The sequence below is a fragment of the Perognathus longimembris genome, chromosome 2, assembly GCF_023159225.1.
Source record: "Perognathus longimembris pacificus isolate PPM17 chromosome 2, ASM2315922v1, whole genome shotgun sequence".
Lineage (NCBI taxonomy): Eukaryota > Metazoa > Chordata > Mammalia > Rodentia > Heteromyidae > Perognathus > Perognathus longimembris.
This window is the reverse complement of record NC_063162.1, coordinates 101,981,159-102,053,247: the sequence shown is the minus strand read 5'-3', so window position 1 is coordinate 102,053,247 and position 72,089 is coordinate 101,981,159. Positions and strand designations below refer to the sequence as shown.

Genomic DNA, 72,089 nt, shown 5'->3' with positions numbered 1-72,089 from the left:
TTTTTTAGTTCTGTATATATTTTAGATATGAGGCCTTTGTCCGTTGTATGGCCAGTAAAGATCTTCTCCTCCCAGTCTGTGTGCTTTCTGTTTATCTTGCGAGCTATGTCCTTTGCTGTGCAGAAGCTCTGCAGTTTGATGTAGTCCCATTTGTCCAACCTTTCTTTGATTTGTAGCCTTTCTGGGTCTTTGTTCAGGAAGTTCCGTCCTGTGCCAAGGAGCCCAAGTGTTTCTCCTACTCCTTCCTTTAGTGTTTTCAGGGTGTCTGTTTTGATCCATTTGGTCTTTGATCCATTTGGAATTGATTTTGGTGCAGGGTGATATATAAGGATCTAGTTTTAGTTTGTTGTATGTGTTGAACCAGTTTTGCCAGCACCATTTGTTAAAGAGGTTATCTTTCTTCCAGACTATTTTTTTTAGCTCCTTTATCAAAGATTAAGTAGGCGTAGTTCTGTGGGTTCATTTCTGGGTCTTCATTTCTGTTCCATTGGTCTTCAGGTCTGTTCCGGTGCCAATACCAAGCTGTTTTTTTATTACTATAGCTTTATAATACAACTTGAAGTTGGGTATTGTAATTCCTCCAGCACTGTTCTTTCTGCTTAGGATTGGTTTTGCTATTCTGGGTCTTTTATTGCTCCATATGAATTTCTGGATTGCTTCCTCTATTTCATTAAAAAATGGTGTTGGGATATTAATAGGTATTGCATTAAATTTGTAGATAGCCTTTGGCAATACTGCCATTTTGATTATATTAATCCAGGAGCATGGGAGGTTTTTCCATTTTCTTAGTTCTGCCTTAATTTCATTTTTCATGTTTTTAAAGTTCTCATCATAGAGGTCTTTCACTTCTTTGGTTAAGGTTATTCCTAGGTATTTTATGTTTTTTGAGGCTATTGCAAAAGGAGTTGCTTTCCTGATTTCAGCCTCGGTCTTCAGGTTGTTAGCATAGACAAAAGCCGTTGATTTTTGAGGGTTTATTTTATATCCTGCAACTTTGCCAAAGTTTTGGATCAGCTCTAGTAGCTTGGGGGTAGAGTCTATGGGGTTCTTTAGGTATAGGATCATGTCATCTGCGGAGAGAGAAAATTTAACTTCCTCTTTTCCTATTTGGATCCCTTTTATATTTTCCTCTTGCCTAATTGCTCTGGCTAGGAATTCTAGTACTATGTTGAAGAGAAGGGGAGAGAGGGGATATCCCTGTCTTGTTCCTGATTTTAAAGGGAATGGCTTTAGTTTTTCACCATTTAGAGTTATGCTTGCTGTTGGTTTGTCATAAACTGCCTTGATTATATTCAGGAATGTTCCCTGGAATCCCAGTTTTTCCAGGGCTTTTTCATAAATGGGTGCTGGATTTAATCGAACGCTTTTTCCGCATCCAGTGATATAACCATGTGGTTTTTTACCTTGCTCCGGTTGATGTGGTGGATTACATTAATTGGCTTGCATATATTGAACCAACTTTTTGTCCCTGGGATGAATCCAGTTTGATTGTGTTATATGATTTCTTAGATGACCTGTTGAAGTTGCTTGGCCAGAATTTTGTTGAGAATTTTTGCGTCTGTGTTCATCAGGGAAATTGGTCTATAGTCCTCTTTCCATGATGAGTCCCTGCCTGGTTTTTGGATGAGGGTTATACTGGCTTCATAGAATGTGTCTGGTAGTGAACGTTCTCTTTCCATTTCATTGAAGAGTTTGAGAAATATTGGTGTGAGTTCTGCTTTGAAGGCCTTGTAGAATTCTGCTGTGAATCCATCTGGACCTGGGCTTTTCTTGGACGGGAGATCACTTATTGCCGTTTCTGTTTCAATACTGGATATGGGTCTGTTTAGAAGGTTTAACTCTTCATGGTTGAGTTTGGGGATATGAATTTTTTTTCTAGGAAATCATCCATTTCTTCCAAGTTCTTGAATTTGTTGGCATAAAGGTTTGCAAAATAGTCCCTCATTGTGTTCTGAATTTTGGTTTTTCTGTGGTGATGTTACCTGTTTCATCTCTGATCTTGTTTATTTGAGTGTGCTGCCTTTGTTTTTTGGTCAGGTTTGTTAGGGGTCTGTCTATCTTGTTGATTTTTTCAAAGAACCAACTCCTTGTTTTGTTGATTCTTTCGATGTTTTTTTAATCTCTAATTGATTTAATTCTGATTTGATTTTAATTATTTGCTTCCGTCTATTGACTTGGGGTTTGGCTTGTTGTTCTCTCTCAAGGAAATTAAGGTGCTTTCTTAAATTATTGAGTTGCTGTTCCTCCAGTTTGTTGGTGTATGCACTCAGAGATATAAATTTTCCTCTGAGTGCTGCCTTTATTGTGTCCCAAAGGAGCTGGTACTTTGTGTCCTCATCTTGGTTGAATTCCATAAACATTTGAATTTCTGTTTTAATTTCTTCAATGACCCACTGATGGTTTAGCAGTGTGTTGTTTAGTCTCCATGTATTGTAGGGTGTTCTGTGGTGGCTGTTTGAGTTGAGCTCTAATTTTATTCCATTGTGGTCTGAGAGAATGCAGAGAATGGTTTTGATACTACTGAATTTGTACAGATTTTCTTTGTGCCCTAAGATGTGATCTATTTTGGAGAATGTTTCATGTGCTGCTGAGAACAATATGTATTCTGTTGTTGCTGGGTGGAATATTCTGTAGATGTTGGTTAAGTCTAGTTGGTCTATGCAATTATTTAGTTCTGTGGTTTCTTTGTTCAGTTTTTGGCGTGTTGATCTGTCCATAGGTGACAGTGTAGTGTTAAAGTCCCCAACTATCAATGTGTTTGAGTCTATGAGTGTTTTTAGAGTCAGTAGTGTTTGTTTGATGAAGTTGAGTGCTCCTGTATTTGGTGTGTAGATACTTAGGATGGTTATATCTTCCTGTAGGAGAAATCCCTTTATTAGTATGGTAACCTTCTTTGTCTCTTCTTACCTTTTTTAAGTTGAAGTCAATTTTGTCTGATACTAGGATTGCAACTCCGGCGTGCTTATGGGGGCCATTTGCTTGGTAGATTTGATTCCAGCCTTTCACTTTTAGAAGATGTTTACTTTTGCTGGATATATGTGTCTCTTGGAGGCAGCAGAAAGATGGATCTTGATTTTTGATCCAATTTATGAGCCTATGTCGTTTGTTTGGAGAATTAAGTCCATTAATGTTGAGAGTTAGGATTGAGAGATGATCGTTTGTTCCTTTCATTATCACTGTCTTGTTAAAAGCTGTGTCTTCCCATTTCTTGATCTGATATTCTGGTTTACTATTTAGGGTTCATTTCTCTGTCTGTATTGGAATCTTGATTATTTTCCCTGTATAGCACATCTTTGAGGATTTTCTGTAAAGCTGGTTTGGTGGAGATATATTGTTTCAGTTTTTCCTTACTGTGGAAGACTTTTATTTGACCTTTGGCTATGAATGAAAGTTTAGCTGGGTACAGTATTTTTGGTTGGTGGTTATTTTTATTTAGGGTTTGGCATACCTCATTCCAGGTTCTCCTTGTTTTCATGGTCTCTGCTGAGAAGTCTGGGGTAATTCTGATTGCTTTGATAAAATGTCTTTTAAAATATCTATAATATATCCTTAAAAGCCTCTAAAGAATTGTGGTTCAAAACCAGCCCAGGAAAGAACATCTGTGAGACTCTTATCTCCAATTAGCCACCAGAAAACCAGAAGTGGCACTGTGGCTCAAGTGGTTGAGACTAGCCTTGAGCAGAAAAGCTCAGGGAGAGTGTCCAGGCCATGAGTTCAAGTCCCATGACTGACAAAATAAATAGTAAATAAATAAAAAATAAATGAATGAAAGCATCTAAGACCTCTTATGATAACATGTCTTGAAGGGTAGTTCTTTCCAGTTGAGAACTATTATTGTAGAAGTTATATGTGACATTTTCTGTGTCAGACAGCAAGTCCTTGGACTTTATGTTTCTATGCTGCAAGACAAATACATCAATAAGGTGATGACCTACTTCTAGAATGTCACTGGGAATTTGTTATTGACAGGAGTAAAAGTAGGTGTAAGCATCAAGCTGTGGGGTGTAAGTCTACACACAAAACAAATGAATAAGGTCTGGGTGACAAGACTCCAGAGGCTTGTCAGGCTTCTGGAGCCAGAGAGGTTGCAGGTGTGTCAGAATGGCAAAGGCTGAAAAACCACCATATGAACACTGAATATTTTGGAATATCAGTTGTGACAGTTGAAAAGATTGCAAAATGCTATTAAAAGCAAGGAGCTCTATTATGATGTAGTTGCTGATCGCTAAGACCACATGTCTAGACTTAGAAGAAACATTGAGCCTTGGGTTATCTTTGGCTCTGGGAAGCAGGGGCGTTCTGTCCATTTGTCTACATGGTACACCAATAGAAAAAGCAAGAAAACTTGCTCTAAAACTGTAGTGCAGCCAAAAAGGGAAGCCTGCACTGTGCAGAGGTTCAAAGACAGAGCTTGATAGGCCAGGTCCATGCAGATCCCTGTAAGAGTTTCCCAGATGAAAATAAGACCATTGCACCTACCCACCCACCCATCCATCCACCCACACATCCATCTTAGAAACAAATTTAAATGCCTTCTATGTGTCAAAGATAGTAATGGGTGTTGAAGAAAAATGAAAAGGATAAGAAATAGACTTTGTTTTCAGTGAATTCAATATCTAGTGTAGGAAATCTCAAAAGTTCATCCTGCCCCCAAATGTATTATAATAATAATAATAAACTTGCTCAGTCTCTTGAGCAGTATCAGGAACTGTTGCAAGTGAATTGCCTGGAGTAACTAAACACTGCTAGCAGATAGTGTGACTGTGGACCCAGACAGGAAGGAAGGGGGCCAGAGGCTCTTCCCTTGGGGTGCATCTTTAGCAAAGGCTCAGCATGACTGGTGGGAGTTATACCAAAGTTTCTCAGTGGTTTCTCATGATTTCTCAGTATGGCTCAACTTTTTGTCTCATCCTGGGTCATGTATGGCCTCCATGTAAATGGAAGGGTGAGATCAGCACCCCTTGGGCTGGCTATCAGGCAGCCTGCTTATGATCAGAGATGGGAGAGATAGTTTCATGGCCGGCACAGGTAGTGCTATACACAGCCAACACAGGTTGTTGCTCCAAGGCTTGTACTTGGGGGAGGAACTGGAGGTTATTAGCCTGAGATCCTGAGAGATTTCCTTCTTCCTTCTGTAGGCCTCATAGTCTGACCTCCTCCTTCCCCCATCCCAAGCCATTAGAGAACAATCCCTTTGCTTCATTGTTGACCTCTCTACTGGGGTAGCTCTGGGAGAAGTAATATTGAGTCAGTAACACTGCGTCAGTAACACTTTTCTTTTTTTCTTTTTGCCAGTCCTGGGGCTTGAACTCAGGGCCTGAGCACTGTTCCTGGCTTCTTTTTGCTCAAGGCTATCACTCTACCATTTGAGCCACAGTGCCATTTCTGGCTTTTTCTGTTTATGTGGTGCTGAGGAATCGAACCCAGGGCATCCTGCATGTTGGGCAAGCACTTTATGACTAAGCCACATACCCAGCCCCTAACTAACGCTTTAGTATGAACAAATTAGCCAGTGTCTTCTATTCTATAACAGATAGAAGGGAGTTGGGGCCACATGAATTCATGTGGAATTTGATAAACAGCACTAAAGGAAATGGAGAGAGATATAGGGGAGTGGGGACTGTAGGGGGCTTACCAGGCTGGACAGGGGTGAACATTTAGATCTGCTGCGAGTAGGTGAAATGTGCTTTAAGCAAAGTATTTTGTTAAGTGAAACTTTTGTATACCACTTGATGTTTTTTGAAAGAGGGCTTAATTTTTTTCCTGGTGATCTGAGACATTAAGCCCCAAGATTTGTGAAAGGGCAATTTGTGGGCCACCAGAATTTTTATAAAACAAACTTTCTGGTCTTCCTGCCCATCTGTGTCCCTCCTTCCCAAGCACAAACCAAATAACCCAGAACTTCTAGGGATGAGCCCCAGGGATCAGCACTTTTTCTTTTCTTCTCTGGTTCTGGGGCTTGAGCTCAAGGCCTAGAAACTGTCCCTGAGCTTCTTTGTGCTCAAGGCTATCTCTCTACCACTTGAGCCATAGCTCTACTTCTGGCTTTTTTTTTTTTTTTTTTGGTAGTTTATCCTGCCCTAGCTGGCTTTGAACTTCAATCCTTAGATCGAAGCCCTCCTAAGTAGCTAGGATTACAGATATTAAGCTACTAGCAGTAGGATTGGGATTAGTACTTTTATAAATGTCTCTTCTAGTCTTTGTGAACACTAAAATTTGAGAGCCTCAGATTCAAGACTAATTAGAACAGAGCAAAGGGCATGGAGATCATAGTTAGGAGAGGCTAGCTTCTTATACATAATCAAGGGATTCTCATACCTTCTCCTCAGGATTCCAGACACCAGCTGCCTGTAACTTAGAGCTGTGGCCTTGATATCCCAGAAACAGCCTGTCCACAGCCACACACTTGGCCGCTCACCTGGCCACTGTGGGAGGAGGTTTCTCCAGCAGCCTCTACACCACTGTGCATGCTGTACATGCTGCATTCTTTGATGTGTCTATGAATTTATTTTCAGAGGCTAGAAAGAGTGAGAGTGAGCAAGAGATAGAGAGATTTAGACATTTGGCCATTTGTCAGCCCTAGAGTTTATTGAAACATAGACATGAAATTGGCAGGAAACCAATATTATCCACCAAGTATCCAAACTTACTCTCTGGTCCCAAAGACTTTGCCTAGCACTTAGACATAGAGTTTAGTCCAAAGCTGGTCTAGGGCCTGTGCTGTTAGCATCATTTTCTTAAAGTCTTTACACTAATTAACTGGTAGCTACAGATGGGGTTTTGCCCTGCAGTCTAGCCTTAATCCAAGAGTCTTTCCTCTCTCTCTGTCTCTCTCTTTTTTTTTTTGAGACAAGGCCTTGCTATGTAGCTTGAGTTGGCCTTGATCTCTCCAACCTCCCACCTTAGCCTTTGGAGTGCTGGAATTATAGGTATGTGCCATCACACCTGGCTCCAAGATAGACTTAGACATTTTAAATGTATTCAGGAAAAAAGAAAAATATTCACAAAGACACTACTTTCTAGGTCTACGTTGTATTCTTCATGCTACTGAGTCTGTGTGTCCAATGAGAAAACTGCCAAGTTTTATTTTTTGTATTGTTTTATAATTTACAATGCATCTTTCATCCATTGCTCTATGGAAATATTACAATGGTCTGAGGGAAATATTCTTATTCCATTTTATAGTTAAGAAACCTGAGCATCTGGCATTTTCCTGAAGTGTCTCAGGTAGCACTTCATGGAGTCTTGCTCAGTATCTTTACGTAGTGACTCTTAGACCAATGGTCAGTCTAATAAAAAATATTGACTATAAAACTGGAAATACTAGCAATTATGTCCTAATTTCTAACTACATGATTCAGGCAGAAGTTAATAGAACTGATTAAAATAAAAAGCAGCTAATAGTTATTGAATACTTACTGTGTGCTAGATATTAAAAAATACATGCATTATCGAATTCTATTTTTCCAGTGACCCTAACAGGGAATCTCTATGGTCACTTGCATTTTTATGGATGGAAAAAGGGGCTTGTAAGTTAAGGAAAATGTCAAAGGTTACATAGCCAGTGAATAGCAGAACTATAATTTACATCCAAGTCTGACTCTAGAATTCAGGGATAAACTGTCTAGGAAAAGTGTGCAACAAGGTTGGTTTTCCCATGACATAAAAACAATGATAAATGCTTTCCCAACTCAGGCATAGAGATATATATTTTACATGCAAATTCTTATTTTCTTTCTACAACAAACCTATGAAGGAGGAGCAATGATTACTTCTACTTTACAGTTGTAACAGACATGGGGAAATAACTTATCCAAGTTTGTATAACTACTAAGAGGCAGAGCTGGGCGCAAAGCCTGAGTAATGGTTCTCCTGGTATTAAGTGATTTCCCATCTATGGAACACTTCAGCATAGTCTTTTCCAGTGTTGCTTTCCTCAGTCTTGGAAGGGGTTGGGCAGTTCTTGATGCTCAGGGCTCCTGGAGAATGTCAAAGGAGTGATGTCAAGCCTTCTTGGAGAAGCTGGGAGTAAACAAACTTTTCCTACAAGAAAAGGAAGAATTTAGTTAGAACTTCCTGTAAGGATTTTATCACAGGGGTAATCTTTTTAGAAATACCACATGGCAGAAGCTTGAGCAGTAAGTATATGTCAATGGTTTCCACACAAACGTTAGGTATTTGGACAAATCACAAGTCCATTTACTCTCAGGAGTCTGAAGTAAGAAAAGAAGTTAGGTTAAATGCTTAGTTATGACAGTTGACAATAAGAAAGAGGACCAACCTCTGGAACTGTACTATCTTTGTCTCTGCCAGTATTGGAGTTTGTACTTAGGGTCTTGTGCTTGCTCAGTTTGTGTATTCAGCTGGCACACTACCACTTGAATCATGCCTCCAGCCCTGCTTTGGGGTTATTCTCGAAATAGAGTTTCCAGAACTTTTCTGCCTAGGCTCAAACCATGATCTTCAGGATCTTAACCTTTTGAATAACTAGACTCCCTTTCTTCCCTCCCTCTCTCTCTCTTTCTCTCTGTCTGTCTCTCTGACTCTGTCTCTGTCTGTCTCTCTCTCTCTCTCTCGTTAAGATTTCAGGGTAGAGCCAGTCTGGGGGTTGGTGTGATTCATGACATTTTCTCCAAATCCCAAAGAGATACAACAAACAAGTGGTCATTTTCCAGGCAAACTGGGTCATGGTTACAATGCCCAGTGATCCTCATAATTATCCTTCCTGTGCCAGTTAAAAACATTGCTCACCCTTGCCCTTCCCGTTGGCCAGGACAGCTGCAGGGCAGGCCATGCAGTGCCTTTGGGAAGTGTGTACCTTGCTCATGGCCTGGTGAGGGACCCTGCCCATAGTCCCAGAGACTGTCTGCAGTGAGGTTGCCCTGGGGAGAAATCTCTTCCCTACCCAAATCTGGCAGTTTTTCATATTTGTCCTTTTCTTCTTCATCACCACTTCTTTTTGTTTCTATGGAAAGCATTTGGTCCAACTTCCTCATCCCTTGTCAAAATGAATTTAATTTTGGAATTACAGGAGACTGGGCACTTTGTGTTTTTAGTGAGTAAGGTCATTGTAGCTACCATCCATCTATGAAGAGCATTTGGATTAGTTGTCCTTGTTCTCTTAACTTTGTCTCTAATCTGTTAAGAATGTGACCTTTTACAGTCAAACCAGCCAGTTTCAAGTTCCAACTCCAACATTCTCTGATGCATTTCTGAAAACTTTGGGCAACATATTTTACTTTGCTAACTTCCAGTTTTCCTGTGATCTAATGGTAACAAGCTCCTTAAGTAATGGATATCTATTCACATGCCCTTTGTAAAACACTTAGCCTGGTATGAGTTCACACTTATGGTGAATATTAACTACTGACATTATTATGAAACCCTTGTCTATACACTTGTGCTTTTATTTCTCTTGGGTGATTTCCTGAAGTAGGCTTTCTCAGTCCAAGAGAGTTTGCAGTAATGAATTTTCATTTATGTGTCCAGTTATTATCAAAAGGTTGTAATGACTTACAGTCTTCTTGTTAATGAATAAACACAGCCATCTTTCTGAAACCTTACCAACACAAGGAATTAGTCATTGTCTCAGTTTCTTCCAAAGGAACAAGTGGAAGTGTCTTCTTGTCATTGTAATTGGTCTCTTACTGGTGTTTCGAATGATTGAACGTGTATACATGGATTATTGGCCATTTTCACAATGTCTTCTACACCTGACCAAGCCATGCCAATGTATAGCCTTTGTTGATGGACTTTTATAAATATTACTACTTTAAATATTACAATCTTATAAGAGATTTCTGGGAAATGAGGAATATAATCTACTTTCTCTCATTCTATTATTTGTCTTCTTTTGCTTTTGTGATTTTTGACTATACTGAATATTTGCACTTTTCATATATTCCATTCTAGCCATTTTCCCTTTACATATCCTGGTGTCCTGTTACTTTTCAAGCATTTTAAGGGCCAAAGTCTGGGCAGGAAGCTGTGCTGGAGACATAGTGCACAGGTCACAGCCAAGATCTCATTCCATCACAGCAGTTGCTCTCACGTTTCCCGTGAGATCAGACTCTCTTGTGAAACTTTTCAAAACTATGTTTACTTGGGCACAGCTGACCAAGGTATGTACTTGGAACAGGAGGGCCTCATTTAGAAAAAGAGGTTTCTCACGGGAGTCAGTTCATCACTTGGCAACATGCTGGTAGTTGTTGAAGCTAGGTGACAGATCAGGAGTATTTTCTGTACTGTTGCTCTATACTTTTGGATAGGTTTGACAATGGCCATAGCACCTTTAAACAAATGTCCTGATGGCATGGAAATCAAGTTAAGATTGTTGCAATAAGCAGAGTTGGATAAGAAGCAGAGGTATGTGTTCAATTCATGTGAGAGGTTAAGGAAGAAGGAACACAGTCCATACTGGGGTGTTGAGCAATCAGGCAGGTTCCCCAGCACAGGATCTAGACCAGAGCCTGAATGCCCACCAGGGCTGGAAGACCCTGAACAACAGGACCAGTTCTCATTCTAATGGCTCCACACCCTCTCTGTCTGCTCTGTAGGTACCCAGGTTTCTGTTCCTTCAAGGAACAAGTCAAAAAAGAAGTCAACCTTGAAGTTTCCATCCAGCAGATGGCGGTAGTGGCGGTCAGAAAATGAGAAGTTGATTTCATTTTCCATACTGGCATATCTACCTCTCTGTTAAAAATTGTTTATCAGCTGGACGCTGATGGCTCATGCCTATAGTCCTAGCTACCCAGGAGACTGAGATCTGAGGATTGCCGTTCCAAGCCAGCCCGGGCAGGAAAGTCTATGAGATGCTTATCTGCAATAAACTACTCAAAAAAAGCTGGAAGTGGAGCTGTGGCTCAAGTGGTAGAACATGAGCCTTTAGCAAAAGAAGCTCAGAGACAGAATCCAGGCCTTGAGCTCAAGCCCCATACATACCACACCATACCCCCCCCCCCACCCCACATTTTATCAATCAGCTTTGTATACTTAGCTCAATATTTTCAGGCTCAGTTCTCCTTAGAAAGAAAAAAAAATGGCATTCCCTTCCTCCAGTCATATTAATTTTGCATGTAATTTGTATAGTTCTGCTTCCATACTAAACACAAATCACTAGAGTCAACCTGAGAATATCTGACCTAGGCTTTCCTGACCTCTTGTCCTCAGCTTTCAACATACTACTCAAGCTGCTACTCAGGGCAAACTGAGCCCCTGATTGTCAATATGAAAGCACAGAGATAATCAAGCAATTAAGGAAAGTCATTAATGCAAAAAAGGAGTCAAACCATGACCAAGCAAAACAACCCACTCCTGGAAGAAGCAGATACTACCAGGAAGAGGAGTGCTGTTGAGAAGTTCTCATCAGCACCCTTGGAGAGAGTCAAGAGGACAGAATGTCCTTAAGTCAAAGGCAGGTTACCATTGAAAAGAATAATCAGGGATTTAATTTTTGAGTTCTAAGTGTATTTCAGATATGAGGCTCTTGTCTAATGCATAGCTAAAAAAAAATCTTCTTCCATTCTGCAAGCTTTCTATTTATCTTGCTAGCTCTATCTTTTGCCGTGCAGAAACTCTCAGTTTGATGCAATCCCATTTACCCAGTCTTTCTTTGATTTGTTGTGTTTCTGGAGCTTTACTTAGGAAGTTTCAATCCACACTTAGAAGGCCTAGTGTTTCCCTTACCCTTTCCTGCAATGTTTTCATGGTATCTAGCCTTACATTGAGGTCTTTGGTCCATTTAGAATTGATTCTGGTGCAGGGTGATATATGAGGGTCTAGTTTCAGTGTTTTCATGTAGATAGCCAATTTTGCCAGCACAGTTTATTGAAGAAGCTGTTTTTCTTCCAACCTGTGTTTTTGGCTCTCTTATTAAATATTAGGTGGCTGCATGTTTGTGGGTTTATTTCTGGGTCTTCTATTCTGTTCCATTGGTCCTCAGACCTATTTTTTATGCCAGTACTAAGTTGTGTTTTTTTTATTACTATAGCTTTGTAATAAAGCTTGAAGTTTAGTGTTGATATTCAAAGACTTAAGGAGAGACTTCTCAGAGGAAGAAGTAAGAATGGCTAATAGACACATGGAAAAATATTCAACATCTCTGGTGATAAAAGAAATGCAAATCAAAACAACATTGAGATTCTATGTCACCCTAGTTAGAATGGCCATTATCAAGAAAACTAATGATAACAAATGCTGGCAGGGATGTGGTCAAAAGGGAATGCTACTACACTGTTGACGGGAATGTAAACTTGTTCAACACTCTGTAAAAGAGTATGTGATTCCTCAAAAGAGTAAACAGAGAGCTTCCCTATGACCGGGCAATCTCACTCCTGGGCATTTTCTAATAGAACACAAACAATGCCACACAAAGGCTACCAGCACAACCATGTTCATTACAGTATTGTTTACCACAGCCAAGATATTGAATCAACCCAGATGCCTCCCTGTGGATGAACTGATCAGAAAAATGTAATATATATACACAATAGAACTCATCTATTAAAAAGAACAATATTGTATCATTTGTAAGGAAATGGAGAGACTTGGGAAATAATTGTATTAAGTGAATTAAGCCAGAGCCAAAGAAACAGGTTCCATGGTTTATCTCACCTGTAACTAGAATGTGCCTATATATCTGTAAATAAACCCACTGAATGATAAGTCACACACACACACACACACACACACACACACGGTTATAATAAATTATACAGGACTCTAGATATTCACAAATTTTGGCAAAAGAAGGAAATGCATAAGAGTGGTGGACAAGGGCTCAATAGCTAAGTGCATGTGGTCATACAAAATAATACTTCATGAAATGAACTCCAAGAAAAGGAAACAGATATTTTTTTAGTTACTGTTGTTGCTGTTTTTATTTCCTTTTCCTTTTGTCTTGTTTGTTAGTTTGTTTGCATTTGGGAGGATAAGGAGGGCACAAAAAAGGTGGGACAAATGGTGAACAAAACAACATTGATACTCACTAGACACTATGTGGAAAATGAACTGTATATCTTGTGGGGGGGTGGGAGGGCAAAACTGGGAGAGAGTGAGGGAAGGGGAAACATGGTTCAAAAAGAATTGTACTCATTACCTGATTCATGTAGCTATAGTCCCTCTTTATATCAACTCTACAATAATAATAAAAATATTTTTATTTTTATTGTCAAGGTGATGTACAGAGGTATTACAGTTACATATGAAAAGTAGGGGGCACCTTTCTTGTTAAACTTGTTACCTCCTCCCTCAATAAAAATAAATTTAAAAAAGGAAAGAAAAATAAGGAAATTAGAATTCCTGGAAATAAAATCTTGGCAATATAATTACCAAAATGAATCTTAAAAATCCCACAGAGGCCTAAAATTATGATAGGCTTATGCAAGGATTGAGATAATAATATGAAAGATAAAACTTAAAAATTTTTCAAGATGAGAAGATATGATAAAGAAAGAGAATTAAAAAATGAGACCGTTCATCCACCTACAGGAGGCTGTGAAGGACAGAACACATACCGGAAGAGGATAGGACTTTCAAACAGAGAAATGATCAAGTCTTCAGAGTGAAAGGGCAAAATGGAGATAATGTTGGTGAATTGTCTGCACTGGTAGGACAAAAAGTACATCCTTAAAGCCTTCAGAAAGAAAACATAAGGTCACTTGTGAAAGAGCCCAAGTCAAACTTTTTCAGACTCCCTTCAGCAACCTGATTTCAGAGATAATGGCTGTTTGTGTGTGTGTGTGTGTGTGTGTGTGTGTGTGTGTGTGTGTGTGTGTGTGTGTGTCTCAGTATTGGAAGCAGAAGGCCCTGGGTCAGCCTTCTGCATGGATTCACACACACAAAGACAATGGAGCAGCAAGTTCCAGATTTGGAGGGAAATGATTTGAATGCAGAATAATATGCCAGTTAGATTAATGTAAGAATGTTTCTGACACAGCAAATAATCCAATGATTGCTGTCTTAATTCTTTTTCTAGACAAGCAGATACACAATTCAAGAAAGAGATCTACAATAACAATGGCAAGAAATCCAAGACAACAGTTGCTCTGAATGCTTCAACAACACGGAGTCCACATTAGAACCGAATCAGAAATGAGAAGGCTCCATGGAAATAGTCTTCTGGAGAAAGGTGGACAGTGGCTTATCAGTCAGGAGATTAAGAGTTATAGATGCACTTACAGACTACAGCTGGCAAGGTAGTGGCATTATGTTTGTTTGTTTGTTTGTTTTTAGCAGGTAAAGCATGACTACTATATATTTGGGAAACAAAATAATATGCCTTCTCAAAACGTAAGGCCTACATTTAAAGTAAGGTAGATTCTGAGCAGTTATTGTTGTGGCGCCAGGTGCTGGTGGCTTTTGCATGTCATCCCCGCCACTCAAGGGATTCGAAGATCTCAAGACTCATAAATACAGTTAACCAGCAAAGAGCTAGAGGTAGAATCAAAGCTCAAATGGTAGAATGTCAAGCAGGAAAAAGCCAAGCAAGAGCTTAAGGCCGTAGAACCAGTAGGCACATATATATGTACGCATGCATGCACCACCTCTTCCCCCCCCCCCCCAAATACCCCCAGAAATAATGATGGGTCTTCTGAATAGTCTGTTTGAATTTCTAATCGTTACTTGTTACACACATTTCTCCTGTGTTGAGTAAGATTTGTAATTACCAAAAGCTGTTTGACATTTTACAGTGTATTTTTCTTAAAGGTAAGCTTTCTCCAAGTAATTGAAAAGTTACCCAAAGGAGACACTTAAGTATAATGTTTTGTTCTCATTTCATTTTCTCAAAGAAGAAGAAAAAGAAAGTATTATTATTTAACACTGTGACTTTTAATTTTGATTTGACAGTTATCTAAACCCCAGTATATGGGAAGCTTAAACTTATTACCATTAAAAAAATGTCATTGACCCTCAGCCTCAAAGCTCTGTATCTTTGTAATCTATTTGAGTTTCTTAGTAACAATAGCTTCCTATTTTTAGGAAGTATATTTGTAAACTTCAGCAATTCCTTCAGTTTCATTTCATTTTTTTCCTCCCTGTTAAATTCAAATCCAATTAAATGGAATAAGGAACATTGACAAAAGTCATCTATGGGTGGTAGAATCAGGATGATTTGAATAAGCAAATATGTGCCTCATATATATCTGTCTGTCTGTCTCTCCTAATTTGTTTGCAAGCAATATGAATTGTTTTAGAATAAAAATTACAATTTAAAAAGAACATTACTAAACTGCTTTACTTTAAATGCTTTACCTTCCTAATTCTTCCCCTTCGTTTGCAAACTCATCACCTTTAAAAAAAAAAAAAAAAAGAAATGTAGCCTTTTTCCTGAAAGCTCGTGTAACTTTAAGTATTTCATGCCCCTGTCTCTCTTTTGGACAAGTCTTGCTACCTCCACCATTTCTTGGCCGGCCTCAGTCAGCATCCAGCCGACCCTGCCAGTGGTGGATCAGAGTCTTGGGCAGATGGAACAGGCTTTGCTCTCCCCTCAAAGGCACCCTGGGTGTGATGAGGAACAAGGAAAGGTTGCAAATTTAAGCATGGTGACCCAAACTGCAAGAGTTGAAAGTTTTATTTTTTAAACCTTAATTAGTAAACTTTTGAAAATTCATTAAGTGAAAAATGAAAGGCCTAAATACTTTGATGTTAAATAAGTACAACCAACAAAACAGTCAAATGACAGGGAGAGGCTCAGACACCAACTGCTTTTTCTCCTGAATATTATTTGTGGGGCCATGTCATTTTTCTGTGAAGTCAATCAGATAATTGATTTGTAGAGGTTGTGGCATCATCACAGGAGAACTGAAGGGGTAATGAAAATGGGTAATGCTCACATGTTGGTATGTTGCTCACAATTGGTTTCCTACCCCTGTGACCCACAGACCCTTTCTCCCTGCCATTTCCTGCAGAGAAGATAAGCATCTGAAAGATAGAGTCAGATGGGCCTCCATCCCCAGGGAAGTGCTGTTAAGGTGGAACCCATAGGAGGGAGCCATGGTGGAAGTCTTTAAGTCTTGCTGTTGTGCCCTGAGGGGATTGTGAGGCATATTAATATTCTATCATGCACCTCTGCCTTGATGGTGCTACCTTACCCATAGGCCCCAGATAAATGGGACCAATTGATTATGATATGGAACCTCCAAAACTGTGAGTCAAAGTGAGTCTTTTCTCCTGTACACTAGTCTTCTTGGGTACTTTGTCATAGTGATGGAAAAAATGCTGTCTAACACAACCTGGAAAAATGGAGAGAGGACCTGGTAATTGAAAAACCTGAGAATGAAATCCAAGAAGCAAGAAATGTTTCAAATTGTGCAGTTGGTCCTGCAAAGAAGGTTACGTCTGTGCTAGGTCTCCTTTCCTTGCTCCCTTCCCTGCCCCAGTATTGCCATTCTCCTGACTTTGTCTACATGTTCTCTTTCTAGCTTCTTTATTCAAGGCTGCTTCAAACATCTTCATATTTACTGTGTGAAAGTAAAAACATTATTAGCATGCACCTGCATCCCCAATTAGATAGATCTTTTTGATAAGTATTTTTGATGAAATGTTGAATCATGAAATTGCCATTTCTAAAGGTCAAAAATGGTCAGGTATTAGCAGTTTCATACGGTTCAGTAGAAGGACTCTGCTTTCAAAACTACTTGGGTATAAGTGTTGCATTTAATTCACTATTTGCAACAATCTCCCAACAACTGTTATAAAATTTACATGGAATGAGAACTTATCTACGATGTAAAGGTGGAGATGGCATTGTAAAGGAATTCATGAGTACTACATTTAACAGTTAATGATGTTGATGCAATGTGGCATCGATACACATGCCAGTAAACATTTATCCATGACTACCTTCTGCAGCTCCAAGGAGAGTCCAGAGCCAGAATGGCCCTTCATTTCTTGTTGGATTTGCCTGTTCATTTATACAATGAAAACAATGATGCAACACATAGGTCTATTGGAAGAATGAAACAAGATGTTCAGACAAGGCACTTAGCATAGCCCTCTTTCCCCTAGGCATTTAGCACATATGTTTCCTTCCTCATCCTGAAATTAAAACTATATATTGCTGGGCTGGGAATATGGCCTAGAGGCAAGAGCGCTTGCCTCGTATAAATGAAGCCCTGGGTTCGATTTCCCAGCACCACATATGTAGAAAACGGCCAGAAGTGGCGCTGTGGCTCAAGTGGCAGAGTGCTAGCCTTGAGCAAAAGGAAGCCAGGGACAGTGCTCAGGCCTTGAGTTCAAGGCCCAGGACTGGCCACAAAAAACAAAACAAAAAACCCACAAAAACTATATATTGTAGGACACAGAAACTGAGTTGAATATGAATCAAACAACAAAAAGATAAGGGATAAAATGAAAAAAACAACATGGAGATAGGTTTTGAATTGTTCTGGCAGAGGCAAATTATAAATAGTGAGAACTCTAAATTGTTGAAAAAGACTTAAAATGTTTACTAACAATAGAGCACCTACCTACTAGCTATAATCAAGAATCCTCTAATTTATGGTTCAAATAAGACATATTGATTTTTCTCTAGTCAATGCTTTAGAAGTATACTGTCTAAAGCTTGCAAGGTGGTTCTGCTATCTTCAACAGAAGGTTTCCATCTTTGGGCCAAAAGCAGTTGCTTTAGACCCTAATGTCATGTACCACAGGAAGGGGAGAGGGGCTAGGGACACATGCTTATTTCTTTTAAGGGTATCACTCAGAAATGGCACACCTCATTTTCACCTGCATTCCACTGATCAAATTCATGCAATAAAGGAAGCTGGGAGAAATAAGTTGCAGCTTACTGCAAGCATATTCTCAGCTACAACCCAGGAACTCTAATCTTAAAGATGAGGAAGATGAATGTTCTTGAGAACTAGCCATCTCAGACACAGCCTGCATTCTATTCTCTGTAGTCTATAATCACAGGCTTTCAGAAAGAATGAAGCTAACATCATCTCACAAATGAAAGCTCAATTTCTTGCTTGTTAATTTTTTCTTAAATAATTATAGACTACTTTCTATGTGTTAGGCACCTCTCAAAACGTTGCAGATACATCATCCTGAAAAATAAATGAGGTTCTTGACAGCATGAAGCTTCATCTGGTACAGGGAGAAATAAGGAAACACATGTCAGGAAAATCTTGTAGAGATGAACATGAGGTCACAGAGGAACAAGGGACTAGGTGGTTCCTTTGATTGGGTGGTTGAGATGGCTTTTATTGAGGAAATGATGTGACCATGAGACTTAAGTGATTGAGCATCCCTCCTCCTCCTCCTCCTCCTCCTCCTCTTCCTCCTCCTCCTCCTCCTCCTCCTCCTCTTCCTCCTCCTCCTCCTCCTCTTCCTCCTCCTCCTCCTCCATCTCCTCCTCCTCCTCCCTCCCTCCCTCCCTTCCTTCCTTCTTTCCTTTCCCTTTTTTATGACTGAGAATCCAGCCAATTGAAGCAGGGAGCCTTAAAGACCAGGCAGGAGGACCCTAATGGTCACAGTTCTGCTTGGGGAAAAATCTTACAGGATTGTGGAGTGGGAGAGCCAGTGAGGCTGGACTGAGTGGGAAACAGGAACACCCAGACTAGAAAGGTAGCCATGAGCAGGCTCACAAAGATCTTTGGACGCCAGGGCAGTTTGTTCCCTGGCATTTCCTGGCACTGAACACACTGTACACAAGGCAGGCACCCAATGCGTGTTTAATGAATGAATAAACTAAAATACAAAGACCTAATGGTGTTAACATTCATAGATATTATCTGCTTTACTTGCTGTCTGCTCATCCTACACACACATCTCATTCTTGTTTCTCAGAACTCCCGAACCATTCCACCATTGCAAGATTTCTCTCAATGTCTTCAACAACCCAGTGACCCCTTGTTAAAAAGCAGCACTGGGGATGGAATTTAGGATGTCAACAGATACCTCAAGAGAATGGTTACATCTCCTTTTTGGAGTTTTCTACTCTGTTGAACAACTTTACCTCTCTTAATTCTCCCTATTTGGTTTTCCAGATCTGGACCTGGCCAGTCACTGTTGATTAGGGTCAGGTTTGAAGGGGCAATATAACACTGAGTGGCAGGGTGGGATGCTACTTACAGTAGTGGCTTCACAGCCTGTCGGCTTAGATTTGAGAAAGGATTGTAATGTGTCACAAAAATGAGGTCACAGAATTCTCAAGTCCAGGGGAAGCATGGAGCATGAGACTACAGTTACCTAGGCCATCTTGACCTAGGACAGCGAGTTTCTGTGGACTCTGACACCATAAAGATGTGAAATAATCTCAGGCTGTTAACTCTCAGGTGAATTACTAAAACTCAGACCAGTATACCTGAAAAGCCAGTTGAGACAAAGTCAGGACAAAACCTGTTCTTAGCAGATCTGAAGGTATTTGGCAGGAAAACTTGACACAAAACTATAATTTTTCTATTTTTTTGATGACTATGCTGTTGTAGACATATTAATGTGCTTGATTAGGGGATAGTACAGACTTTTCTAGGGGAATTAGGAAATTTATAACACATGAACCGTACCTCCTCCTCCTCCTTCCCCTTCCTCTCCCTCTTTCTTATTTTTCTTATTTGTTGTGGTCCTGGTGCTTGAAATCACACCCTCACACTTGCTAGGCAGGTGCTCTACCACATGAGCCCCTCACCAGCCTCTTTCTGTGTCACTTATTTTTGAGATAGGGTCTCATTGTAGGCCTGGGATGGCCTTGACTTTGATCTTCCTGTTTGTGTTTCCCTTTATTGCTGGGATAGGAGGCATGAACTGCCTTGCACAGCCATTGGTTGAGATGAAGTCTCATAAAGTTTTCTTTTTTGTTGTTTCTTTTCTTTCCTTTTTTTTTTTTTTTTTTTTGCCACTGTTTCCTCGATCTCTGCCTCCCCAATGGGTAGGTTTACAGACTTAATCTACTGTGTCTGTCTTGGACCATACTATATAAGATTAGAATAATTCTGAATTACCAAAACATTGGGCCTCAAAAATTTCCCATAAAGGATGAACTGTGAATTAGTACTGTTCTTAACACATGGCAGCAAGAATGAATGCAGGGCTTCATTTGTGGCCAATGGACAGCGTACCAGCTCAAAATATAATGGAGGTGAGGGAGGTATTGAATGTCACAGAGTCATCCCCCAAATTCCTGGATGTGATATGTATGTTTGGGTATATTTGGAAGGGAAGAACACACCTGGAGGTGCTCCTGGGTGGAGGTGGTCCCATACACTTCTGGTCTTGGTCATTCTCCAGCTAATGGTTTCAGAGACCATTTCTGATAAGGGAGGAAAGTTCTTTTTTTTATTTCTTTGCCAGTCCTGGGGCTTGGACTCAGGGCCTGAGCACTGTCCCTGGCTTCTTTTTTGCTCAAGGCTAGCACTCTGCCTCTTGAGCCACAGCGCCGCTTCTGGCCGTTTTCTGTATATGTGGTGCTGGGGAATCGAACCTAGGGCCTCGTGTATCCGAGGCAGGCACTCTTGCCACTAGGCTATATCCCCAGCCCAAAACTCTGCTTTTTGAAAAAGCTGCACTGGTGATTTTGATAGGCCTCACTCCAACAGTAATATACACTTTTCTACTTTAAACTCTACAAGCTCTAGCCCTACCACATCAAAATACAACACTATGTATTCTTCTTAACCCAGTAACTTGCCTTCATCTTACTTATAAACCATGTGCTGAATTTATTTAATGCATACTTCCCCCCCAATGGAATTTCTTTTTCAATGCATACTTAATATACATTCAGATTAATTGACAATTTTAACTCAAATATTCTCTTACAGTTTTTTTTTCATATCCATTGTTCAGTTTTTATTTCTTTTCCTTAATCTCCAATCACCTTAGAGTTAAAAAATAACCTTCCTAGGGAATACTTGTTTCAAAAAATTCTTTCACTGATAATGTCCTGTGTTAGTCTGAGTTTTGGAGGTTGCATTGTCAGAATCTACCTCAAACCAGCTCAGGCAGAAAACAAATTTATTGGTCCATGTAGAGATAAAGCCCAAGGACACAGCTGCTTTGGTTAGAATCAGAGATTTCATTAATCATCCCAATTTTCTTTGTAACCTGAGTCTCCTTTCTCCCATTGTGAATCAGCTCCATCCACAGAAGAGCAATGACTCTTCTAGGGTTGGTTCACAAACTCACAGCTAAGCAACCCCAGGGAAAGCCTTTGCCATAATTTCAGTGTATCAGCAGTAGGCAAGCTGTCTCTGGCTAGGGTCCCTGGTCAATGTTGGTACTAAGAGATTGCTGGCGCCACCTAGATTACATGGAATAAGGAGAGGATCTCCAGGGAAAGGGTGGAGTTGCCCCTTGGACAGAATTGGTAACCTTTTCCATCTCCTGCTGAGTCTAACATTCTTATGACGGCACCAGGGAAGAAGGGCTGAGAGTGAACTCAAAATTGAGCTGAAAAAGACAAGGTCAGAGGAAGGAGGGCATGAAGAAAGCAGGGGAGGGTGCATGGGAGCATGTTTCAGGAAGGTCGCAATAAGGTCACATTTCTATCTAAACACAACTGAATCAAAGGAGCCCTAGAAATGTAAAGCTGAAGAAGCTATCCTTGTCCATCCACTGTGCACAAATAAAGGGAAGTTTAATTTCACTAAAATCTGAGCAGCAGGAAAAGACCATGGCCAACATTTGCTCAATGCTCCCATCAAAAAAACCAATACAATAGAGAGCTAACATGCCTTCAGACAGGAAAAGCACCCAAAAATGACATCTCACAAAAGAGATGGAAAACTGTAAGCTTATATTTCAAAGCAAGATAAAAACAAACATAAATCAAGGTGGAGATTATTCTACATTTTAATGTGTTTCTTCAATTTCTAAGATGTTTTGTATTTTTCACTGTAGAGGTCTTTCACATCCATAGCTTATGCTTGTATATTTTAGCTTTTTTTTTTCTATTGTGAATGAAATTACTTTCATGATTTTTCTCAACAAAGTCATCATTACTATCTAGAATGTAACTTAAGTTTTCTGAATTTGTGTCTTGATACTATAAAGAATGATTTATTAGTCTGAATCATCTTTTGGTGGAGTCTGTTTTTCTGAATATAGAATGACATCTGCAAAAACGAATATTTGACTTCCTAATTTTCTATTTATCTGTCTTTTATTTTGTTCTTATCTAAAATGTCAAATATATGAAATAAGACCTATGACAGTGGTCATTCTTGTTCCTGGTCTTAGAGGGAATTTATTTAGTTTTCCCCTTTTAAGTATGATATTGGCTATGGGTTTGTCATACATAGCTGTTATCTGTGGAGAAATATGAGCCTTTTATATTTTGTTCACAGATTTTTCTTTCTAGCATAACTGGTGTTTGAAGTTAAGGCCTTAACACATGTGAGGCAGGCACTCTACTGTTAAGCCTCGCATCCAGCCCTGTTTTTTTCTGGTTATTTTTAGGATAGGGTCTTGCTTCCTGCCCAGGCATGAGTCTGGATTTCGATCTGCCTGTTTTCTATCATTTTCATTTTCTTAGAATATTCTCTCAGTTTAATTTTGGTAGATGATATGTGTCCAGAAATTTATGTGTATTTCTTCCAGATTTTTCCAATACATAAAGCTTAATGATTCCTTGAATTCCTGTAGTATCAGTTGCATTATCCGATTTTTTTTTTTTTGCCAGTCCTGGGGCTTGAACTCAGGGCCTGAGCACTGTCCCTGGCTTCTTTTTGCTCAAGGCTAGCACTCTACCACTTGAACCACAGTGCCATTTCTGGCTTTTTCTGTTTTATGTGGTGCTGGGGAATTGAACCCCATGTATATGAACCTACATGTATATTGAACCTTCATGTATATGAGCCGAGCACTTTACCACTAGGCCATATTCCCAACCCCCATTATCTCATTTAATCTTGTATTTTATTTAGGTATTCTATCTCTCTGCTTCTCTCTAAAGATTTGGCAATTTTGTTTTTCTTCCTAAAGAACAAAATCTTTGTTTCAAACTCTGTTTCATTAATCCTTTGCATTGTTCTTTTAGACTCTATTTTCACTGTGATCTTTATTATTTCTTTCTTTCTACAAATTTGGGGTATGGTTTGTTCTTGCTTTTCTAAGACTTTGAGAAGCCTTATTAGATGTTTATTTGAACTTTTTTTTTCTTTTTGGCCAGTCCTGGGCCTTGGACTCAGGGCCTGAGCACTGTCCCTGGCTTCTTCCCACTCAATGTTAGCACTCTGCCACCTGAGCCACAGCGCCCCTTCTGGCCGTTTTCCATATGTGTGGTGCTTGGGAATCGAACCAAGAGCTTCATGTGTAGGAGGCAAGCACTCTTGCCACTAGGCCATATTCCCAGCCCCTTGAACTGGTTTTTGATGCACATACTCATTGCTATAAACTCCCCAGAGTACTGTCTTTGCAGCATATATAGAGGTTCGCATATGTTGTGTTTCCATTTTTATTTGTTTCAAGGTTTTCCAATTTTTCCGTCTGACTATTTTAGTTTAAAAGTGTTTTTCAGTCTCCATCTATTTGTATAATTTTTAAAACATTTCTCTTGTTTCTTTCTAGTTTTATTCTACTGTGATCAGAAAAGATACAAAATACAATTTCTATCTTCCTGAATTTGCTAAGACTTGTTCCGCAGAGTTTGACTCCATCACTGATGGGAAATGTGCATCCTTTAGCTGCTGAATGTTCTGTAGATGTGAATTAAATTCCATTGTCCTATAATGTAGTTTAACTGTGTTAATGTTTTTTGTCTGTCTGATCTGTCCATTGGTGAGAGTGGAGCAGTCAAATTCCTATTATTATACTAGACCCTATCTCTCTCTTTTGGTTTAATAAATTTTTTTTATAATATTGGATTCTCACTTATAAGTGCAGGAAGATTTATAATTGTATATCTATTTTATTCACTGAGCCCTTGATCAGTATATAGTGACTTTGTTTCTTCTTACGCTTTTAAAGTCTATTTTTGTTAGCTATCAGTATGACAACTTACGCATCTTTTCATCTTACGCATCTTAGAATATAATTTTCCATCCTTTTACTGTGTGTGTATGTGTTCCTGCATGTGTGTGTCCATGTACACACACGCACGTGCTCCAGTACTGGGATTTGAACCCAGGGCCTGGCACTGTCCCTGAGCTTTTTTGCTCAGGACTAGGGCTCTGTCATTTAAGCTACAGCTCCATGTCTGGCTTTTTTTTTTTCCTCTTCCGTGCTTAATTGGAGATGAGGGTCTCACTCTTGTCCAGGCTGTCTTTAAACTGTGATCCTCAGATTTCAGATTCCTGAGTATATAGGATTACAGGTGTGAGCCATGGGCACCTGGGCATTCTTTTACTTTTTGGCCTGTATCTATCCTTATGAAGTGACGTTTGTATAGGCAGCATATTGTTGAGTCTAATTTTAAACACATTCAACCAGCTTGTGTTTTGTAACTGGAGCATAAAGACCATTTATATTTAGAGCTAATGAAAGGAGTGGGTCTAGGCTTGTTTTTTTATTTTGTTGATGTTTTTCCTTGTTTTGAATATTGTTTGTGTCTCTCATTGTTTGTGGTTTAATGGCTTACCATGTAGATAATAGTTGATAGTTTGACTTTTGTCCTGTGTATACACTCTTCTAGTGGAACTTTGCTTTTATACGCTGTCATGCTGATAGTTACCTTTCTTTTCTGTCCAGGAGTTGGATTCTTTTTGGATTCTGTCCAGGAGTTGGACATCTTTTGTAAGGCTGGCTTCAGAGTCTTGAGTTTCCTTAGTTTTTGCTTATCTTAGAAGGTCTTAATGTTGCCTTTGTTGGGTATAATAATCTTGGATGGCATTTACTTTCAAAACTTGGAAAACACATCATTTCATGCTCTCTGTGTATAGGCTTTCTGCTAAAAAAATCTGTTAGTCTTATGGATTTGCTCTTAAATGGACTTGTTGCTTTTCTCTTATAGATTAGAAAATTCTTTGTCCAGTAGTTTAGACAGTTGGATTATAACATGTTGTGGTGAGTATCTTTTCTGGTCATGTCCTTGGGTTCTATAGCTCCCTGTGACATGAATATTTATGTCTTTTCTAAGATTATGATTATTTCATTGAGTAGGTTTGCTATGACTTTAACCTGTATTTCTTCCCTTTGGGTATACCAATGACCCAGAGGTATAACATGATCTTTTAATAGTATTCCAAAGATTTTGTGTGCTTTCTTCATTCTTATCTTTATTCCCTTATTTCTATTTGAATGTGATATTTCTAAAAGTATGTCTTTTGACAAATTTTGTTTTTGTAAACATGATGTACAGAGTACTACCGATAGTCGAGAACAGTGTGTGACCAGAAGAGGAGCAGGGGGACTGATGTAGGGCCCTATGTGGGTGTAGATGCAGGAAATGTTTTGTCGTTTCTCTCTGTGGCTATTGTGGTCTCGTAGGACTAGGGCCTTAGCCTCTCAGCTATTCATACCCATGGATAGTGGATAGTGAGAGGCTTTCCTCCTCTGATTTTTTTTAGCTGGAGTGCTGGTCAGGGATGGAATAGAAGTGAGTCATGGCTAGAGCCAAGAAAAATTCCTCTCAGCTGATGTGTCCCAGGACAGAGAGAGCAAAATGTGACTGGTGCTGGCAAAAAACATCCTTACACTCTGTGCCCCAGGGACTTTTCTCCTGTTTCTTTCCCTTCTAGTACCCACCAGGGACCAAGTGAAAACACAACTCAGCTGATCTGGATAAAATTTCTCTCAGCTGAGGGGCTGTCTGGATTAGGTGAGCGTGAAACGTGGCCATCCTTGGGCAAAGTTCCCCTCTGGACCTTCCTAGGCTGTGTGTCTTGGAGGCCAGTCAGTAGAAGGGGTCACAGTGACATTGGCCAATCTGCTCCAGCATGCCTGTGTGTGCTGAGGGGCAGAAGAAACTCCAAGTTGGTTGTCTGCTTCATTAACAAATACTCCCATGCCCTGTGCTGAGAGAGGGGTGGAAGAAACCATGAGGACAGTCATCCTCAGTCCTCACCCCCACAAAAACCCCACCAACCAGCCATGACCCTGTGTCCTGTTCTTATGCATAGACCCTCTCTTCCTCCTCATTCAGTACCATGTTCTTTCCCATGGATAGCATCTCAGCATGGGAAGAAGATACAGGCAGAGAAGCAGGTTTCATTTTGTTTTCTTGAACTGAGAAGATACTGGTTCAAAAGACTGGAGAAGTCATGATTTTTTTTTTCTTTTTGGGCCAGTCATGGGTTTTGAACTCAGGCTTGATCACTATCCTTGAGCATTTTTTGCTCAAGGCTGCCACTCTACCACTAGAACTACAGTTCCACTTCCAGCTTTTCTGGTGACATAAACCACTGGTGCCTGGCTCCATGATTTGTTATTTTTGACTAGTATTCCTTTGAGTAAATGTGTGCATTCATACAAATAGAAGAACTATAAAAGTCAGCTTTTCTTTAAAGACCTAACAATGTGAGCTTCCAAGATTGAAGCTCTAACCTCCCCTCTCTTTCTCTGTCACTCCCTTCCTCTTTTTCCTTCTCTCTCCCTCCGCCCCCCCCCCCCCCGCAATATTCCATGGCACAGGCTTGCTAAGGGAAGACAGAACTTCATCCCATCTTCAGCCATCTTCAGAGTAGTGACAGGTTTAGGTTTTAGAGATGGGGTGGGGTGGGGTGGGTTGAGGTATACATGATGATTAGGCATTCCTAGTTAGAGATATGGCCTGGTTGACTCTTATCTTTTATGCCAGGGGGTGGAGGGGGAGGCTCCAGAGAAGTTTATTATTGCTTCATCACTTGGTGGTCAGAGTGGACCAAGCCAGTCACTTTTGCCTGGTGAGTGGTCTGACCTGAGCTTTTGACCATTCTCTCCTTGGGGGCAGTTTCTTCTGTTCTTCTTGCAGCCCAAGGTGGTTTCAATGTAACTTCAGGAGAGAATGGCTCAGATCCAAGGATACAGATACAAAGTTGGGGTGGGGTTATGACATTTATCCTCTTCCAAGTTAATGTGTGGCTCAATCAAAAGCAGTTTTTAGGTGCCTCTTCCATAACCAATGGACACTAGCACCACCCTCAGCTCACTTCAACCCAAATCCACTTATCTCAGAAGCCGGCCGTCACTCGCTGAGGGATGAGGGCTTCCCTCAGCTTCCCAGTGTCTATGCAGAATCACATGTTCCACGTGTTCGAGATCCAGGCACCACACGAATGTCTGGGTGTCTCACACAAGGTGAAAGTTGTAGCAAGGATTTATTTTAGTATAACAGGGTAAAGTAGGGAGAAGTAGAAGGAAATATTTCCTATTTTCATACAGGAAATGGGAGTTAAAAGCTGCCTCTTTCTCTTTTTCTCTATTCCCCACATCCCCAGATACATTCTATTTATCTCTGTTTGCCTACAGTTCCCCTCTAATATATCCTGAAACTAATCAATTTGGGAAAAAATGTTAAAAATGAGATTGGGGCAGGCTATGCTTGGTTGATAGCTGGGCAGCTATGTGACTTGGAGATTTGGTGCTGAAGATCACATTCCAACTGAAGGAGTTTGCCCATGTGTCCACTAGGCAGTCTGCTTCCCCCAGGCACTGAGTGTGGCATATAACCCCAGATGCATGGCCTTGAGTGTGGCATACATCCCTGACTGCATGGCATTGAGTGGCATACATCCCCAGATGCTTGTTCTAAGCAAGCCCCTCCTGTTTCTTGAGGCACAAGCATACCAGAAAGCCTCCAAGAGGAAGGCCAGGGAAAAAAAAGCATCTCTAGTTCTTCTCATGACCTGCAGGGTGGTTTTGCAACTAGGAGTGGGTTGCAGATATGTCCACTCCTCTCTGCATTCTTCACGCAGAGCCCTTGGGCCAGTCTGGCCTGCATCTTGCTCTTTGTTTGCCTACCTAGCCTAGTAGGCTCTGCTGTAGAAGGTCTTCTTCTTAGACCTTGCTCAGAGTGGTAGGCCATCCACTCCCTAAGGTGAGGCTGATATAGCTCTCTCCATTCTTACTACCTGCTCCAAGAACAGCCCAGGTCAATGACCAGAGGAAAAATAGCTGAAATGCTCCCACTAGTCAGTCTCACTGGGCTAAGTCAGATGAAACTGCAGCAAAAGGAAACCCAGAACCTGATGAACAGCTCTGAGATCTGCAAACACCTTTTTACTGAAAGCTGTGTGAAGCATGATTGCCTACATGTGCTGTGCAGGCCGTGGCCACACCCAGCAAATCTTCATGAAAAAGTGTTACTGCACATCTTAGAAGGAGACCAACATGTTTCTTGATGGGCCTTCGTAGAGGAAGGGAAAGGGAAAGCCCATCCAGAGTAAGATGGTGTAAGTGGAGAGAGGAAGAGGAAGAGAACACACCTTTTCACAATACTCAATGCGATATAGTCATGATGAGATGAGTCAGACAGCCCTGACTGCACAGACCCTTCATTCTTACTGTGAGGCCAGAATACTAGCTCATAGATATACTTTATATTTGTGCCCACACATTTGCTTTTTTACCTGGGGGGCAGGGAGTAGTATTTATCACAGAGTTGTTGAAAGGACCAATGGATGTCATTTATGTAAAATGTGGTGGAGCCGAGTTGGCAAGCATAAATGTTCATTTCTTTCTCTCCCTCTCTCCTCCTGTCCACAAGATGTGGCACAGTAGCAAGTCATTGTGTTTAATGTGCTCCTGGAGCTTCTCTGGTTAGAATCAGAACCCTTGAGTTGGGGCTTCCTGGAGAGCTTTAAGTCATCATGTGAATAAGTGGCCAAAGGGGCCGGTGGTATACTGGGTCACTTTAAGACCGTGTTTTTCAACTGTATGTTATGACCCATAAAGGTGATTCAAGAGATCAATTTTGTAAACTAAAACCCACATTATAAGAATAAAGAATAAAATACAGTAGAGTAGAACCACATAGAATAGATGCAGTAATATTAAAGAGTATTATATAAAGGAAGAGATGTGTGTGTGTGTGTGTGTGTGTGTGTGTGTGTGTGTGTGTGTGTGTGTACTGCTTTGCAATATAAAATGTGTTTCTTCCAAGGGTGTGGTTGTTCTGGGTGTTTTGACTACACTGGAGGCCAGAGGAGAGCTGCATACTTGTTTGTGGTAATTTTGGAGGTCTTTGAGGGAATGACTTACTGTCACTTTCTCTGGTTCAACAGATTGCAATTGCTACTCTGGGAATCTCCACAAGGGTCCCTTGAATGGTTTGCCAGTTGCCACTGATGATCAATGTTCACCTTAAAAAGCACCAACATCTCTGGGCACCGGTGGTTTATGCCTGTAATCCTAGCTATTCAGGAGGCCGAGATCTGAGGATTGCAGTTCGAAGCCAGCCTGGGAAGGATCTCTAGTCACAGAAAAAGCCAGACATGGTGATATGGCTCATGTGGTAGAATGCTAACCTTGAGCAAAAAAAAAAGTTGCTTGGGGACAGGGCCCAGCCCCAGAGGTTAAGCCCCACTACTAGCAACAAGAGAAAAAAGAAGCACCAGCACTGGGCTGTGCTGGGAATTTGGGGGTGCTGAGTAGGAGGAGGTGGAGAATGAAGCTTGGCCTGACAGTGGGTGGTGTAAGGGGGAGGCGTGGACTCTGCATTAGGAGCCTTCTTTAGGTCAACCTGTGATAGCAGTGTCTGCTATGGGCCAGGCCCCAGCTCAGACCCCAGAAAAACACATGCATAGTCCAGCATGGTCTCTGCCCTCAGATCACATTGTCTAGTGGTGGAAACAGAGAAGGCCTTGCCATGAGATAGTTTTATCTAATGAATTAAAATTCTTGCCTGTCAGGATTTAATGTGTCTCTGGACATAGTAGATGCTTTTAAACTACTCATGGCATGAATATGAATTGTTTTACTTTCTGTTCAGAACTATCCCATAGGGAGAAAAATGAAATCTCTCTCTTTCCATGCATGCATGTGTACACACACACACACACACACACACACACACACACACACACACACACACACAGAGAGAGAGCTAAATTCAGTTGCAGTTTTTTCCAGTGGGGTCACGGTCTTTAATAGCTCTCTTTACCTACCTCCAATAATTGGAGAAACTCCTTATTTCCAGAAGTGTTCTGGATACCCCACGGTCTAACTTGGAGACTAGCACTTGTGACTGTGTTTACCAGAAATGCTTGCTATCATTTCTTGATAATAAAAGTAATACTTTGGCACATTGTAGAGAATATAAATAACTCAGAAAATTAGGTAACTAGAACCATTTGTGCATGAAAATTGTTGATAGACCCCTTTGTGCAAAGGGAAGGGAAGGATTTGGATGGGTTAATAGATTTCAGAAATAATAGGAAACAATTTGTCTTTTTCTTCTTTTTATTAAAGAGAAGTGACCTTCCTTTCCTTAGGTTGATGAGGGCAATGATAAGGTTTATAAGCCTCCCAGAACCATCTTGTCCATTTTGTGCTGTTCTTGCTTCCTAAGCAGAAGTGGGAACAGGAAAATGCAGGCTTTGAAGGAAGGTAACCGTTTACATGGCACTTAGGGGTGCAGCCCTGCATCAGCATCTGGGTAGTGGTTTCTACAGAGCAGTGGTTCTCAAGCAGACATGAGAGGTGTTTAAATGTTCCTCTGGTGGTTTATATAAATCCATGGCCTTTTCCACTGTATCGTGGCATGTTATCAGATTCAGAAAGGTGCACAGGTAACTCTGATCCGCCTTCACCATCCCCCATCTACTGATGGAAAGGGTAATGTATGAGAACCCTGATAAGATAAAGAATATATATGGGGAAAAAAAACCCGCAACCCTTAAGTTGGAAGCTCAAGGATCTAGGAAAACGAGTAGTTGGTACTATGTCTCGAATGTGTCTTTTCCTATTCACTGCCCCTGACATTTCTGCATGTGGCTCCCTGTTCAGCAGGAGACAGAGTCATCTTGCTCAAGGCAGTTATTGTACCAACTCTTGGTAAATAAAGCTGTAGCCCAGTGCTGGCATGCTGTGCTCCTTTAGGCGCCACACAGTTGGAACACTGCCTCTGAGACCAGTGATGTCAGAACCTCTGAATACGTAAGTCATCTAATTGGAAGGAAAATTGCAGCCATGATTGTAATGAAATTGTTCCATTAAAAATATTTTCAACCGGGCTGGGGATATGGCCTAGTGGCAAGAGTGCTTGCCTCGTATACATGAGGCCCTGGATTCGATTCCCCAGCACCACATATACAGAAAATGGCCAGAAGTGGCGCTGTGGCTTAAGTGGCAGAGTGCTAGCCTTGAGCAAGAAGAAGCCTGGGACAGTGCTCAGGCCCTGAGTCCAAGGCCCAGGACTGGCAAAAAAAATTTTTTTTAAATATATATATATATTTTCAACCTTTCAGCTGGGCACCTCTGGGTAATGCCCATCACCCCAGCTACTCAGGAGGCTAAGATCTGAAAGTTAGCAGTTCAAAGCCTTCCTAGACAGAAAAGTCTGCTAGACTCCAGCTCCAAAATAAGCAGCAAAAACTCAAGCTAGGGGTATCGCTCGAGTGGTAGAATGCCAGCTAAAGAAGCAAGCTGAGCCAGCTCAAGGCCTGGAGTTCAAGCCCTGATACCACTAACATTTTTTTTTCAACCCTTTTGAATTTTATGTTTTATATGTGACTCTTATAAGTAGCAAATAGATTAAAATTTTGTTCTTTTAACGATTTTTTGTATGCATAGGATATAAATGTAATTTGTATTATATAGAGATTTGTGATTAATCTTATTTTTGCTATTGTGCCACTTTTCTCTCATTTGTTTCTTCTAAAATAGTTTAAGCATGTTTGATATTGTATTTCATATATAGGTTATATATTTCATAAATGTTATATACAGTTCGCATATCTCCTGTAATTATTTCATATATACTTCATATATACCTCATGTATCTATATATACTTCATGTATATAAGTTGCAATAGCAATAAATGAAATTGAAAAAATTTTACTTATTTTTCTCTTAAGTAATACTATACTTGTATAAATATTATTTTAATCCTTAGCCCATGATTCTGTTTCATATAGTGAATGTTAAATCCATATATAACGTTACTTAGTTTTCTCTTCATTCCTTCATCTCATACAATTTATTGATAGCATTGCAACTGACAACCTTTTGAGTTGGATGATCTGGAAGTGTTTTAATCTGCATTCTCAGGACACGGTGTTGGTGGGACTAGGGTTCTGTGTTGGCAATTACTTCCTGTTGGGACACTGCATTGTCTTCTGGCGAGAGATCAGTGATCTCCTTCATTCCGACAGCCTCTTTTACTCTGGATTTTTTCTACAGTTATTAAAAAATTATATCTGGATACTTTTAAGACACTGTCCTTCTCATCATTGCATTTCATTTATGTGCCTGGTTAAGATTTTGTTTTGCTTCAGATTTGCTGAGGCTTTTACATGGCTGTTTCTAATGAGTTCAGGGAAGTCCTGAGTTCTTATCTCCTTTTTAAAAAAAGATAGAAATTTAATTACTATTGACATATATTAGTTATACAAAAATGAAGGGGTTCAATAGGACATTTTCATGTGCATATAATGTAATTTGATCATATTCACCTAGCACTCCTTTGTTGGCCTTCTTCTTCCCAAATGGTCTTCTTCTACCTTCATCTTTTAAAATATGTTTAATTTAGATTATGTATATGAGAAAATGTTTATATTTGAGTCTGCTTATTTTGCTTAATATTTCATCTATTTTTTGTAAATGATTTTATTCTTATGGCTAAATAATACCCCATTGTATAAATATGCCATGTTTTCTTTATCCATACATCTTTTGATGGGAACTTAGGCAGATTTCGTAACTTTTGATACTGTGAATAATACTGTGAAGAAACATGGATGTGAAGATATTTATGCTATGAATCCTTCAGGAATGGTATAGTTGGGTCATGTGGAAGTTCTGTTTTTAGTTTCTTGAGGAACTTCCATACCAATTTCCTAGTGGTTGAACTAATTGGCATTCTTACTATGTAAAACGTTTCTTTTTTGCTTGAATCCACACCAGCCTTTGTAGTTTTCTTCTTCTTTTTTTTTTTTTTTTTTGATGGTGGTCATTCTGACTGAGATGAGATAGACTCTCAATGTAGTTTTTTAATTTTTATTTTTGCCAGTCCTGGGATTTGAACTCAGGGCCTGGGCACTGTCCCTGAGCTTCTTTTGCTCAAGGCTTGCACTCTACTACTTGAGCCACAGGGCCACTTCCAGCTTTTTCTGTGTATGTGGTACGGAGGAATCAAACCCAGGGCTTCCCAGCCCTTCAATGTAGTTTTGTTTGTATTTCTCTGATGGCTAAAGATATTGAATGTTGTTTAGTATGTTTGTATTTCTTAGGACTGTCTCATTCATTTCATTTGTTCATTGTTTGTTCTTTTAGTGTTTTCTGAATTGTTTATATAATATGGACATTACTCCCACCAGAGATTTTTTTCTTTTCTTTCTTTTTTTGCCAATCCTGGGGCTTGAATTTAGGGCCTGAGCACTGTCCCTGGCTTCTTTTTGCTCAAGGCTAGCACTCTACCACTTGAGCCACAGCACCACTTCTGGCCTTTTTCTATATATGTGGTGCTGAGGAATTGAACCCAGGGCTTCATGTATACAAGGCAAGCACTCTACCAATAGGCCATATTCCCAGGTCTGGCAGAGATTTTCTCCCATTCTGTTGTCAGTCTCCTATGTAAATTCCTTTTTTGTGTGTGGCTGTTGATGACGGTGATGTGCAGAAACTTCTTAATTTGATACAACTCCATTTGTCAAATCTGAGTTGCTGAAGTCTTGTACAGAAAGTTGATACCTAGGAAAATTTGAAGTGTTTTACTGTTTTTCTCTAGTAATCTCAATGTTTTGGGTCTTGCATTAAGATCTTTGATCTATTTTGAATTGATTATTGTACAAGGAGAGAGACAGGAATTCATTTCAGTCTTGTACATGTGAATAATCAGTTTTCCCACATCATTTCTTTAAGAGGCTGAAGCTATGTGGTATAATTTCTGGGTTTATGTGTCTGTGGTGATGATATGGTCTACAGGCTGTTGGGGTTCTTTTCTCTGCCTTTTAAAGAACAAAAAGGCAGAAAAGTGTGTAAGGTATACAGTTTATTTGAAGGTGAAATGAGAGCCATAAAAAAAGTAGGAAGAATTAGCAGGTTCTCTGAGTGGGGATGGGGCCTTCCTATCCCCTATGAGGGTAGTACTAGGCTTCCTTGCTAGATATTAGGTCCATAGTCCCCTCTCTTGGGGGATGTTATCTTTGGTTTTATTTGTTAAACAATGGTCACTCACTGCTGAAGGCCTTTCTGATTGGGTATACGTTTTTGCCTGCTTGGGTTCCATACATCCTGGGTGAAAGGGGGAGGGTTTGTTTCCCTGCCACTTGGGCCTTTGTTCCATTTGCCTATCCCTAACTGGGGTCAAATATCTGTCCCTCCCTGCATGGTGCTGTTTCTATGACTGTGCAGAAGGATTTGAAATTAGGTATTGTTATTATCTCCAGCTTTGCTCATCTTACTGGGCTTTTCTCTCCACATGCTGTGTAACTTCTTCTGACCTATGTCCTGAGTTATTACTTTCCTTTTAGCTGTCTAACTTAATTAATTTGCTATTGTGGTTATTACTTTACTGTGTCTTACTAATCTCCCTTTCAAATCTATTACATCATTAAATAAAACTTCTGATTCCCTGCAGATGTTTTCAAGTTTTACAATACTTCTAAAACAAAAATAGGTATTTTATATGTTCATTATTTCAGTATGTGAACCTTGATGAATTTTTCTGCTCTCTTTTCAGGATGTTTTGTTGCCTTGTGATGTGTTTTTACTTCTTAGAATATTATATTAGGTATTCTTTGAGAAGGCTTGCTTTTTCTTTTATCAACCATCCAGGGAACTGCCTGTCTAGTTTAATCTAAGTTCATAGTTTGAGGTTTTATAATATGCAGGGAGTAGGAATTGAACTACAAGGACAATTTTTTAGATTTTCCTTAACTTAATCTGCCTAGAGCTAAAGCAACTTTCCTTACAGTTCTTACACTTATTCATCCTGAAGCCCTTTGGGGACGGCTTATGGCAGGGTCTCCGTCTTCATTGTGGCCAGTTAGAACCTACAAACAGAAGCCCCCAGCCTCACTGGTGAGCAGTGAAGGACCAAAACGCTTCCATTAACTCATGGATTGCAAGTGCTCAATTCCTAGAAGTCACAGAAAGGGCGTGTGAGGTGGGGGAAGCAGAGGCGCGAACTGCTGAAGACTTCTTGGCAATGTTATCTTCAGAACAAGATATGTAAAGGGAGGCACTGTGGCTGAGGTGTCAGAATATGCCCAGGCAGAGCAGAGTAATGGAGGAAATGGTGCATTGTGAGTACACAACCCATGCAAAGGAGAGGGTCAGTGATGGTAGCACACAAAGCCAAGATTAAGTAGGACACAGCTACCCAAGCCGTATGGCCAGATCATAGGTTTGGGTTAGGCTGCATTCTGTTGGCTAAAGGAAACAGATGCTTTATTCAGGAGACAAGTTGTTAGACTGCTCTGGGGGGCAGTAGAAGAGGCTGGATTGAAACCAGGGAGACTAGACAGGTGATTCTTGTATTATTTTAGATTGGAGGGCCTGAAACAGCAGTTGCAGAAGATACAACGCAACATTTAGTAAATCAATAATTACCTTTATGGTTTGGACCTGGGTCTTTACGGCAGGCTGTCAGTTTTTTCTGTCCAGGTCCAGACCATACATTAACGTAGGCTTCGCAGGCCATACATACTTCATGCTGTAACTATTCAACCCTGCCATGGTAGCACGAGAGCAGCCACTGATCATAACTAAATGAAAAGACAAGGCTATGTTGTAATAAAACGACTTACAAAGGGAGATGGGCTGGATCTGGCCAACGGCTTGGGGTTTGCCAACTCCTGTTTCTACACTCTCCAGTCACATCACTGTGCCTCCAAACAAGGGGTCGCACACATCAACTTCAGCATAAGCACTTGTTCTAGACACTGTATACCTGAGACTTCCAGATCTGTACCTCCATTACCTACTTGCTATCAGCATGTCTCTTCAGCATGGTGAAACTTGGTACAGAATTAGGCTTTTCCCTTGGATCTGGAAACTCCCAGTGTAAGAGGTATTAGTGTGGCAGTGTAGCTACATAAAGCAGAGAATAAGAGTCATTCTGGACACTTCTTACCCTCTCTTACTTCTTTAGAGGAAAACCTAAAAACAAGGTAGATCTAGAAATGGGCATTGTTTGAAGGATACAAACTTAACAATTCACTAATAGAACTAAACTTTATTTTCATGTTTATTACATGTTTATCATTGATGTTGGATACATAGTAGAACTGACAATATACAACTTAGGAGAAAATTTTACATTCTCCATTTTATAGGTTAAAAAGAAGGAATGTAAAAACTACAAAATACTTGAGTGTGAGTTCTAAATTATGATAAACAGAACAATAAATACTTTGCTATTTTCTTCTTTTCCTAATTTTCTAAGATGGATTTCACTATAAAAACCTTTTCATAACAATGTATTTCAAGAAAGGCAATAAGGAGTAATCATAAAAAACCATTTTACTTTATAATGGGTATAGGGTACAAATAACTTAAAAGTCTTAACCCCTATTTAAAATATGAACAGAGGATTAATTCATTAATGTCAACTACAAATCCAATGTTTTAAACCCATATGGTGCCATTTGCTTTTCTAGTCAGGAAGAGTTAGGCTGATTTAAGATTGACACACAGCACAATTTTATTTGACAATCACAGTAACCATTTGGTGCTCGGAATAGGGATGGCCAAATATCAATGGCTTAGTGAGAGAAATTCAGAGCTAACAGAAGTAACCATTCTATCTTCTGCTCTATGTTCAGGTACAAATGTAGACTTTATTCTGCATTCACTGAAAGTTGGCTGCTGAAATCCACAGAACACAAAGAATACTGCCTGTAGTATAATTCCAATGTTTCCACAGGGAAAAAAATTATCGTGGCTATCAAGGCTGTTATTGGTAATAATAAATACTTTCAATTCTCTATAAACCCTTTAACATACTTTGTGAAGTTGTGTCTTTTTAATGCTACCTTTATGTAAGTACAATAAAACTCAAAATCTCTTATTATGGATCACAGCATGAAGATGCTTACTAAATGTGAATATTACTTATTGTTCTAAGTGTTTAGAATTATCTGTAAAAAACCTATATTCCTTTTAATGCCACATTGACCAGAATAGCTTACCTCATTAAATTCTCATGACAGAATTAGATAAAATATTTTCTCACGTTAACTTCTTAGATAATTTATGGCCTTAGAACTTCATATTTATTACCATGTTGTTAAAATTTTTATAAACTAGTCTTCTAATTCCAAACCCTCAAACCAACATTATTCTTAACCCTGGCTCCTTGATGACAGCTGGCAAACTTTGTGGTGATTTTGTGAAAAGGCTTTGTGGATTAAATTTAGTCTCTGTCACAACTTCTGCCACTGTAGTGGGAAAGCATCCATAGGTAGGTATTTGCAAATAAAGGAGCAGTCTGTGAGATTTGGATTGTGGTGCATAGCTGGCTGGCCCTTGCTTTGAAGAACAAACCTACATAGATGAGTAATTTGCCAAGAAAGTGGTCTCTAGTCAGATGTGATGACTGACTCAACCTAGCAGTTAATCACTTAACATTTTGGTGTTGAACACTTTAAAAATTTAGCCAACTCTGTATTTAGTCAAGACACTTGTATCAAAAGTTCATGTTACCATGCTTTTCACTGGGGATAACTTATCCTTAAGAACCTGATTGTTATTAAGGGATATGATTTTAAATTAATAAATGATGTCCATACAGTTTAATATACAATTTAATTTTTTTTAAAAAACTTAATGGAAAATATGACAGAATCAAAATATTTAAAACGAGTACACTCACTACCCATTCCAGTAAATCATTTTAGTCATACCAACTATAGAATATGAAAAATAAATTCAGAAGTGTAATTACTTTAAAATACACTACTTCCACTTTTGTCAATATTTTACATTTATGTATATATTCTATAGTGGAAGCAGAAAATCTCTCTAAAAACATTATCTCCTTAAAATCTTGAGGTGCATATTAGAGCCACAGGCAATACCTGACATATAAAATTGCAGTACAGGCCTTTCAAATTTGGCATTTCACTGATACATTACAATGACCACGATATATAACTGTACAGTGCCTAGACATTCCAGTAAGAACCATTATTTTCTTTAGTGTAGAATGATTAGTACACCTTCTACAAGGGGCAGTGAGGTTAGTAATTCTAGAGGGTATGTCTTGACATAATTTCCAAATTGTACAATAACACAAACAACTTTGTTAAGGCCATGTTTTATTTGCTGATTAATGGACAAAAGGCAATGTAATTTATTTTCAAGTATTTTCTTGAAAGTCTGTGCTCATAAAAATCATGAAAAGTTGGAAAGACTGTTAAATCACTGAAACTTTAAATATATCTTACACAATCTTGTTTGTACAAAAATACAAGTTAAATATAAACATAAAGCAATCATGGTAATTTTATGCAAATCTGTTTTATGTGATCTTTAGTTACATATAAAAGTTTCTCAGTTCTGTTATTTGTGAAAAGATCAATACCAGATTGAGTTACTACCTATTGGCAAAGGGCCCTAAAAAGCTCACTTTAGCATTAATCTTTTACATGGTTATGTGTATTTCTGAATCTGAGATCACTTAGACACTGGAAAAAAAAGGGCAGTATGTCCATAAACCAACAAATAATTTGGCTGTAATGTATCATAAAACACAAAGAACTCCCACACAGCTATACAATAAACATTACGCATTACATACACACAGGTGTATACAGGCATGTATACACAAGCGCACACACACGCACACCCAGGCCTAAGGCAAAGCCTAATGAGGTGCTGCTTCCAGTTCCATATTCAGCTGTGCATTTTTTCTGACTTCATCAAAGGAGTAGCTTTTCGTCACCTTCCCATTCTTGAAAACTGTATGGAGAAGATCCTGCAGAAATGTAAATTTAACAACTATCAGAGGTATCAAGCAGAAACTTGGAACCACACTTTGATGAATTTGCCTTGCTACTGAAATACCTGAGATGATGTTGGTGTTCTACAGTTGGTAAGGTATTACAATATGACATTCTTAGGTCACTAAAGAAAACCAAAAAGCCTAATTGGCCCATCTTTCCAAGCGGCAGCTAGGCTGCCTATGAGAACAGCAGTGGCTGCTGCTCATCATTGCTAACAGAGCAGGAGAGCCTGCCAGCACCAGACCTCTCCACACAGGCCCACAGTCAGCACTGGTTATATACCTGTCCAGATAAAACTTCAATGCATTTGCTAGCCATTACATTTTGACCTAAAAGTAACAACGACAAAAAATTCAAACACCAAACAAAAACAAGTAATGATTTCTTGTCCCAATACTAGGGACAAGAAAGAATACCTCAGCTAAGACTCTATATACTCTAAAATCACTTAGGAACATAAGGCCCTCAACTGTGACAAAAGTTACACAGATGAGAAAATAAGGGCTTAACTCTCTGGGGTTCAGAGCACCACTTCTCTCTCAGTAAGGAGTTACTTGTTTCTACTTTCTTTTTAAGAAATGCACAGATATCTTTTCTGTCTAGTCTGAACGTACATAGAAATGTAATACCTTTGCATTGCTTTAAATAACAGTTCTAGGTGTACTATTTTCTTTCATTCACTTAAACTACCAGTGAATGCTGGTTCCTATTCCTTAATCAAAATGCCTACAAACAGATTACTAACCTTAGATCTTCTAGTATATCATTCGTAGAATTAGGCTTTTATTTGGAATCAGTCTCAAGCAACTAGGTCATGGAAGATAAGTTAATGTGGCAAATGTTGGCAGCCCCAACAGTTAAGTGAAACCTACTCAAAGATTATCTGATAGACTATATAAAAGGATCTGATTCTAAACACTTTATTTACTAATGTATTTTTCCTCAAAGATACTTCACTAATTCTAGCCAAAATCTTAAAAATGTAACAGATACAAGCAATAAATTTGACACAATATAGATTTTTAAAAAACGGTGTATTTACATTTTACAGTGTCTTTTTTTGGGAAAATATGAACAAAATTTTTTTTTCCTCTATAATGAAAAAAAATTAAATCCAGTTCTAGTGGGCTTTGTTTTTTGTGCTGGTTCTGGGGCTTGAACCCAGCTGCAGGCCTGTGTTGTTTAGCTTTTTGCTCAAGGATGGGACTCTACCACTTGAGCCACAGCTCCACTTCCAGCTTTTTTTCTGGTTAACACACACTTTCCTGCCCAAGCTGCGAACTGTGATCCTCAGTTCTCAGCCTAAGTAGTTAGAATGACAGGTATGAGCTATGAGTGCCCAGCTAATCCAGGGATTCTGAAACCAGAAAATTTCTAACTTGCACTGTTATATGCTAAAAACCATCTGATTATGTAATCAGATAATATAATATAGACTACTTCAGCACATAATTTTGCAGTTTTGTTGACTTTAATCAGAAACCTTAGTTAAGGTTTCATTATTAGTTATGTAAGAATCAATGCATCCTGCTTTCATAGTTAAAGACAACTTAATTTGCAGTTTTAGGTCGTGGACAATGACACTAAAGAAAAATAATCTGAACTGGATACTAAGTTTTAAAAATAATTATCTTGAAAAAAATTTAGATTTTGGATAAGCTCTTTATTTAATGCATTACAATTAGCAGTACTTTATGATACAAAATAATCTATGAGAAGTCTAATAACATCCCTCTAAGTATTTCTCACAGTGCTTCCTGGGGAATGAGTCACTGCTTGTTGAGAAAGATTTAAGACTAAATATACACTACCATGCTGGCCATTATGGCAAAAAATAACTTTCATTACTGTCACAAAAGAACTCTGAAAAAAAATTAAAAATGTAACATAAAAACCTTATTAATTTGGAGAGCAAACTCAATTCTCATAAAAAAAAAACCAAACAACCCACCCAATTAGTAAAGATACATACGTGACCATATTCTTCTAGGTCTCCTTTTCCTTCCTCCAGTGTAACAAAATTCCCAGCTGGTGTCCTATGTAGAGATAATCGGCCCTTTTTGGACCTTTTGTTGGGATCAGCAACTGGGTCCTTGAAGACATTAATCTGAAAGTCAAGTAAGCAATAGAAAGAGTATTCAGAAAACCCCACTAAACTCAGTGATAGAGCACTAGCCCACCCCAGCAAAGTCTTGGCTTTGCCCTAACACCATTCACAAATATACAGGTACACACATATCATTCTATGTAAATAAGTAAATTTTAGGTTTACAGATTTAATTGAACAAATCCATATCTGACTCTTTAGCCTGTTTGAAGGGCTGTCAATTGTTATGAAAAAAAATCTGATATTCCATTTGAATGTCTTTGAGAATTGTAATCTGTGACCCTTATGATACAAACTGCACTTAAACTAATGACTAAAAAGAGAATTATGCTGCAATTATATACATACACATATACTGTATTTGTAAGACCTTTAAGGAGGGAACTAAGATATCACATAGGATAAAAGCTTTCTATTTTATAATCTTTTTCTTCTGTTCTTATTACTGTTACCTTGTAATTGTCAGAAGTAAAACAACTTCTGAAGACCTGAAGAGAGCTGAATGTTTACTTCAGAATCAGAATGGTAGCAAAGCATAACAGATTCTAGCAACAATCACAGTGAGGAACAACAAATGAGACAACCACAAAACTTTCCAAAGGAAGGTGGGAGAGTCCATAAAGAACCAATTCAGGCTGGGCTCTGGTGACAGCTGTCTATAATTCTAGTTATTGAAAAGGCTAGAGCTGAGGATTGCAATTAAAAGCCAGCCTGGGCAGGAAAGCCCATTATACTCTTTCTCTCTCCAATAACCACCAAAAAGCAGGAAGTGGAGCTGTGGCTTAAGTGGTAGAGCACTAACCTTGAACAAAAAGCTCAGAGACAGTGCCCATGCCCTGAGTCCAGGCACTTGTGTGCACTCACCCCTCCCCTCTCCCCAGGAAACCAATCTAGATCTTCCTGAGGGTCTTCTCTCCTCCATCCATTGTTCCACTTAATTTTCCTCAAGAGAGTCAGACTTGAGGAACTATTTTTTCCTTTTATGTTTTCAACAAAATGTTGTAGTTAATATATTAAGGGAAGGTGAGGCTTAAAGCAAAGAAAATAGTGCCTGTGTGCTTTTAATCAGGCTACTTATTAATACAGTGTCCATCTGAACTCCTGGCTCTGGTTTCCCAGGCCCTGTTTCCTGGCTTCAATGAGACTTCTTATGCCATCTTCATGCAAACACACAATATATTTGGTATTATTCACCTTCCACCTCTTCCTTCTCCCTTTTTATCTCCCCAGTCTCATAATTACACTAAAATTCCATGCCTATCTATCTTATCTCTATATCATCTTTATTATCTTTAATATATGATGGGAAGATCAGCTTACATTCCTACTCAAATGTGGCCAACTTTTTGATCCAAAGGTATTTACCAAATCCATGGGAAATGACTGACCTGCATGATCTCTCTTAAATAGTGTTTTACTTCATTGGTTCTCCTTTTTCCAAGTTTCTTCCTCTTTCATCACATTTATTACCTAGTTTCTTCTTTCCTTGTTTCTAAGTTGAGGTCAGTAGTATCTTACAGTGTAATCACAGTGCAGGACCACACTATTTTTGGACTACTGCACTCAGTAACTAAAAGAGGATGCTAACACAGGAGTAAAAGATGAAGGACATACCCCAAGGCCATTGGTTACAACATAGCTACACTTAAAGGAACAATTCAATAGATCTCTTGTCAACTTCTGTAGCAAAGCTCCACCAGAACCAAAGGAAACATTTTCAATACTCCACTTCTTTTGTTTCATGCCTTCTACAATCTAGATTAAAAACAGACAAAACCTAAGTAATTTGGAAGCAGATGAACATTATTTTCACAGAGCAATATTTATAAATAAAGCATCCTAGAGCAGTTTTGCAACAGTCAATATAATAATACAATATAATGTTGTTATATTCTACATTTTCTTTTTAAAGACCCACCCACCCTGAAAGGGATATATGTGGAAGGAGGGGATTTCTTCCAGTTCTGAGTGTGTCTTGTCATCATTGTGGTTAGGCTGGGAGAGTGAAGGAAATGAGGAGTGTGAAAGCTGGCTAGAGATATTGAGGTTACTTGAATAGGTGTCATTTATCCACCTTTATAAGTTACTTCCCAGATGTCAGCAGCAACAGAAATGGGACCAAACATTTGCCACAAATTACAAGGCTTCAGAGAGGACCCTAAATATCTTCTAAGTGGGACTTATTTACCTAGAATCTAGCAAATCCCAAATTCTGTCTGAGACTGGCATACATCAAAATGACAGAGGTTTATGACAGATGTTATGATATTAGTGGTACTCTCAATTTCCAATGAAGTATTTAAGGTAATAATTAAAATAAGTTCCTAGAAACCTTAATTTCAGAAACATAAGAGGACAAGTTTGTTAACATAATATAGTACATTATTTAGCTGGGTCTAACAATAGTGTTGGAAGAAAATTTTATCATTCGAATTTTATATTGTTAGGAGTATGTGAAACCCTACACAATTAAAACTCAGAACCGTTAAGACTTTGTGTTTTGTATTACAAGGACTATTCTGTGACTTTTTGTTTCTTAGCAGTGTATCTTTACAATCCAGGGAGGCAAATGAGGCTGGACAAAAGTGCTTTGGTATTTCTATTATTTAAGCTATTATTTCTAAATTTTAAGTAATGCACAGTAAAGACAGAACTTATGTTGGGATCCAGCCTTTGGACTTGACGCCCTTCCCCCCAGCCCTAGGGGAATGCGAAAGCAGGCTACGGTTCTCTGGGTCCAGAACCAGAAGAACCGGCTTTGCACCCAGCCCCCAACTCTCTTGCCAGCCCAGGCGCCTCCCCGTCTCTCCCTGGCTTGGCGCTTTCAAGTGACGTTAGCTCAAGGAGGTCATGTGATAGCTCCCAGCCTATCGGCGTCCTGGCCGATTGCCTTTCCCTTCGTATCACTTCCCTTTACCCCCGCCTTAATAAATCAGATTGCTCTTGAAGCTTCTCCGAGACTCGCGTATGCCTGGCTTTCTTTACTGGTAAGGAGGTGGGTAAGCGTTCTCGTTAGGCCGCGCACACGTGAGGTCAGTACTGACTCACCCGCCCCATCCTGGCTACCTGCCGGCCGGGTGACCAGGAGAGAGGGTGAGAAAGGGGGTGGTGAGAAACATAGCCGAGCCTTGATCCCCACGCCAGGGAAGGCAACCCGAGCCCGACAAACTTATATTCACAACTTGTTTTCAAATATTTAAAACTAACTAAGCTGTAAGAATTTTCTTATTAGAACTTTCTATATAAAACTGACCTCCTGTAAGGTATTAATATCGACTCCATCCCCTTGAATGACTCTGAGATAAGGTGGCAACAACTTGTAGCCCTTGGAGTTCTCAATGACAGGAAACTTCTTACCTAAAATATCCAAAACCTGTGTGAAAAAAACATGAGACACAAATAACTAAACTGGAAAAAATTACAAAAGCTAAAAATTAATACTTTGTAAAACTTAGACCCAGTCCTTTTAAACCGTATTAGAAACAAGTATGCTATTTCCTACTAGTTTCACATGAGGACATGGCTCAAAACACGTTTTTTCCCTCACAGCTTTCAAATCACAGGGTCAAGGGAAAATTTCATTGTAATGCATTAAAACAAACTCATGAGTGTACTTCTCACTTGGATTTTTTGTGCTTGTGCTCATGTTTTGTTTGCTTTTGTCTGATATAAATTTTTGAGTCACAAATGGATTTATATTTATATCAGAGAAACTGATAGACTAAGCTGGAAATGAATCTATAAGGTATAGTTTTTCTAAGGTTCTCCTACTAAAGTTAAGTTGCATAAACATGGAAAACACCCTACTCAGTCATTTGCTAAAAGTTCTGTAGCTGCTAAAATACTGAAACAGATTTAAAAATTAATCAGATAAAAAAATCTACACACATTTCCTTCCTGGGTAAATCACTTCCTTCTTCTCAATAAGCTGTGTAAAGAACTTCAATAAAGAACCTATTGGTGTGAAAAGCCCATGGAGATGACTCAAGTTGTTCTTAAAGGTGCTCATTTTTTATTAGACAATGAGAAAAACATGAATCCTGTTTAGTTTGCTAAACAAATATTTCAGGTTAAGATGTTTAGAGTAGTATACTATTTAATAGCATTTTAAAAGACTTCCTTGTGTCTTTGTCCATGCCAAATGTGAAAAGCAGTGGTAGAGAAGCTGTAGCCAAAAGACTTACACAGAACACTTGGGCTCCATATTTTATATGTTGTGTTATTTTAACCTACTCTGTAAGCTTTTTTCTTCATTAAACATACATTTTTTATGTGAATAAATGACACATCTCAACATAAAGCACATAATATTCTTGTTGGAAGAAAATTTTAAAGGTGGGCTGGGAATATGGCCTAGTGGAAAAGTGCTTGCCTCGTATACATGAAGCCCTGGGTTCGATTCCTCAGCACCACATATATAGAAAAAGCCTGAAGTGGCGCTGTGGCTCAAGTGGTAGAGTGCTAGCCTTGAGCAAAAAGAAGTCAGGGAGGGGCTGGGAATATGGCCTAGTGGCAAGAGTGCTTGCCTCCTACACTTGAAGCTCTCGGTTCAATTCCCCAGCACCACATATATGGAAAACGGCCAGAAGGGGCGCTGTGGCTCAGGTGGCAGAGTGCTAGCCTTGAGCGGGAAGAAGCCAGGGATGGTGCTCAGGCCCTGAGTCCAAGGCCCAGGACTGGCCAAAAAAAAAAGTCAGGGACAGTGCTCAGGCCCTGAGTCCACACCCCAGGACTGGCAACAAAAACAAAAATAAAACAGAAAAATTTAAAGGCAAACTGAATCCTAAATATATACATTAGCACATTAACAATCAATGGTATCTTTTTAAGAATGACTCCTTGAGAAGTTTGTGTCTGTCTGTGTGTGCTGGTACTGGGGCTTGAACTCAAGGTCTGAGTGCTGTATCTTAGCTTTTTACTTAAGGCTGCTGCTGTTATCCCTCAAGCTCTACTTCTGGCTTTTTTGACGGTTAATTGGAGATAAGAGTCTCATGGACTTTTCTGCTTGGACTGTCTCTGAACTGTGATACTCAGATCTCAAAACTCTTGAGTAGCTAGAATTATAGGCATGAGCCACTGGCACCCAGCTTGAAAAGTATTTTTGAAATATCTTTATTCCAAGGTATTTCTTCTGAACTAACTTCAAGTGTTTTACAATGATGTGTAATAAAAAAAACCACAACTTGGTGATTAAATCATAGGGACTGATTAAAATGGCAATGCTACTAATTTATAAGGCACCTAAGAAACAATCTATTCAGAAGTGCCTAATTGATTACCTGATAGTATATAAATAATCCATAACTCTTGGTATTCTTTCTCTGCTAATGTATGGCCTTGGGCAAATCTATTCCTCTCTCTGATTTAAAAAATAAGATTAGTCCGGAAAGCTTTCAAGTGACAAGTAGTGTTGATGCAGCCGGTCTACAGGCAATTTCATAATCAAGTTAAAAGATATTAAAATTTACCTTTAATACAGTGTCCAGGGGATTTCCAGAATCCGGTCTGATTATCAGTGGTGCCTCTGCACTTCTTGATACTATTAAATGTCTTAGATCTTCACCCCATATTTTCTCACATGCATTATAAATGTCATAGCTATCACTGACCACAGATACAGGCACTGATGAAAACTGTGTCACTATATGTTCAAAAGCGTCTTTTTCATGATCTTTCCCCCAAGCTGTTATGGTACTAGAAAACAAAATAAAAATACACGTTTACTTAAGCAAGACATATTACATATTCTTGAAGTACCATTAACCATTATGTTTGCTATGCTACAACATCAATAGGTAAGGGACTTAGTTTAATAAAAAATGTACATCAGAAGGCAAAAGGTCTATTTGGGCATCCTTTGGCCAATTTGTTTTTAAACCACAAATAACCACGTTCTGCTTCAGTTGTTATTTATTTTCAACCAATTATGAGTTTTGTGTGTGTGTGTCTGTGCTTTGTTCATTATTCCCCAATCTCATTTAAAGCTAGTATGCTTAAACACTTGTTAAATGCGTCCTTACTTCTTGCCACATGTTAAAAGGGATAAACTCAAAATCTCTTTACTTTGCCACACACAACAAGTACTTGCCTCTTTTCTGTGAGCTTCTGAAGCCATATACCAACAATAGTAGAGATACAAGCTTTTTCTATTTTACTTTAGCTCTACCTATTACATCTTCAAATGGCCAGTAGTAAAGGCTGTCACTTAATTTACCCAGACGTTAGCTAATACTAATTAATATATGCCCAAGGAATGCAAATCTTAATGTTTACTTTGGGTAAAAATCATAATTAAAACAGGAAAGTGTAAGAGTTTCTATTAGGCAGAAATTACTATTGTGATTTTTGCAATGTCCTCAGTAGTGCCTTTTCTTATTGAATAGAATATCTAATGTGTAACTGGTTAAATGATATGTGATGTAAGTAAAGAAATTCTTAAATAGTATTTAGTCATAAACGTAAAAATTACTATTTCCTTATACAAATAAATTTTTATTTGTTAACCTTCTAATCCTGGCCTCTACCCTATTTTCTCCAGAGAAATAATGGACAGTAAGTAGCCCATTCATAACAAAGTCCAGGTATGTGTAAATTTACTCAAACCTGTGTTCAGTAAAACTTGTTATAGAATGCCCCTTAAATGCTCACATGTGAAGACTGGTAGGGCTGTGGGTTGGTGATAGAAACTTTATAGGAGGTGGGTCCCCATCAAAGGAAGGTCATTGGGGTGGGACCTGGAGAAGGCTGCTGAGACCCTAGCCCTTCCTCCCTGTTTCTCAGCAGCCACAAGAGGAGCAGCTTTGTGTTGCCATTGAGGACTGCCTCTCCATTGATGATGTTCCTTACTACAGGCCTACAGCGATGGGGCTAAGTGACCATGGACTAAAACTTCTGTAACCATTAACTAAAATAAACATTCAACATTAGTTGGAACTGGCAGAACACCACTAAAATTTAAGTCTAAAATTGCTTTTTGCTGCTCATGGGGTTTGAACTCAATTGTCTGGTGATGTCCTTGAACTTTTTTACTTAAGGCTAGTGCTCTACTACTTTGAGCCACAGCTCACTGGAGATAAGCATCTCATGAACTTGGCTTCCCAGGCTAGCTTCAAATCATGATCATCAGCCTCCTGAGTAGCTAGGATTATAGGGATGAGTTACCAGCACCCGGCTTGCAATCACTATTTTATACAATTCTTTGTTCTAAAGGACTTGGGTAAACCATTTCTCATACTGTCAGTAGCACACGGGGAGTAGCTGAGTAGGCATACTTCAGCACTATTAAAAGACTTGGCTACTGAGATACTGTCTAAAAGTAAGATATGGCTCATTTATATAAAATTCATTTCATAGTGGATGCTCTTCTTATAAACTAGAGGCTGTCAGTAGTTGTGATGTCATTTTTCTATTTCATATAAGCACTGGCAGGCCAAGAGGACAAAGTAGAGTAAGGATGAAGAGGAGCCCTGTCTTGTTTTATGTTCACAGTTGCAACTGTCTTCTTTGTAAAGGGTGGAACTAGCTCAATGATCAACAATACTGGAAAGCTTGTGTAAGAATGAACTCCTAGAGCTACACAAGTTCACTGTGTATATAGCTACTATTTACTAAAATTGTATCACTGGTCATTTATCTCTGTTTTCATGTGTATCATGTGTAGCACACAAATTGCCAATTTTAGTTCTTATCTTGCTTTCTCCATGATATGTGAATTTTATTGAGCTTCCTTGAACTTCTAAGACATATCTTGTGCATTTCAGCTTTTTGGAATGTCTTTCTGTGATCTTCTCTCCGCAAGATGCAGCATCTCCTTCTATCTAACATGGTTCTGACCTGACACTGGTCTCTCTCTGTAACTGCTTGCTACATGAAACATCAAGTGCTCAAAATGCCTCAGTGTGACAGATCCCACTATCTGTATGGTTGCCCATGTTCTCTTCTGAACTCTAGATCTACTTTGTTAGGTAGGAGGTTAAATATCTTTATCTCTATGGAAACAAGTGGTATATCACTGTTATTTTCAACATGCCATGTGAAACTGTGCCCACCCTTTTTTTCTTATTTCTTTTCCGTGGTTTCACCCCTGATATCACTGTAACTGATTTTAGTACCCTGGATATTGTATATATGTGTATTCGAACTAGTGAAGGGAAAGAAAATACCAAAATTGAGAGACAAAGGATAAAAAGACAAACCATTCCAAAAGCAATACTTACAAAACCATTTGGTGTAAACAACTACACAACTCTTGGGGGGGGGGGGAGATGAGAAGGGGAGAGGTGGGGCAAAAATAAGAGGAGGTAACAAGTTGGATAAGAAACATACTCATTGCCTTATGCATGAAACTGTAAGCCCTCTGTACTTCACTTTGACAATAAAGAAAAAAAGTTCTGTATCTTCCAAATGCTAACCTTTCTACAGAGAATAAAAATCCACCGATGGGCTGGGGATATAGCCTAGTGGCAAGAGTGCCTGCCTCGGATACACGAGGCCCTAGGTTCGATTCCCCAGCACCACATATACAGAAAACGGCCAGAAGCGGCGCTGTGGCTCAAGTGGCAGAGTGCTAGCCTTGAGCGGGAAGAAGCCAGGGACAGTGCTCAGGCCCTGAGTCCAAGGCCCAGGACTGGCCAAAAAAAAAAAAAAAATCCACCGAAGTTTATTACAGTACCTGGTTCTGTAAAGCACAATTGCTGAGTGACAAATACCAATTTTTAGCAGTAATATAAGAAATAAAAATTTTACCTGTGTTCTGCTGCTGGTACAGAATAGCCTGGAACAGGATCTTTTGTTCCATAATATTTCTTAATTAGAGCAATTCCTGCTACTGTATCTGTTCCTTTGAAGTTAACCAAATGAGCAGATGCCCCAATGCCAGCAGTCTAGAAAATTACCATAAGCCAAAATTAACAAAAGGAAATTCCAGATTTGTCCTACTCCCATTTCCCTCCCTTCTCTTACCCTGCCTGTAGTTGTGTTTCTCTGTAACATTATACCTAATATTATCATCATTATATATCTGATATATAATCTGTCTATCCTTCCAACTAATGTGTACAGAATTGAGGCATGTGCTGAAGGCTACATATCCCATGTACCTTGAATAAAGTCTGACACATAGTAGGTATTTTATATATATCTGTTGAATGGAGCTTTGGAATTTCAAAAGGGTGCCTACTTAAAAACAACAGCAATTCCAATAAATGTCCTGAAAAGTTTGTTACTGTTAATTGGATATCTGCATTTTATTAAATGAGATTCATTTCAGGTTCTTACCTCTTGGGAAGAGACTCCTCTGTAGCCAAAATCGTGTAACTTATATTCCAGACCATCTAAGTTTCCAGAAGTTTCTAATAAGTATTTGGCCAATATTTTCTTCTGCTCCCTTGAATTTGTGGCCACTGTGATTGGATACCAGGATTGAACAAGAATAGTCTGTAATAACAAAATTTAACCACAAATATGAACACATAAAATCTTTGGTTCTTTCAGGGGAAAAGCTTTCTCTGGATGGTTACCTTGAACTTTTACACTGTTAGAACGATCAATTATACATTGCAACTGAACAGTAGGATGCCTACTGTGTGTATTTCAGATCAAGTCAGCAGTAAAGAAGATAAATATACTAAGCCCTTAATAGTATAAGTTCCTATCCAAAGCACCAAAGAAACCAAGTATATTTTTTAAAACTGTGACAAAACACTAATTTAAAAAATTATGTTAAGGCCCAATAGCTTAATAAATTGCTGATGGTTTTAAAAGTACTTATTATGAATTTCTGCACCTAATATGGACCTACATCAAACAGATGATAAAACCAGCATTGGTTATGGACTAGAGATCTTGCATAATACTAATTTCTGTTTTCTTTTTCCAGCCATTTCCCCCCATTTTTTTTTATTTTTTGGCCAGTCCTGGGCCTTGGACTCAGGGCCTGAGCACTGTCCCTGGCTTCTTCCCGCTCAAGGCTAGCACTCTGCCACTTGAGCCACAGCGCCGCTTCTGGCCGTTTTCTGTATATGTGGTGCTGGGGAATCGAACCTAGGGCCTCGTGTATCCGAGGCAGGCATTCTTGCCACTAGGCTATATCCCCAGCCCCTTCCCCCCATTTTTTGCTTTTTCAGTACTGGGGTCTGAATGAAGGTCTACTTTTACTGCACCTTTAGTCCTTTATGGTGCTTACTTTTGAACAGGATTTCATTTCTTGCCTGGGTCTATGTCTAGGCTGTGATCCATCTATTTTAGGTTTGCTTCCATAGCTAGGATAAGAGGCATGCTACACCATGTTCAGATCTTCTTTGAGAAGGGTTTCATGAACTTTTCTGTCTGACCTGGCCTCAAACTGCAATTTTCCAATCTCAGCCTCTTTCAAGTAGTTAGAACTATAGGCATGAGCACTGGTGCCTGGCTTGAATAGTATTATAGTAGTTACTTGTTTATTCTTCTGGGTAGCTCCAAGGTAGACATGAATCTAACTTCTTATACTTAATATGACAAGTGTCTCATGTATTTGAGACACTTTAGCTTAGTAGTAGAGAATCCTATTTACTGACTTAGTACTTTATATACTTAGCTTTTATCCAAGTTTATTGTAAGAAAGCCTCATTAAACATTGCTGCATACACATATACAATTTCAAGCTTTTGTCTTCTTTTGTAGTAGACTGATAAAATTCTCAATGAGGAAGTGTTAAGGTATCTGGATTTCTACTTTCTGATTAGAACCTCTTTTCATTTTCCCTTGTTTTCTTGGTTTTGTTTTTAACTATCTTTTCTTTTTTGGTACTGGGAATCGAACCCAGGATGGCAAGCACTTCGCCACAGAGCTAAATCTCAGTCCTCCCTTGTTTTCTTGACTCTCAGTTAACTCCAAAGAAAATCTGATGCTTAATCACAGCAACCACATTAATTATTTTGATTTGGGAATTCACTTCTCCATTCTTGCATCATAATTTTCTGTGATAGTATGTTACAAGATGCAGCTTCAAATATATTTTAGAAAACTTACTACAAATGCCTAAACTGAACTGAAAAAAAAACAACACTTATCATTTGAAATTTAGGGGAAAATCCTCAACAATTTAAAACAATAAAAGCAAGTAAAAACAGCCAAAACCTTAGGCTTGCCAATTTGGTCATCTAATACTATAACATTAGACTCATGTGATTGACTAATAGAGTCCTTGAGGCTCTCCTCCTCAAGAGATGTGGAATCCATTTTCTGGGCCATTGTTATGACTTGAATGTTAGTGGGAATCAGGCTGTGCGATTTCCAATCCTAATTTCAAGGATTTGAAGCTTCTTCTCTCAAAAACCTGCCACACTGTAAGGAAACCTGTTACAGAGCAAGACCCTGAGCAGTGCCAGCTCTCTGAGCTGAGGCCATGGATTTGGTGTGAGACTACTGTAGACTGTTCAGCCCTAGCCTTACCTCAGCTGAATATATATGCATAAATCTAATTCTGTCAACCACAGAATAATGAAAAGCAATAGTTTTGATTAGGTCATAACTATGGGGTAGCTGTTATATAATAAAAATGTGAGGTAACTCTTAACCTATACTCTATAACCAATTTCTAACCATTCTACTTTTTTTTACAATTATAAAATATAGTTTATTCTTTTATTTTAATGGCACTAAGATTTAAACACATGTACTTACTAGCTTGCTTAGCCTGTACTCTACTTCTGAGTCCTATCTCCAGCCTTATTTTCTGTTGTTATTTTGGAGACAGCATTACACAGACTTTTCTGCCTGAGATGGCTTTAAAGCCACCAGAGCCCAGCTGGATTATTCTATTTTAACAGCATTTTAAGGGGGTCATTTTGTAATGTTGGGGTGGATGGACCAAGATGACTGGAACAGAAGTTCTAATGTTAGCTCTAATGTTGAGACAAATCAATTTCTCTCCCATTCTACTCTTCAAAGTTTTCTTTTGATCCCACTTCCAATGCCCATGATTCTTCTACTTCCAGTCTTTACCTTCTAGGAACATGTTCTGCAGACTGTGTTTTTCCTACTGTGACCACTTGTCACTCTAACTCAAATTTTATTCAGGTTGCATTCTTCTTTATAAACTTTTGATGGTCACCTACTATGTACAGGAAGCAAAGTGAATCTGATTAGCATGGAGGCAATTCCATAATCTTGCCATGTTTGCCATCTAAGTTTTTCTTACTATAGTTTTCATTTTTATACTGTAGCTCAGTTGTAAGAGCATGTGTCTAGCATATGTAAGGCCCCGAGTTTGATGCCTAACACCACTAAAGTAAAAACAAAAGAAAGCAAAAATATTCTCTAGTCTTGTGTTTTTATATTACCTATTTTAAATCAAACACCTACAGCACAAAATTAATAAGATACATTCTCTTTTAAGTACAATTAATCCAAAGTTTTAATATGTAATACAGGCTACTAAAACCCCTTTTTTGGTTAAATGTATATTTTTCTGGGCATATTATTAGTTGACAGATCATCAAAAGTCTAACAACACAATCAACATAGTACACAGATTTCCTTTTTTTAAAATTTAATTGTCAAGGTGATGTATCGAGAGGTTACAGTTAAATATGTTAGATTCCTGTCTTTAGAATGAACTTCAAACTAGAAACAGTGGCTCACATGGATATTAAGCCCAGCTACTCAGGAGATGGATATAAAGAGGTTTTTCAGTTCAAGGTCAGCCTGAGCTAACTAAAAATTTTCAAGAACTGAACTCAACCAATAAACACTAGGTGAGGTTTATCTATCAGTCCAGCTACAAGAAGTCTAAATATAGCAGGATCTTGGTCTAAGATGGCCTTGGCATAAATGTGAGACACTAGTTGAAAAATAATGAAATAAAAGAGGGCTTGGGGAATGGCACAATGGTAGAGCACCTGCCTACCAAATGTAAGGTCCTGAGTTCAAATCCAACTATCACAAAAAAAGGACCTGAAATGTCCTAATTATTATTTAAACCAATAAACCAAGGAGTAGTTGTAACAACCAAGTAAATAACTCTCCGATACTAAGGTGGTATTTCTATAGTTACTTGCAAGGGTATTTTCTTTTACACACAAAAGCCATATTAAATTGTTGAGAAGTGGATTATTACAGTCTAGGCATCAGTGCATGGAAAAAGTAAAAAGCTTTGTAATATAAACCAGAAGCCCACCAATGTGCTTCCCTTTCAGATTTAGAAAATAAAACAATATGAATAGTGAATCTGGTTTATTTTTAGGTGAGAAGCTGATAAATATCAACTGGTAAGCCTAGGACTAAACTGATTAGAGAAGAATGAAGAAAAAGAATGAAGTTATGAAAAGTTGGAACAAAGTTCCTTTTGTCTAAATGGAACAGAATATACATAAAATGTCATAAGTTACTAAAATATGCTGGTTCTTTATTCTAAGATAATATGTATTTAGAATGGAAACAAGACAGAACTGAGTTTTAAAAAGTAGCTAATTCTCAATAATTTGGTTTAACTAAGCCATCACCAACTGGAAATTGAGGCTTGGAAGTTAGTAACACATCAAGCTCAGTTCAATCATTTTTGATTACTAGTAAGAATTTTAAAAATTCACCTCAATCCAGTTTGTAAGCCAGTAGCACTCTGGATCTGTGTTTTCCACTGTGAAGAGAACATTTCCTCGGGGAATGACAGAACCCTCAGGCACAGCCTTCACTTCTATTGGAAGATGACCATCATATTTCTGGTAAAGACAACAATAAGTTAATTCAACCCACAGATAATGCTTGACCAGTTTTATTAAGATTCTTTACATTTTATAGAAGCTAAATCTACAATTTAGAAATTGCAACTGTACACGTTACATTGTTAGCAACAATCAAGTTAGAATGTCCCCAAAAGAAATTTAAAATTATTAAAAACATAGGCAATGATACTAATTTTTTACACTTAATGCTGTCAAGTATCTTTGTAATAGCACCAATTACTAGAAGAGGTAGATCACTAACTACAAGTGGTAGATTATTAAAAAATGACCCAAAACAGTGTTTTCCCTGTTGTTACACAAATCTGTACAACATTGTCTAAAAATATTTCAAGAACAAACTTTATAGTCACTTTCACAAGTAAAAGGCTAAAGACAACAGGATAAGTGACTGCTATTAAAGAGTAAGAGAAAACATTTGTCTTTATCCTGCCAGTAGACCTGAAAACAAACAGGCTAAACAGAAACTTAGCATTCAACACCCAAGTCTGATATGACTGCTTACTAATACAACAGTTCCCACCAAGATCAGGCAGGGGGTTATTTTATTATATAGTATGCTACTGGGTATTCAACTGTAACGAAACTTGTACAACTCCCCTTCTTGCTCAAGCTAAAAGGTGTGTGTGTGTGTGTGTGTGTGTGTGTGTTTCTGTTCCCTTATGGTTCCGGAGGATTGGACCTAGGGGTCTTAGGTATACTAGGTAAGCACATTACTACTGACCCACAATCCCAGACCTTCCGTGGCCAACTTGGGTAGGAGGCAAGTTGTTTCAGAAATACTAGCAATTTATGGAACCTAGGACAAGGCACTTAAATAAAAACTATGCACAATGAGAAGCACTGCTTCTCATAAGAGTGGAAAGCACACTGCCTTACAAAGCTTGGCTTGCACTCAAAAGCATTGGGAGACTTTGGGCTAATTAACAGTTTTAGGTCTTAGATTCTGTAAAATGGGACCAGATAAAGATTATCTCTGGAAAATCTTAAAATATCCTGAATGTACATAATAAAGACCTACCATCCTGGCAACTGAAAACAGTAAGTATAACACCTAATCTCATTGTATTTTATCCTAATAACAAGCCTTAGAGAAGAGAGAGGAGGCAAGTGCAGGAGTTAATTCAGATATCATGTAGCTTCAAGTATGCAGTAGTATGTGATTACCTGACTTTGTAAATCCATGATTACCAAAGAGTAAAACTGTACTTCTGAGAATGTATTTCTAACTAGTATGTTTGATATTGTCTGTACCATGTGAAAGGCTTTCATTTGTGAGACATAAATTAACAACTAACATTGTGAACTGCCAGATTCTGTTTGTTTATAATATAGAAACCACCAGAGAACAAATTCAATCCTTTGTAATTCAATTCCCATGTCTTTGAATACTCAGATGTTTAAGCAAGATTCAAACATTCAAAGTATGAATATAACACAATGAAGAATAAAAATCAACTTCCCTGTTCTATACCAAACCATCTTAACAACTGAGTGAGAGAAATTTCTCAGCATTGCTAAGCAGTGAGTTTTCTAGCATCTATTTTCAGTGAAAGAAGTAGAACTAACTTTTGAAATGCCAAATATCTTTAGTAACTAATGTATTTTTACTAATAACCACATGTTCATATGTGTATTTTCAAGGATGAATTACTTTTCAAAGAAAGTTATTTAAATTCAAATTCACCTGTAAAAACCTTTTAGAAGAAGCACAGGAATGGAGGGAAGAAGGGCGAGCAAATGCAATCATTATATTCAATGTACATTTTGTAAAAACATGAACTATGTAACTGGAAGGTAGAGATGGGAAAGAGAAAAATGGGGAGAACAAAGGGAGGAATAACATTGACAAGCAGCATTGTACTCATAACCTGGTTTATGAAATTGTAACTCCTTTGTATAACTATTTAATAATAACAATGAAAATCCAATTTAAAAAAAACCTATGTTAGCTACAATGATTTAAACTAGGAGAAAATAAAAATGTCATCTATATCTTTCTATAAGAATTCCCCAAAATAGCCACATATCCAAAACATTTATCAAGCATAGCAAAAAACTGTTAATAAAAGACAAGAAATGATGAATTAAATAGAAAACCAAAACAGGTCAAAACGTGACATGACTTTTTACCTCAAGAATGTAGTTCCATCCCTTTTCATTAAAGACATCATCTTGGAAATGTTCTTTGTACACCTCTTTGGCTTCCTGGATTTTTTCTTTGGTCACTACTTTACCTAAAAGGATATACATGTCCTGTTTACATTTCTAAAGGCATTCTGTGAGTTGCTGACTTGTCACTCATTCTATGGATTTAAAAAGTAATAACGAGAGGTTAAAAAATAAGTCACCCCGTCAACGGCAGTCAGAAAAGGAATGTTTTCTTAGTCACCACTTTGTATTTTAAAAACAGATAAATACAAAAAATTACTTGCATAGTATTTAAAGAAACATTATTAAGATATTCTTTAAATTCACAATGATTAAAAAGCAGCTTATACTTCTCAAATGAATCTTCTCATTGTATTTATTCATAAAGGATGTGATGTCTCAGGGCTGGTAAACCAGTCATTTTCACAACTACCAAATTATTGCCCTTTCTCCAAATATATTTTAGCTAACTTTTCTGTAAGACAAGGACAACGGTAAAGTACCTACTTAGAGGATAGTGTAAGGAATAAATGAGTCACAAGACAGAATAACTTTCAACTATGCTAGCCTAGAGCAATCTACAACTGAATTCAATTATACTATATACATTTGGAAACTATACAAGGTTTAATAGTTGATTTACCTAAAATATCTTGAACAGTCTTGTCAAGGGGCTACTTTTTGTTTCCAGCACTGGGGCTTGAACTCAGGACCTCACATTCTCCAGAGGCTTGCAGCTTGGCTTGTGTTCTACCACTTGAGCCAAACCTGCACTCTGGCTTTTTGCTTGATAATTGGAGTTGTATGGACTTTCCTGATCACACTGGTATTGAACTGTGATCCCCAAGGTGTCTGCTTCCTGAGAAGCTAGGATTAGAGGCATGAGCCACTGGTGGCTGGCTACAAAGAAGTACTTTTGTTATCAAGCTATGCTTTCAATAAAATAGCATATATTTTAAGGCAAGATTATGGAAAAACCATTACTTGAACAAAATTACACTTTATCTGTTTTACAATACAAGGTAATTTTTATTTAAAATTTTCCAATATACTCACACAGACTAAAACCAGCAAAGAAATTACTGAGCTTTTCCTGTTTTATTTATTCTAGTTGTAACTGCTACCATAATTCAAAATGTTTCCCGGTCAATAATAAAACCTTTACTTTGAATTACTAACTAAATTCTATTAGCAAACCAGATTAGCCTCTGAGATTATTGGCTTTCCTAAATTTATTCTAAAGGTTACTTGCTTCAAGAAAACCTTTCTCAAACTTAAAGCACACCAAGTACAATCTAAAGATGAGAATGTAAACAGGTTACAAATTTCCTACAAGAAGTCCTACAATGGTTTAAGTAACCATCATACACTATACACAAAGTTGCTTCAAAGAATAGAATATGGAAAAAATATGAAGTTATATAAAAGCAAGAGATTGAAATATACTAGGAAAGTTATACCTTTTAAGTACTTATTAAGAATGTACTGCAACCCATAAAATACTGTTTCCTCGTATTTCACTTTCCTTACTTTGGAGTTTTCTGTCTTCTTTTCACGGCATTCAAAGTAGGAATAAACTTTGCTTGTGTTGGGTGGGTATTGTTTATAGTGAGTAACCTATATGGAGAGAAATACTTTAGAAAATACCAAAAAGAGAGTATGAATCACAACCAAAAGGCTTGAAATTATTTCAAAACTAGGAAAATTATACTTCATACTTGCCATTCATCAACTCCCCGGCCTCCTCATATAGAATAAAAGTCAATTACTTATTATGATACATTATCTTAAAGCCAAAACCTCAAGAGACCAAACTCAGGTAGCTTCCAAGCCTCGGAGTGGAAGAAACTCATTTGGATTTTGGAACAGCCACTTTTCATTCAGATGAGAAGCAACTCCCTACAGGGTATACCAATACTAAAGAATGAACCAAGTCAGCAGATATTGACATGTAAAGTATTTGTATTCCTTATCTGAAATGTTTGGGATTAGTGGCACTTCTGATTTATGATTTTAGAGTATTTGTATACACTTGTGATATACCTCAGGATCAGGACTGATCAATGTCTAATCACAAAATTTATTAGTTTCATATATATCTTGCACACATGACCTAAAGTAATTTTATGCATTATTTTAACATATTTATGTTTTGACCATGACCTGTCACATGAAGTGTGGAATTCTGCCTTTGTGACATCCTGTCTGGGCACAAAATATTTTGGATTTTGGAGCATTTTTGGATTATGAACGTTCAATCTGTAATTGTAGTGTTACTATCTAAATGTGTATGATTGGTAATGAAGGCTCATGATTATTTCTTCATTTACGTATGAGGAAATACTAAGGATGGTCCCTCATGGATGTCACAGTGACACTATAAAAACCTGCAATAAAAGCGATAGCAGCAGTAAAAATAAATGCATAAAAAAGTCCCAATCTTTCTTCCAAATAGATCCTAACTGGAAAACAATTTCCTGTATAGCATAAGATCAATTCTTTAAGTCATGAAAGTTTCTTAGGAGAGATTTTTCCTTTTTGACTGTTAAAGCCACTATTTAAAAAGTTACTGAATTTTGCTTAAAGGGAAAATTAAATAATGTTCATCAGAATTTTTAAATTTTTGGGTGGTTCATGGGGCCTTTGAACTCTGGGCCTGGGCACTGTCCCTGAGCTCTTCAGCTCAAGGCTAGTGCTCTACCACATGAGCCACAGCGCCACTTCTGGTTTTCTGGTGGTTAACTGCAAACAAGAGTCTCACAAACTTGGCTGTCTTTGAACATTGATCCTCAGGATCTCAGCCTCCTGAGTAGATAGGATTATAGGCATGTGCCTGACTTTCTCGATAGTTCCAAAACCTATTAGTACATCTTTTATCAGATTTTCAAGTACTATAAAGCAAATTATTTTCCTCTTTTGAGAAGACAAAGTAGTCAAAAATTGAGTGGAAATAGCTCTAACCTATTTTGCTCCATCTGGGTTGAAAAGTATACTAATTTTTCCATCATATAATTACAGTTCCAGTTCTGGACAATAATTACAATTTTCAAGTGTCAAGACTATAGGTTTTCTTTATGGGCTGGGGATATGGCCTAGTGGCAAGAGTGCCTGCCTCATATACATGAGGCCCTGGGTTCGATTCCCCAGCACCACATATACAGAAAATGGCCAGAAATGGCGCTGTGGCTCAAGTGACAGAGTGCTAGCCTTGAGCAAAAAGAAGCCAGGGACAGTGCTCAGGCCCTGAGTCCAAGCCCCAGGACTGGCCAAAAAAAAAAAAAAAAAAAGACTATAGGTTTTCTTTAAATTTTACTACTGTAAGACTCACTTTTCCCTAAATATTTAAATGCTTTCTCTGAAAACAAGTATCAGTTAAGATATTAAACATCTATGCTGTTTAATTAGAAATGAAGTATGCTTGAAAGTCTTTTGAGAATTTAAACTGGTTAGACAAACTCACAGGTAACCATGAAACAATTTTCTATTAACTACCTAACACTCCGCAAGTTTATAGTGAATAGATGACAACTCTAGTTTTGCTAGTTTATTACCTTCTTTTTTCATTTACTGTTAATCTGGGCAGGAGCCTTCACCAGAAAATGGAATAACTTTCAGGCAGGGATGGAAGGTGTAAACTGGGGGAAAGCAAAGGAAGGGGTAACATCCAAGAATTGTAATCATTACCTGATTACGGAATTGTAACCCCTCTGTACAACACTTTAATGATAACAATAAAATTATATTAATAAAAAAGAAAATGGAGTAATATGGCATAAATACAAATCAGTAAATTATCTTATAAATAGTCAACTTATAAACACACATACCCTATATTGCTTATGGACCTGGCATTGCTATATTTCATATTCTGGGAATGGAAAGTAAAATAGATTGACATAGCCCATTGGCTAACAACTGGGGGGTGGGGCAGGAGAAAAATGATACATAATTTGAGATCAAGATGATGCTTTGAAATATTGTAGAATGATGAAGTAGAAGGGGCATAGGACAATGGATGCCCAGGAAGCCCTACGTGACAAGACAGAAATGCTCTGGCACAAGGGATAGAACAGAAGGAGGCCTCTGTGGTTGGTGCTCTGACTAGACAAGGTCAGAGGAAAGCTGGGATAAGATCACAAGGCTTTCAGGCTACTGTAAGAGCTTTGATTTTCTACCAAGTGCAAAAGGAAGCTAACTGTGCTTTCAGCTAAGGTGAATATGATCTGATTCACATACTTTTCAAAAAGCTTTTGATGCTGGAGATTGATAAAGGGTATTGCATATGCTAAGTACATGATCTAACACTAAATTACATACTCTTGCTCTCATTTTAAAAGAGTCAGGCTGGTAGTGAGTAGAGTATGGATTAGAGGGTGCTCAGAACAGAAGCAGGAGTTAATAGGCTACTATTCAAAACCAGCAGAAGAAAGAACAGGCCCAGTATTTGGGGAGAAAAGGAGAATAGAGCTGACAAATTGAACATGGGAAGTAACAATGGAGAAGCATTAATGATGCCTTCTTTTGGGGTGCTGGTGGCCCATACCTATATAGAATCCTATCTACTCAGAAGGCTGAGATTGAGAGGATCAAGATTTGAGACAGACTGGGCAGAAGAGGCCCCAAGACTCATCTGCAAAATAAACAGCAAAAAAAAAGCTGGTCTGGAGGCAGAGCTAAAGTGGCAAAGTGCTAGCCAAATAAGAAAGTGTGAGACTCTAAACCATAACACTGTTAAAACAAAAATGCATCCTGGAGTTTTGGCTTGAGCAACAGGGTTAATAAAGGTGCCATTTATTGATATGAGGAAGACAATACAGACTATAGAGAGAATGAGTAGAGAAATGAAGTGTTGTAAAGAACTCAGTCTTGAATGTTAAGTCACACTAACAAGAAGTTTCACAGAATTCACAATTAAAGTAAATACAAAAAGACACTGGTGGGCTGGGAATATGGCCTAGTGGCAAGAGTACTTGCCTCATATACATGAAGCTCTGGGTTCGATTCCCCAGCACCACATTTATAGAAAATAGCCAGAAATGGCGCTGTGGCTCAAGTGGCAGAGTGCTAGCCTTGAGCAAAAAGAAGCCAGGGACAGTGCTCAGACCCTGAGTCCAAGCCCAGGACTGGCAAAAAAAAAAAAGAAGAAAAAAAAAAGGCGCTGGTAAATCACATTCACTTTTTAGCACTGCTCTGACTTCTAGAGAAAATGATTCTATGATAAACAAATTTTTCATTAGCCCGAGATCTGAGGATCTCCGTTCAAGGCAGCCTGGGCAAGAAAGTCCATGAGACTTTTTTTTGCCAGTCATAGGGCTTGAACTTGGCCTGGGCACTGTCCCGGAGATCTTCAGCTGAAGTCTACCATTCTACCACTTGAGCCACAGCCCCACTTCCTGTTTTCCTGGTGGTTAATTGGAGATAAGAGTCTCAGGGACTTTCCTGCCTGGGCTGGCTTTGAACTATGTTCTCAGATCTCAGCCTCCCAAGTAGCTAGGATTACAGGTGTGAACCACCAATGCCCACCCAGTGAGCCTCTTATTGCCAATTAACCACCAGAAAACCAGAAGTGGAGCTGTGGCTCAAAGTGGTAGAATGCTAGTCTTGGGCAAAAGAGCTCAGGAGCAGCACCCAGGCCCTGAGTTCAAGCCCTATGACCACCCCCCCCCAAAAAAAAAATCCTCACTAGGTATAGACAACGTTCTGATATAACTTCAGGCAACCTTACTACTAGAAATGTTTCCTAAACTGACACAGACGTCCTACAGCTAAGAGCACCATCTATACATTAATACATGCATGGTTAAAGAACACAGACACTTTGCAACAGAACTTAGTGTTGATACTGTGACTTATTTTCCAAGGAAATAAAAATACCCTGGGTAATAAGTGGGTTTGTTTCAATGTCTAAAACAAGGGGCAGGCTTTTCCACTGTGTTGTATTTGTTGACAAGCAAACTATCAAAAATTTTGTATTACCAAGGCTCAACATTCTTGTTTGCAGTAATGATAATTCATAGGGAAAAAAAGCACAAGGCATTTTTGAGTAGAATCTTCCTGGGCATAATGTTCTTTAGCTGCTTCTCTAGATCCCCCTAAAGTTATCTGGCATATTTCCAAGATCTTTTCTCTCATAGTGAAATCATACAGCCAAAAGCAACTACCACTTACTTACTTTTTCCAGTTATATGTTTAGATTTAACTGCTAACATCTAAAAAATAAGTATGTAAGAGCAGATAATATATCCAAGATCTCTGAGCAAGAGTCATGTTGTCCATGCAGTATCGAAGGGCATCAGGAGGGGATCCACAAGCCCTACACTGGTTAAGACTTTCGGTCTCAAAAAGCCAATGTATTAGAAACCGCAAAAGTCACAATGGGTTGCCTTTTCTTTTCATTATTATTATTTTTTAAAAGAAAATACTGGAAACCTATTACCCCAGAAAATAACATATTGCTATTTGGCTTTGAAATGCTTACATCATATCACAAATAATACTTGAGGATTTTTTTTTTTGGCCAGTCCTGGGGCTTGGATTCAGGGCCTGAGCACTGTCCCTGGCTTCTTTTTGCTCAAGGCTAGCACTCTGCCACTTGAGCCACAGCGCCACTTCTGGCCATATGTGGTGCTGGGGAATCGAACCCAGGGCCTCATGTATATGAGGCAGGCACTCTTGCCACTAGGCCATATCCTCAGCCCGACTTGAGGATTTTTGGATTGGAATCACTGTGTGGTCTCAGATTCCCCTAGACCTCCTGGCTTAAAGTTTCCAACAATTTGTACTTTTATTACCACATTCTCAAACCAAATTTTATCACAAGGAAGGACACTAGCTTCTGGTATTGAAGTTTTGCAAGATATTTTATGATTATGCCTGATCTAAATTAACACCTATACAGTCAGTATATTCATGATTTATATATGACTTTATTTCTATTGTCCAAGTTTTTCCTGTGACATAAAACCTACCAGGAAAATTAAAATATATGCAAAATGTCATATATATGATATATCATTAAACTGATAGGCAGTCTCCCAGGTACAAACTTCAGAAGTACTTCATGAGTGAGGTCAGGCTACCATGAGAGCCAATACTTTAGTGTCTATTCAGGAGCAGTGACAAAGAAACAACTATGAGAAATAGGAACATATCAGAGAAAGACATGGGAAACTAAGGTTCCAGGCAGAACTAACTGGTCCATATGATGATTCTCATCTCCAGAATGTTTTCCTAAAAAAAACCCCAAACTTCTAAGTTTTGTCATTCAGACATTAAATAAAACAAAATTTCAACTGCTCATCACTGTCACTAAGTTATACAGCTCTCTGAAACATTTGTAAAATCAACTTTCCTACATCTTGAGTTATAAACACTGCTCACCACTGTCTCCATTCACAATACCAGAGAGGTCTTTGTTATATATTAAATAATAAATTGAAATAGTTGAAAACATGCAAGTTCTAGATGACCAGCTTATAAAAGGACTTTTGAAAAGGTACACTGGACAGCTCAGTTCATAATGAATGTGATGTGATTTAAACCATACATTGCTTAAGGATTACTTTTGTGTGTTATGTCTTTTATAGTACAATTGATGCCTTCTATTAATTTGCTATGATAGATAAAGTATTCAGACATTGAAACCATTCTCTGCTGTAGTTTGCTATTGGGGGCGGGGTGGGAACAAGCACCTTTAAATGCTCTAGTTATTTAGAAACTGATCATTTGCTATCATAAGGTGAAGAAAACTTGTCTCTTACAAATGTTATCAAAGCACTGTGATGGCTATAATTGGCTCAACATGCACCTTCACTCCTAGCTGGTTTAGCACAATGTAAATACACCTACTACAGAATAATTTTGCCTAAAGCTATTCTGAAAATATAAATGATCAACACAGTATTAAATAGTTGAGATTAGGTCCTTTATATTTACAAAAAGGCACCTGTCATGGAAACTGAAGAACCATATTTGTTCATGTAATTTTAGTTACATATTAGGCTTAATGAAGTATGAGATTTCAGAAACAAATATGAATTTCAAATGTTCCACCTTTAGCAGAAATTGTTCTGGACGACCTTGCTACCTGTTGCCATGTGCATGCATCTCCACACTATAATGACAAAAACCCTTTATGTAGTGCTTAGGCAATCAATGATTCCTCCTTCAGTTTTAGAAGAAATAAACGTATTTTGCCTTTTCCATTAATACACAGATATGTTTGCTTGGAGTTTGTGAGAACTGATAGGAATATGTAACATTTGACGGCAATTTCCAAATAAAAGTATCATCATTTTTAACCTCAAGATTAACAATGTGCTTCTTTTTTGCCTAAGGAAAAAAAAAAGCAAAGCTAGAAACTGAAGTGACCATTCAAAAGTCAAGGAAAAAGATTAGAAAACTTGAGGGTAGTAAGTTCAGAGGATTCAAAAGCCAGCCTAGGCATGAAAGTTGACAAGACTCCATCTCATTCAATGGAGGGAAAGCACAAGTGAGAAGATCCCAGTCCAAGCCAACCCAGTTGTAAACCACACCCTACCTTGAACAGACAAAACTAAAAAGGGCTAGAGCTGTGGCTCAACAGAGCACTTACCTAACAAGCAAGAAGCCCTGAGTTCAATCCCCAGTATATGAAAACAAGACCCTCCAAACCAAAACAAAATTTTAAGGTAATACATTATTTTAATTAAAAGCATCCCTTGCCCTAAACAAATCTGACAAAACAGGCACTGGAGGTGGGGGGTGGGGGTGTGTGCTGCCTGAAATCCTAACTATTCAGGAGGCTGAGGAGCAGTTTAAATCCAGTCCATGAGAATCTTCTCTCCCATTAATTACCATAAAGCCAGAAGTGGAGCTGGGGCTCAAGTGGTAAAGTGCTAGCCTTGAGCACAAAAGCTCAAGGATGGGGCTCAGACCTGAGTTCAAGCCCCAGGACCAGCATGAAATAAAAGCACAACATTCCCTATATATAATGCCTAGAGGACCTGCATTTCCTTTTGCTCTTTAAAGTTACACTGCTGGGCTGGGGATATAGCCTAGTGGCAAGAGTGCCTGCCTCGGATACACGAGGCCCTGGGTTCGATTCCCCAGCACCACATATACAGAAAACGGCCAGAAGCGGCGCTGTGGCTCAAGTGGCAGAGTGCTAGCCTTGAGCGGGAAGAAGCCAGGGACAGTGCTCAGGCCCTGAGTCCAAGGCCCAGGACTGGCCAAAAAAAAAAAAAAAAAAAATAAAGTTACACTGCTGTTTACATTTCCTGCTTACAAACCAGTAATTAATTCTACAGCTGAGATAAGAATCTGAAAATTATTTTAAAGATTTAGTTATGAGGTATTGCAAAAAACAATGCATGAAACCATCCTAAAATCACTGATATCAAAAACAGTATAACAACTAAGAGAACTCAAGCAGAGGTTTTAAAATGAGGTAAAGAACCATACTTAAAATGAACATGCCCTGGCACTAATAGAGATTTCTTTAAATTCCATTCCAGAGACCACATGTTGAGGAATCTTGACTCTCAAGGAAAACTCATCTAAGTATAACAGAATCCTAATCTGACTGCAAAGAAATGGACAAACCAGTACTGAAGCAAAATGAATTCTCTCTTCAGTATTGGAGATTTAAAAAATAAAAAGCAAGCACAGTGTCAATGGCTCAGGCCTGTAATCTCAGTTACTCAGGAGGTTGATGAGGATCTAGATTCCAGCCCCGGCAGACCAATCAGAAAGAATCATTGCCAATTAAAGGTGGAGGTGTGGCTCCAGTGGTAGAGTGCCAGCCTTGTGAGAAAAAGCCAGACAACAGCACTAGGCCCTAAAGTTCAAACCCCAGTACAGGCAAAACAAATAATAAATAAATAATAAATAGAACCCAGAGAAAAGCCAGACACAAGCGTACTAGGCTAATCACTATATTATAAATTACCATGTTGCTTTTTAGTAAACCCTGAAACTTTTAAGATAAAAATTTATTTTCTACAATTAGGATTTCTGACCTCTGACATTTCTTTCACCTTTTAAGCAAGCGTCTTGGCTCACTAAAGTTAGTCAAAGAATCAAAGTTTCCTTTATATAATTTGGAAATATTTGCTAGGCTTTCCCTCTTTAATGATTTCCAGCCCCCTTTTCGATCTTTGTGAGTGTGACTGAGTTTCAAGCAAAATTAGTGGGACCGCTAAATATGCAAGCATCCAATAGTCATAGTAAAGCAACGCTGTGCCATTTCCTCTCTACAAGTTCTGCGGGGTGAAAACTCCAATTCCTTTAACCTCCTTGAGTTTCAGTTTCCTTTTCACAGAAATCCCGCCGTGACCCTACAGGAGCGCCGGCCCCGTGGCCCCTGTCCCCGGGGTCAGGCGCAGGAGCACGGCCAGCCCGGGAGCTGGAAGCGCAGCCCAGCGGGGTGGACGGGAGAATCCAATCTGGCTGCCGGGGACAGCCATGTGTCCACCGCACTGTTGCCCAGGCTGGGCCGGGGCGAACGCGACAGGCGGACGCCACCACCTTCCTTCCCTGGAAGGGTCATACCTGCCCGGCCAGGGGCGGGCGAGCGAGCGAGCGCGTGGGACCCCGAGCTCGACTTCGGAGCCCGCTCCGCCCTCCGAGGCCGTGACCCAGGGCCGTTACCTAACCAGACACCGCTGCCCAGGCCAGCCCCGGGCGCAGAGGCCGGGTCCCAGGGAGGCGTGCGCCCCGGCACGCCGGCGAGCCCCCGCGGCGCACCGCGCAGCGCAGGCCCCGCCTCCAGCCTCGCGAGCCTCCATCCCTCCTCCGCCGACCTCCTCCACTGCGGCGTCGGCTCCACCTGCCCCATCCTGCCGCTGCCGCCGCCTCGCGCCCCCGGCCCCCGGCCCGGGCGGCCGCAGCCTCGCGCCGCCCCGGGACGCCCCGCGCCCGCCGCAGCCGCTACCTTGTAGGAGTCGGTGGCCAGAAGGATGTTGAACTCGGCTTCTGCCGCCGCGTTCATCTCGGGCCGGAGCGGAGGGGCCGCCTGCCGCGAGCTCCCCGGCGCGGCTACGAGGAAGGGGGAAGAATACGGGATTCACCGCGCTCCGCTCCGTGGCTTAAGTCACCACTCGGTCGGAGGAGGCGGGAGACCCGGGAGAAACCGAGCGTGGGGAGGGGCTCCGGGAGGGCGGGGCGGGAGCCGTGACGCGGCGGCGGCGGCGGCTGGCGCGCGCTCCCCGTGGCCTCCGGGCTCTGCTCCCGGCCCCGCCCCACCCCCAGAGGAGACCAGGGGCGGGGCGAGGCCGTGCGTGCGCAGCGCGAGGGGCGGAGCCTCGGCGAGGACGTGAGGCACGCGCTCTTACTCAGCTGCTCCGGTGCCCGCGGCCGCCCGGGCTGCGGGCGGCCACGGCGCGTGATCCCGGCACCCGCCTCCGTTTCGGGCTCACGCGGAGAGGTGGAGCCCATTGGGGGCGTTCCCGGCCTCCCGCCGCAGCCGGCGGGGACCTTCCTCCGCTGCTACCCAGTCCCCGCTCGTTCCACCTCCGGTCCTGCTGGAGTCTCGCCACTCGGCTGGGCCCAGGAGCCTCTCGAGCCGCCGCCCGTCCCCGCACGCGCCGAGCTACCTTTGTCTGAGCATCCTCCGGGCGCCCTGAAAATCGTGGGGTCCCCTCTGATCGGACGTGTGGGTCTGTTTTCCTCCCTCCCGGGCGGTGCCTGGCCTCTTTGATCCCATCAAGGATGCTTTGAAAAGAGCCTGCGAGGTCAGATCCAGCCCTCGCCCACCGCGAGTGGATCGAATCCCAGATTGTTAGGATGCTGAGCGCCACGGGACAAGTCTTGACTTAAAAAAAAAAAAAATCATCATTGTAATTGTTTACTCCTGGGAAATGAGCTGGCAGTCCCTTAAGCAAGAAGTGAGATAACAGCTGATGGTTTCACCACCTCCCCCTAAGAGTTGCATAAAAGTGGGATTCCCAGGGCTCAATGAATCAATTCCCTTGCTCAGTAAATTAAGATTTTTAAAAAATTGTGATAAGATGTACATAAAAATTGCCATCTTACTCATTTTTAACCACACAGTTTGGTGTCATTGAGTGCGTCCACACTCATCTATCTCCAGAACATTTTCATCTTTCTAAACTAAAACTCAGTACCCATGAAACAGTAACTGCATACTTTCATCCCTTGGCAACTTTTAGCCTTTGTTTTTTTTTAAATTACTTTTTCTAATTACCTTATCGTAGTTATACAGAGTTAGATTTCATGCTCTAGTTAATGGTGTGGTATTTGTGAATCTTGAGGTATTTATCTCAAGGGAACAGAGCATAACTGCCTAACTTCTTCAAATAAAATACCTGGGTCCAGACTTGCTGTCAGTGTGTATTCTCACTTCTGTCTATGCAGGTAGAACCCAGACCCTAGTCTTGGAAGTGCATGATACCTTCAATCCTCACTAAGCGAGGTAGTAACTACTGCTAACTTGTTTAGAATTATTTTAAGCATGGAAGTGGGACACAAAAAAGGTCTTTTGTTATTATTTTGTTAACTCTTGCTTACTGGGAAAGACTGTTGAAAATGAACTATAAAACTTGTGGTTGGGGACCGGAGGGAAAAGCAGGGAGAGAGTGAGGGGAAGGAGTGAAATTGTTGAAAGAGAAATGTACTCTTTATCTGACTTAACTGTAACTGTGAGCGGTTCCCTAGCCTCAGGTCCTCAGGTCCTCCCACTAGCCCCAGATCCACCCATACCTAATGAGCTGCTCCTACTCACTACCTACCTACTTCCCCTTTACCCCCAGAGAGAAGCTGCCACCTGGATAAGGTGCAGATGCCATGTAGCTCCCTCTCCCGTGGAACTATGGCCCCACTAATAAACCTCCTATGAACCTTCTTCTCCTGTCTGTGATTATCTCTGCATAGTCCCCTGGGATGGCCAGGACATATCCTTTCAGTAACCCCTCTCTACATCATCGTTACAATAAGAAATAAATTTTAAAATATTATAAAAACCATTTAAATTGTTAGATATTTTGAGAAATTGTGTTACATTAATTCATGTATGGCAATTAAAAGAAGGAAAAAATGGTTTTGCCCCTCTTAATTTGGTGCTTTTGTTCTTCATTTTAAATTTATGTAACCTACTTTACTTGCATGACAAATTCTTATTTTTTTAGCTTTCTGGAATCTACATTATCTACAACTGAGCATTGTTCTATGCTGTTTTATACAGAAAAAAAAAGGAGGATTCTGATTACAAGTAGGCTTTGTTTATGGTAGCTTTTTTTTAACAGCACATTTTTATCTAACTATTTGAATGTAATTTGTGATTTTTCTTTTTTCTTTTTGCTAGTCCTGGGCCTTGAACTCAAGGCCTGAGCACTGACCCTGGCTGCTTCTTCTTCTTCTTTTTTTTTTTTTTTTTTGCTCAAGGCTGTAGCACTCTGCCACTTAAGCCACAGTGCCACTTCTGGCCATTTTCTATATATGTGGTGCTGAGGAATTGAACCCTGGGCTTCATGTATACGAGGCAAGCACTCTTGCTACTAGGCCATATTCCCAGCCCCAATTTGTGGTTTTCGAATGAAAAAGCTTAATATCAGTGCAAGTAAGAAAATATTCATCTTCCACAGGTACTGCCATTGCTTGGTAAAAGCTGGAATAAAGCTTATATAAGTCATATTCATCTCAGTTTCTGCAGCAAATCTCCACTGGAAAAGATGGCCATGAAGCTGGTGTGCTTTGGATCTCTCTCTCTCTTTCTTTCTCTCTCTCTCTCCCTCCTTCCCTTTCTCCCCTCTCTCCCTCTCTCTGTCCCTCTCTCTTCCTCTCTCCCTTCCTCCCTCTCTTCCTTTTTCATCTCCCCTTCTCTCCCCCCTCCCGTTTTTTTTTTTTTTTTTTTTTGTTGTTGTTTCTAGCCCTGGGACCCTCTCTCTTGGTCCCTCTCCTTCCCTTCCTCTTTCTGGGTCTTATCTTCTCCCCTCCCCCATCCCTATCCTCTGTCTTTCTCTCTCCCTCCCTTTCTCTCTCTTTGTTAGAGCAATGGGAAGGTGTATTACACAGAAGTCACATTATCAACAGAAAACCACAGTGCTAAAGATAGAATTAGGTACCTTCTTATATAGAAAGTCCTCCACACTTTTTTTAAATGTCAGACCAACTTGGAGCTAGTTTAGAACTATGAAATTACTATGAAACACAGAGAAAAACAATCACCAGATTTACCAATTAGGAAAAATTATTATAAAAGAGGAACTTTAAAAAATTAAACTTAGATCTTTTCCTTACATTTCCAAGACCCTGTGAGTATCTCCCAGGTGTCCTTATTTCCTACAAAAACTCATTTATAGAGAGACAGAGATCTTCATGGACCCAATTATTGCAGGGTAGCACTTGTATAATGACTCAGTTGGCTGAGCACTCTACAACCTCCCAGAGACAAATAAAGAACTTTTTTGAGTCTCAGTCTAGAAGAGCAGCTGTGGTAGAATAATGAAAGAGAAAAAAAAAAAAAAAAGGAAAGGAAAGAAAGGAAGGATAAGATGGGTGCTGGTGGCTCACACCTGTAATCCTAGCTACTCAGGGGGCTGAGATCTGAGGATAACAGTTTGAAGTCAGCCCAGGTAGGAAAGTCCGTGAGACACTTCCAATTTACTACCAAAAAGTCAGAAGTAGAGCTGTGGCTTAAGCAGTAAAACATCAGCCTTGAGTGAACAAGTTAAGGGACAGTGCCCATACCCTGAGTTCAAGCCCCAGTTCAACACACATACACACACACACATTCACACACTCAATCAATAAGTGACAAATGTGAACTTGTTATAATGTAGAGATTCAGATGTCATTATTAAAATTTTTGCTGATGGCCACTTGTTTAAGTGACTGAGATAATAAGACTTAGAACTATACAAAAGTATGAAGATCTTTTAAATTAGCATTTGACATCTGGAGCATACACTGGTATGGTGTGAGCTTCAGATGGCTTGGGCAGCCCTGCTTTTATGGCATAGACATTTGCATCCTACTTGGCCTCTCCATTGAGCTGGCTCTGCTCTCTCATGGAATCTAGCTTTCCCTAGCAAGCGTCCCATGTTTCTGGCATCTCCAACTTCTGTGGATCTCCATTGCATCTTCAGCCTTTCTCTTAGTTTCACACGATGCCCTTTCAGTTGTTATCTGCAGCTATCCCAATCTTGCCAGAC

The 72,089-nt window shown here is 39.4% G+C and overlaps 1 protein-coding gene across 1 annotated transcript; it reads right to left on the bottom strand.

The window, feature by feature from the left end:
* Window positions 1–36,463: 36,463 nt before the first annotated feature.
* Nampt (nicotinamide phosphoribosyltransferase) lies at window positions 36,464–68,137 on the bottom strand. Its single transcript, XM_048339818.1, has 11 exons — window positions 67,853–68,137; window positions 58,401–58,557; window positions 56,923–57,026; window positions 54,640–54,768; window positions 50,348–50,506; window positions 49,817–49,953; window positions 46,540–46,765; window positions 44,325–44,444; window positions 42,686–42,826; window positions 40,937–41,071; window positions 36,464–38,936 (listed from the first exon to the last, which is right to left on the bottom strand). The coding sequence occupies exons 1-11, from the start codon at window positions 67,907–67,909 to the stop codon at window positions 38,826–38,828; spliced, it is 1,476 nt and encodes a 491-aa protein (XP_048195775.1). The 5' UTR covers window positions 67,910–68,137; the 3' UTR covers window positions 36,464–38,825.
* Between the last annotated feature and the right edge of the window lie 3,952 nt (window positions 68,138–72,089).

Coding starts and splice junctions, on each gene's coding strand:
- Nampt (XM_048339818.1), bottom strand. CDS start 67,909: ATGAACGCGGCGGCAGAAGCCGAGTTCAACATCCTTCTGGCCACCGAC. Junction 54,769..56,922: donor GATGGAACTACATTCTTGAG/GTAAAAAGTCAT, acceptor TGTCTTTACCAG/AAATATGATGGTCATCTTCC. Junction 50,507..54,639: donor GGCTTACAAACTGGATTGAG/GTGAATTTTTAA, acceptor TTGTTATTACAG/ACTATTCTTGTTCAATCCTG.